We start from the raw sequence: 60,948 nt of genomic DNA, 5'->3' as shown, positions 1-60,948 counted from the left end.
AGCTGTGAGGGGAACGGCACCTCAGTACCTCCAGGCTCTGATCAGGCCCTACACCCAAACAAGGGCACTGCGTTCATCCACCTCTGGCCTGCTCGCCTCCCTACCACTGAGGAAGTACAGTTCCCGCTCAGCCCAGTCAAAACTGTTCGCTGCTCTGGCCCCCCAATGGTGGAACAAACTCCCTCACGACGCCAGGATAGCGGAGTCAATCACCACCTTCCGGAGACACCTGAAACCCCACCTCTTTAAGGAATACCTAGGATAGGATAAAGTAATCCTTCTCACCCCCCTTAAAAGATTTAGTTGCACTATTGTAAAGTGGCTGTTCCACTGGATGTCATAAGGTGAATGCACCAATTTGTAAGTCGCTCTGGATAAGAGCGTCTGCTAAATGACTTAAATGTAATGTAAATGTAAATGACCAATGGAAACAGGATGCACCGTAGCTCAATTTCAAGACTCAAAGCAAAGTGTCTGAATACATGTAAATAAGGTATTTCTGTTATAATTTTTTTATACATTTGTAAAAATGTCTAAAAACCTGTTTTTTGCTTCATCATTATGGGGTATTGTGTGTAGATTGATTTGAATCCATTTTAGAATAAATGTGGAAAAAGTCAAGGGGTCGGAATACTTTCCGAAGGCACTGTATTTACAGATTTTATGCTCATATATACAGATGGATCAAAAGATCCATGGACATGCCACACTGGGTCAGCCTTTGCTGTACAGGGATTTGTAAGTCGCTCTGGATAAGAGCGTCTGCTAAATGACTTAAATGTAAATGTAAATGGTTTTGCAGTAAGGAAACGTATTACAGACCACCTGGCTGTATGCATTGCAAAACTGATGGCTGTACTGTTGGCCTTGCAGTGAGTGGTGGAAGTCAAGACAAACATAATGGATATATGCTCTGATTCATGTACTGTGCTGATGAGTATGCAAACACAGCTCATATATGCTGTACTCCAAATTCATGCACGGGTGAGACAGATGGGTGTCCATAAGTTTTTGCTTGGGTCCCAGTCCATGTGGGGGTGAAAGGAAATGAGGAAGTAAATGTGCTAGCTAAACAGACCTTTAGGAGAAAGGATGTGGAGTAAAACATATTAAGAGTTTCTCAACATTTTTAAGAGAACCGGAACTACGGATTTACTTCCTCCCTGTCTCTGGCCCACATTCCAGTACAGTAGGTGGCGGTAATATACCATAAAGTTGGATGCCGACCGCAGATAAACACCACGGAAATAGTATGCGTGCGCACCAACTTGTTTCGGTCACGTGAGACGATTACGAATATGGTGGAAGTGTATTTCTTGAAGTGAAGCCGCAAAAGAACCAAAACAGACCGGGATATTAAGGAAAGTTGTCTGTCACGTCTTGAACTTCTTTTGCCCTTGGATTCGGGTAAGCATAACATCCGTGGTGGAAAGTCCTCAACCACAATGTTTAGCCTAAACACTGGGTCAGCCAGCCACGACACAGGCTAACCTGCCAGCTTTTTATTTATTTTTATTTTTTTGTATTTCGTGCTCTTGTGTTGTCACGAGCAGTTGTGAGTAACCCATTCATAGATGGTATAACTATTCATAAGTTGCCAGCTGATATGTAACACGTAAACAACACAACTATTGCATCCAAGCTCTGTATCCCGGAGCAGAACGTAAATAACATTTCGCTAGCTAGCAGAGCGGAGTTTCAAGGTTGTAATTTCACTCGTTTTGAGTTAGACTACATCTAATTTAGCAACTCAGCTAACTAGTCTAAACGCGTTAGCCTTTTTCATTGTCAAACATGCCGGAGATACCTACACTTTGCCTTTTGCTAATGTCATGCGACTGATGGTTAACATCTAATCCTAGCGATGGCAAACAAAATGCTATCAAAGTAAGCAATGTTTATGTTCTCCAGACATATTGTTATTGCGTAAAATGACGTTGGGGTTCTCTTGCTGTCATCCAGTCACATGTGTTCATAAAGCATACTGTCATTTCAACAACCCCACCCTTCCAATTTGTTTGAACTGAGGGGTGGGGCTGGGTAAATGTAGCTAACCTTTCTCAATGCATTGTGGGTAATGATGGGTAAGGAAGTTGTTTGGCATTTTATAAGTTGTATTCTTCAAGAAACAAAGCTCTTCCTGGAATGTTGCACTCTAACCAATACTTTAAAAACAAGTTAAACATGCCTGTGTGTATATTATACTGAACAATAATATGAATTCAACAATTTAAAAGATTTTACTGAGTTACAGTTCATATAAGGAAGTCATTCAATTGAAATACATCCATTAGGACCTCATCTATGGATTTCACATGACTGGGCAGGGGTGAGGCCTGGGTGGGCATAGGCCCACCCACTGGGGATCTAAGCCCAGCCAATCAGAATTATTTTTTTCCCCCCACAAAGGGGCTTTTATTACAGACAGAAATATTTCTCAGTTTCATCAGCTGGTGTGTGGCAGGTCTCAGTCGATCCCGCAAGTGAAGAAGCCATATCGGTAGGTCCTGGGCTGGCGTGGTTACAAGTGGTCTGCGGTTGTGAGGCAAGTTGGACGTACTGCCAAATTCTCTAAAGCATATATTTTATTTCAGCCCATGAAACATGGGACCAACAATTATATTTGTGTACAGTATAGTTGCTTTTGTCAGTTCTTATGTTAACTATTAACTTGGTAGTCGTTAGCTAAACCCAAAGACATAACCTAACCCAAACAGTAGTTTATGTGGAAAGATAGTAGCCTACTAGCCTTGTCAACAAGAACCTCAGCGGCAGAGCTTTCCTGAGGTCGTGTACCGTTGCTTAAGCTGCTATTTAGCCTTTAATCAGGATCTTTTCATCTAACCTTGGCAATAATTAATTCGTTCTCGATTTGGGCGTCACCGGTATCTAAACTCCCAAGGCTAGCTTTAGGGGGAAAGTTGGAATTTATTTATGCTCAGTTATTAAATTAAATGTGTTTTTGCTGCATGAAGTAATCCAACAAGACTAGATGGCGGTGTATACCTTGTTGGATTATTTCATGGAGAAAAGGATTTTAATTTAATTAAGGAGCATTTTCTAATTTCCAACTTTCCCTCTGCAACTAGCCATGGGAGTTTAGAAGACTTTTGTTGTTTGAATAATTCAACATACCAGCTACAACAGCAAATGTTACATAGCTGTATTATCTAGTTAGCCTTGCATTGTGTAACAATGTAACATAATGTACATACAAAAATGGTTGAACTACAGCTTTTAACACTGACAAGGGCCTTGTGACTCGAGTATAAAGGACTGACTCGTACTTGAAACCTAGGGACTTGATACTTGATTAGGATTCATGGTTTATTGACTTGACTACTGCCATCCGCTAGCCTACTTCTAGCCCTGAAGCAGGACTAGATTGAAACATTACAAATAGGCCTATCCTGTGGTGTAGGCATTCCAAAATTCACAAACACCTGTAATGAACTCTAATAGCCTAGGCTGTGTTTCCACTTTTTTTATTCATTTGTGCATTATCTGATATTTAGCTGAGGGATGTAATCATTGCCTTAAGGTGAGTCTGATCCTGGTCGTAGCTGATGAGTTTCTGACTAGTGAGTTACCTGGCACACAAAGCAGTCGCTCACTGTATGCCCAGGATCAGCAGTAATAAATTATTGACTCCGGGTACAACAAAAGTTAGTTGGTCAAGAGCTTTTTCCTCTCATTTGCATAGGGGAGAAAGGCAAGGAACATACTTTTGTGTAATATAGTGTATGTAGACACTGCTTCAAATGAGTGGATTCTGCTATTTCAGCTGCACCTGTTGCTGACAGGTGTATAAAATTGAGCACGCAGCCATGCAATCCCCATAGACAAACGTCAACAGTAGAATGGCCTTACTGAAGAGCTCAGTGGCTTTCAATGTGGCACTGTCACCTTTAATCGGTTTTGTCAAATTTCTGCCCCGGTCAACTGTAAGTGCTGTTATTGTGATGTGAAAAAGTCCAAGAGCAACATCGGCTCAGCCGCAAAGTGTTAGGCCACAGAAGCTCACAGAACGGGAACTGCGAGTGCTGATGCGCGTAAAAATCGTCTGTCCTCGTTTACAACACTCACTACCAAGTTCCAAACTGCCCCTGGAAGCCACATTAGCATAATAACTGTTTTGTCAGGAGCTTTATGAATTGGGCTTCCATGGCCGAGCGGCCGCACACAATCCTAAGGTCACCATGCGCAATGCCAAGTGTCGGCTGGAGTGATGTAAAGCTTGCCGCTATTGGACTCTGAAGCAGTGGAAATGCGTTCTCTGGAGTGATGAATCACTCTTCACCATCTGGCAGTCCGAAGGACAAATCTGGGTTTGGCGGATGTCAGGAGAACCCTACCTGCCCCAATGCATAGTGCCAACTGTAAAGTTTGGGAGGAGGAATAATGGTCTGGGGCTGTTTTTCATGGTTTGGCCTAGGCCCCTTAGTTCCAATTAAGGGAAATATTAACGCTAAAGCATACAATGACATTCTAGACGATTCTGTGCTTCCAACTTTGTGGCAACAGTTTGGGGAAGTCCCTTTCCTGTTTCAGCATGACAATGCTCCTGTACACAACACAAGTTCCATACAGAAACGGTTTGTTGAGATCGGTGTGGAAGAACTTGGAATGGCCTGCACAGAGCTTTGACCTCAACCCCATCAAACACCGTTGGGATGAATTTGTACGCCGACTGTGAGCCAGGTCAAATCGCCCATAATTTTGGAATGATATGTTCGAGCACGTGTCCACATACTTTTGGTCATGTACTGTGCATTTGGAAAGTATTCAGACCCCTTGACTTTTTCAACATTTTGAAATAAAACATTTACATAAGTATTCAGACCCTTTACTCAGTACTTTGTTAAAGTACCTTTGGCAGCAATTACACCCCAAGTTTTTTTGGATATGACGCTACAAGATTAGCACACCTGTATTTGGGGAGTTTCTCCAATGCTTCCCTGCAGATCCTCTCAAGCTCTGTCAGGTTGGATGAGAAGCGTCACCGCACAGCTATTTTCAGGTCTCTCCAAAGATGTTGGATCGTGTTCAAGTCTCGGCTCTGGCTCAGGCACTCAAGGACATTAAGTTTTGTCCCAGAGCCACTCCTGCCTTGTCTTGGCTGTGTGCTTAGGGTCTATGTCCTGTTGGAAGGGGAACCTTTGCCCCGGTCTACTGTCCTGAGCGCTCTGGAGTGTTAATCTTTTCCTCAATCGTGACTAGTTTCCCAATCCTTGCCACTGAAAACATCCCCACAGCATGATGCTGCCTCCATGCTTCATCGTAGGGTTGGAGCCAGGTTTCCTCCAGACGCTTGGCATTCAGGCCAAATAGTTCAGTCTTGGTTTCATCAGACCAGAGAAACTTGTTTTCTCCTGGTTTGTTTTGAAAACTTCAAGATGGCTGTCATGTGCCTTTTACCGTGGAGTGGCTTCTGTCTGGCCACTCTACCCTCTACCCTGATTGGTGGAGTGCTGCAGAGATGGAAGGTTCTCCCATCTCCACAGAGGAACTATAGTGCTCTGTCAGAGGGACAGTTCTTGGTCACCACCCTGACCAAGGCCCTTCTCCCCTGATTGCTCAGTTTGGCCGGAGCAGCCAGGTCTAGGACGAGTCTTGGTGGTTCCAAATCTCTTCCATTTCAGAATGATGGAGGCCACTGTGTTCTTGGTCACCGTCAATGCTGCAGAAATTTTTTGGTACCCTTCCCCAAATCTGTGCCTCAACACAATCCTGTCAACTGTGGGACCTTTTTACATAGACAGGTGTGCCTTTCCAAATCATGTCCAATCAATTGAATTTACCACAGGTGGACTCCAATTAAGGATGTTTAATGGAAACATGATGCGCCTGAGCTCAATTTCGAGTCTCATAGCAAATGTAAATAAGGTATTACTGTTTTTTAGTTTTAGTTAATCTTCATCAATTTAAAAAACAACTGTTTTTGCTTTGTCATTATGGGGTATTGTGTGTAGATTGAAGAGGAAATAAAATATTTTTTTTAACTTTAAGAATAAGGCCGTAACGTAGCAATATGAAAAAAGCCAAGGGGTCTGAATGCACTTTAGTGTACATTATGCACAATGAGAACCACAAACCAGGAATGAGGACTAGGCTATGATTCCTGGTGCTACGTTCACCAGTTTAATTTTCCTTAGAAACTTACTTGTGGGATTGTATCACACGCGAGGAATTTTCTAGAGAACAGTTATTTGTAAATGGGCAATTCCACAGTAACAGACTGACACTGGGACTTTTTCACTTTAAAATACATTTCAAACAAACCAATGATTGCCAAGTTAAACAAACCATACTATGCATAAAGACTAGCTTCAACAATTTCCACTGAGATTTCTACAAAAACACATTCACTTCAAGAACAGTACAGATGCAAATTTGGGTAATAGAATGAGGACACAAACAGCACAAACCTTCATTATGTTAACAGTTGGATCTGCACTGTTCTTCAAAGTAGTCCTTGTGCATGGATTTGTATGGTTTCTTTAACTTTGCAATTGTTTTTGTTTGACATGCATTTTAAGGTGACACATCTGAATCTGTCACTCTGTTACTGTGGAAATACCTAAATGACTCTTAGGAATCTTATAAATATACATCTGAGCTCGGTAAGTTTGACACCGACTTCCATGTACTTATAGAGAAGTATAGCCTCGTCAGAGAATGGTAGGTACAAGCATAACCGTGTTACACCTTTTAACTAATAGCAATATGATTTCATTACCATTCAAAAGAGGTCTGAGGTAGTTGCTGGGTGGTAATAGTGTAACTAACAGAATGCTGACCATGATATTTTGTTTCATTACAATCAGATAACATCACATTTAGATAAGCTCACTGTAATCATAAAGCGTCTCTCACAATGCAGTGAGACAGAGGATAGAAAGGCTGTAACTTGCATTGCATGGAATGTACGTTGGTCCATTGAATGGTTGACTGAGTGTGGTGTTTTGTTGCAGGTATGTCATGGCCTCCAGCATTGCTAAACCAGGCCCTGGGAATGGCTACCCCATGAAGGCACAACTGCAAATTATGGGTAGGTTCTTAATTCTGATCCTTGTCATTTATTTTGGGTGTTGAAGGGCTTAGTCTATACCAAACAGGAAACGCTCTCTCAGGGTGTGGGCAATGTTAATAAAACAGAATTGACCTGAAGTGCCCTATAATATGGTAAAATATGTCATTTAGTCATGTGTGCATACATTCTTATGTATGGGTGGCGAAATCGAACACACAACCCAGGCATTGCAAGCACCGTGACTACTAACTGAGCTGCTGTCAAACTTCCAACAGACAGTTTTCCTTCTAACTCTGCCCTAATTCACAACACTCTTCATCTCCTCAGTGCTATCAGCAAAACTGAAAGAGAACAAGAAGAACTGGTTTGGCCCCAGTCCATATGTTGAAGTTGCAGTTGACGGCCAGTCCAAAAAGACCGAAAAATGCAACAACACCCACAGTCCCAAATGGAAGCAGCTGCTCACTGTGTAAGTTGTCATCGTGTTATTGTTGAGAACAAGGAACAGCCGCCTATTAATTTAACGAGTACAAATGCTCTCGCAAGTGTATAGGGTTGACTGAGGATCCACTCATGATTTAGTAGTGCCAAGTGCCAACACATCCACACAATCAATCCCTTCTTTATATAGCTCTGGAGTCTTACTCTGCAGTCCCTTCTTAATTTAAAGTCCCTCTCCAATTTCAGTATGTCTTGGTGTGGAGAATTCAGAGCAGTTATACTATGGTTGAGTAGGCAGCTCTAATAGTGGGCGTGGACACTTGCTTCTATTTGTCTCCATGCTAACGCTGTTTGTTTTGTCTTCAGATATTTGATAATAATTATCTTTGACTATTTCGTGTCTGATCAACTTTCACCTAAAATGTATGCTATATTCCCAGTGAATTAACCAATGTGATCTTCATGTATGTTTTTCTTTTATCTCGGCAATAGAATTGTCACTCCTTTCAGCAAGCTCATCTTCCGGGTATGGAGTCACCAGACCTTGAAGTCGGATGTATTGTTAGGCGTGGCAACTCTGGAGGTCAGCGACACACTCAAATCCAATGACATGAATAGTGAGTGCCTTCCTTGTATCATGTTATGCATACCTTGCTTCGCTGTATGATAAGGGCCTGTACTGTGTCTGTGCTCTCTCTCTTACATAACACAGCCACAAGCACCTCCCTCTGCTTTGATGGTGTGATGTCACAGATGAGATTACTTCCCCTTCATAAAGAGTTCATTCAGTCCCCTGCCAATTTTCTAAATACAGTTTAAGACAAACCAGATTGAACATGTCACACCAGTCTCCTATTTTGACAAAGCAGTAAACAATGACCGCTTAGTTTTAGAGTAGGGTAATTACTCTGTTTCTTATGGCTGTATATTTATTTGCCTCTCCTTGTATTCCTTTTACGGGAATGATCTCTCCATGACTTTGTTTCCACTAGTTTGTTGAAGATATATTTCATAAGGTGACAACCGAGATAATCATTGGTCATAGCCTATGCGGTATACTATCCAAGCTGTTCGTTAATGTCCCGCTTGTGTCTCAAACTCAAGGTTATCATCCTGGTGCAAAGTGGCAGGATGACTCAAAGTGCTGATAAAGGCTTTTGACAGACAAGGAACTGAGTGGAAGGAGGCTTTTTATTACATAACCAATAGTGCTGGGAATTGCCAGGGACCTCACGATACGACATTATCATGATACTTAGGTGCTGATATGATATGTATTGCGATTGGATAATGTGATTTTTATTGCAACTCGATATTCCAAACATATTGCTCACCATATGTCTGCTGCAGAGGGACAAGAGAGAGAGACATGAGAAAATAAGTTTTGATCAGTCATGGAAATTAAAGTGCTGAAAACAAATTGGCTCCCTATTTAAAAAGAAGATGGAGAACAAGCTATGAAGGAAAAATACTATAGTTTTGGTGCAGATACAGCCAACTAGCGCAAACATAATGTTCAGCTTATTGACAATATGATATTTTGTGAAAAATAATATCCCGATTTGTAACTAGGTTCTTTCCCCCATCTCTGATAACCAATGATTTTGTTCCATGGTGTTTTTCCCTTCAGTCTCTGAGGTGGTGCAGACCCTGCAGCTTAGTGCAGACAAAGACCAGACCGATGTGGTGGGGGACCTGTCTGTCTGTCTGGACGGCATGCAAGTCGACCCAGAGATGTTTGCCTCTGCTGTCGAGGCCAACAGCCGAAGTGCGTCTGCTCTGTGCACTGTTATCTGTATTGATTTATGGGAGAGTTATGGTTTTCCCAACCTGCCCAGAAAATAAGCTCCAGCTTCCCGTCAGTATGTTCAGTTCACAACTCTGTTTGTGTTTCTGATCTCAGGTATGTCAAATGGGGAATCACAACACAGCGGGGATCATGATGTGAGGTAAGCCTATTATTCCTGGTTACTGTGGTAATGATGGTCTTGCTTATGAACAGAGTTAATAGTTGACCTTGTGGCAGGAGGAGCAGAGACGGCTCTCCTTCTGTGGATGGTTTGGAGCACAGAGCTTCCCCAACTGGGCGTGTGGTCGCAGTGAACGGCACAGGGTCTCCCGCTCTGTCAGCAGGGGGCTCCAAGGGGAATCCTCTACGGCCCCCCAGGCCCTCCCGACCCCCACCACCCACCCCGCGCAGACCAACCTCCTCTCCAGGTGAGTGGGTCAACCTCTTAGCCCATCTTAAACCAACACTAATGCTCCTGGGGATTTTATGGCATGGTGTTTTGCTTTATGCTTAGTTTTGTATGCATTTGTCAGATAATGTGGCAGAAAACAACCATTTAGTGTCGTTTTCTCAAACTCGCCCAATCTTTTTTTCTCATTCACTGGTTTTCGGCAGCATCCTCTAATAGTTCCATACCAACTGAAGGAAGCGATGGCCCCAGCTCAGAAACCCCAGTCCGTATGCCTGCACCTGCAGTACCAGCCGCAGACCCAAATGCCCCACCCCCTACACACGACCAGAGCCAAGCAATAGCAGCCAGACAAGCAGCCAGTGTTGCTCCAGGCCCCCCCAGAGTCCCCACTGTCGCTGCAGGCCCACTGCTTCCTGGGTAAGGGTCAAGCCATCCATGTTGGATCGGTCTGGCAGTAACACTGTTAGTCAGTTAGTGGTGTCAATACAACTCAGGAGTTCATCTGACATGTTCTGTTAAACTGAAGATGTGAGCAAGAGAGCTGTTTCAAATATGTCTGCTGTGACTGCTTACCAACTGCAATTACCTGTTATTATTGCTCCAGGGTTACTTAGTCTCATCATTTTTATACTGTAACTCTACACTACCTGATGTGATTTGGATTCTAGCTTTTTTAGCTGGTGGACTGTTTTTTTAAAAGTGTAAACATTTTCTTTGTGTTGCTGTGAAGATGGGAGCAGAGGGTGGATCAGAACGGAAGGCTGTATTTTGTAGATCATGTGGAAAAGAGGACGACGTGGGAGCGGCCTGAGCCGCTACCTTCTGGGTAACTCCCCCCTTACATATCCTGTATCTTCATACTCAACTGATACTCCCAACTACAATATACATTCTACATACAGTATTCAAATGCATTTTTCCTACCTCCATACTAACACAGAGAATGGTGTCTTTGTTGCTAGAAGATACTAAATGCCAAAGCTCTTATACTGTCTCCCCTGTTCCTCTTTGCCCTGTGTGTAGGTGGGAGCGGCGAGTGGACCCCATGGGCAGGGTCTACTTTGTAGACCACATCACCAGAACGACCACCTGGCAACGGCCCACCATGGAGACGGTACGGAACTATGAACAGTGGCAGCACCAACGCAACCAGCTACAGGGTGCCATGCAGCAGTTCAACCAGCGCTTCATATTTGGGGTGAATGGGGTAAGTGGGAACTCTGACTGGTCAAATCAAGTGCTCAGTTCCTTCAATAACAGTACTGAACAGTTGTGAAACACTCAAGAGATGAAGATTTTAAATAAACGGGGAAAGTTGCTCTTTGCACTGTGTGAAATGATAATGTCATCAAATGGATTGGGTAATTTACAGGAAGTTTATTAGGAACTAAAGAACTAAAGGGGATGCTACACCTGGCTTTATTTAGCCAAATGAGCTAGCTGGCAAGCCAGACATGATATTATCTTCCTATAACTGCTCTAACTATGAAATGTAATTAATTGGGCCTTGCTGTTGTGTCTAGACAATCTATTAGTGTTTGTCAGCCTTATCAGATTGTCTGCTTCTCTTAATTCTTTACATATTGTGCTGTAAACAGTTTCCCCTCTTTCAGTTGGTGATATTTAACCAATCTTGATCAGTTGAATTTTTAAAAACTTTGTTCAAATATTATTCCTTATTTTCTCTGGTACACTGAAGCTCCAGGACCAGGTTCCAGCCACTGAGAATAAGCAGTTTGATCCCCTGGGCCCGCTGCCACATGGATGGGGTAAGATCTCACTACCTCACATCGCACAGATTCATTAAATGTTTTCTAGAATTTTTCATGAATTGCTTTACGTCCTCAGAGAAAAGAACTGACAGCAACGAGAGAGTGTACTTTGTCCAACACACCACACGGACTACACAGTGGGAGGACCCTCGCACTCAGGGGTGAGAAGTTCCATCTGTGCTACTCTTAGTGCAGATATGTATTCTAACAGCTACTTTTAACCTCCGTGGGGCCTATCCTGGCAAGATTAGATAAGAGCGTCTGCTAAATGACTTAAATGTAAATGTAATTAGCTCAGCCCCTGGTTCTAGTACTCTCCGCATGCCCATGTGCTGGAATTGAAGTGTTAATTCATTGTGCAGATCTGTGTTTGACTCTTGGTCCAAGTGATGACAGACACTCTCTCTCTCTCTCTCAGGCTGCTGAATGAAAAGCCTCTTCCAGAGGGCTGGGAGATGAGGTTCACTGTCGACGGCATCCCATACTTTGTGGACCACAACAGGAGAGCCACTACATACATCGACCCTCGCACTGGAACATCCTCACTGTACGTCACAAGATTCCATTCACTTGATATAAAAGCATTGGGCTCACACTCTGACTAAATCATTTTTCTTGAGGCCATATTTTTAGAATAAAACTAGGCTGTATGTAGCAAACACGGTTCTGTTTGAGACTAGTTTTGACCTAAAACAGACTGGTGATGGAAGTGTTGCTACTAATAACAGCCCTTTATGTTCTAAAAATGTCAAATAAGGATGACTAAAATGGGCTGAACCGATACTGTACTGTCTATCTTTTAGTATTGTAATGAGCCACACCTGAAGGATGATGATGTACTGTCAACATGACTGTTCTCTGTGCAGCAGTGACTTTGCTTAGCTCTATTCCCCAACTAACAGGAATTACCTGTTTGGTGCCTTTTCACAGGACTGAGGTTATTGATATTTCCCCTCTAGCTGTTTGTCTGCTCACATGTAGCATGTTTTGGCTGAAACAATTGTCATTATCTAGCCATTTGTTATTTCTGAAGAGAGTAGTGAACACATACCATTGTCTGTCTGGGGTCTATGATTTGACAGTATTGTATAGTTCTCATAAACTATAGTAAAAGCCAAGTAATCTGACAAGTCTGATTTGTGTTTTGGCCATGATGTGTGACAATGTGTGCCTTGTTCCTTCCCGCTTACTATAAAACAGTGAAAATGGGCCCCAGATTACTTACGTTCGAGACTTTAAAGCCAAAGTCCAGTACTTCAGATTCTGGTGCCAGGTAGGTGTCATGCCTTCTGAGTTTGAGTGGTTAAACATTGTCATTGTTTTTATGATCAACAGAACTACATGAATTCCAATACAGTGACCCAATTAAATTAAAATGATGACCTGTTATTTCTGTTGGCCCATTCTGAAAAAAGTCACATGCTTCAAAATCACTTATGATTTCCTCTTCTTGTCCAGCAATTGTCAATGCCTCAGCACATCAAGATCACTGTCACCCGCAAAACCCTGTTTGAGGACTCGTTCCAACAAGTGAGTAAACATCCTCCCAAATGATCATGCTGACACTGACATGTTGTCCATATTCATTTGACTCTTTCCGTTGTAGATAATGAGCTTCAATGCACAGGACCTCCGCAGGAGACTATGGATCATATTCCCTGGGGAAGAAGGCCTGGATTATGGTGGGGTGGCAAGGTAAAGCTCTGTGCTCTTGTACAGTCATTGCACTCTAATAAATAATATGTCGTCGTAGTGATGAAGTTGCCTTTGGTCAAGGTTGTAAAATATCCTAGATAAGTGGTTGTCTACCAGTTATTTGACCACGTTATAAAGTATGGTGTTAGTTGGATGCTTGCAGAGAAGTATTGTGATGAGTTATCAATTTCTTCCTCTGTAGGGAGTGGTTTTTCCTGCTGTCTCACGAGGTGCTGAACCCCATGTACTGCCTATTTGAATATGCTGGGAAGGACAACTACTGCCTGCAGATCAACCCTGCCTCATACATCAACCCTGACCACCTTAAATACTTTAAATTCATTGGACGCTTCATCGCTATGGTAACTATTTTGAGTCATTAAGTTCAACTTCAATGTGATATGTTTGCAAGTGCAAAGATCTGATGCAGTTCTATATTTTTAGATGTTAACCTCCTGATCTCTTTTCCCAGGCTCTTTTCCATGGGAAGTTCATTGACACAGGCTTCTCGTTGCCGTTCTACAAGCGCATGCTGAACAAGCCATGGGCACTGAAAGATCTTGAGTCCATTGACACAGAATTCTACAATTCTCTTATCTGGATTAAGTGAGTCTTCTGCGGAAGCTGTGCTGATATTAACTTTGGTTGTAACGGATGTTAATGTTTGTTCAATATTTTGGTCCCATTTTTCTTAACACAGAAAACAACAACTTTCATTACGTCGCTGAAACGTCTTTGTCATCTTTTTGTATACTTTAGGGAGAATGACATTGAGGAGTGTGGCCTGGAGATGTACTTCTCTGTGGACAAAGAGATTCTGGGTGAAATCACCACTCATGAGCTCAAGCCGGACGGTGGCGAGGTCCTAGTCACTGAGGAGAACAAGGGGGAGTATATTAGGTCTGTCTCAGCGTATGGCCGCCTTCTCCCCTCTTGGTACCTCTGACCCCTTTTCACTACTGTCCTGGTGTGTGGTGCCTTGATGGTCTGTGTTTCTCCCCCAGGCTGGTGGCAGAGTGGAGGTTGTCCAGAGGTGTGGAGGAGCAGACCCAGGCCTTCTTTGAGGGTTTCAACGAGGTCCTCCCACAGCAGTACCTGCAGTACTTTGACGCCAAAGAACTGGAGGTATGAGTCTTAGTTTGGCATACTTATTTACACCAGATTCCCAATATTCACTCTGGTAAAGATCAGTTGTTCCATTGAACCAATTGTGACGTGTCCACTTCCTGCAGGTGATGCTGTGTGGGATGCAGGAGATCGACCTGACAGACTGGCAGAGGAACACCATCTACAGACACTACGCACGCAGCAGCAAGCAGGTCCTCTGGTTCTGGCAGGTCAGTGTTACTCCTCACCTGTGCTACAGTCAGATGCCACATCTCCTCAGTATCATTCCATTCAGATCACGCACTAAAGAACATGCCTGGACATACTGTACCCTCCTGTACTTTCCTTCCAGCTCATCAAAGAGATGGACAACGAGAAGCGGATGAGACTCCTCCAGTTCGTCACAGGCACATGTCGCCTTCCTGTTGGAGGCTTTTCGGACCTATTGGGTAAGTTTGAGGCTGTTTCTTCCCCTCATGGGTGGATGACAAATACAATCTGCAGAGGTAAAAGATAATGAAACATAACAATATGCCCTTTTTACCTGTAAGTAGATGGGTTAGGGACTTACATATTTGGTTTTGTAGGGAGCAATGGCCCGCAGAAGTTCTGCATTGAGAAGGTGGGAAAGGAGAACTGGCTGCCCAGAAGTCACACCTGGTGAGTACTGTATGGAGGAGTCTAGGTTAAAACAGAGTAAAGGCTTCGTTTGACAGATAATGAACCTGCCTCTCTTTCCCCCTTTTTCTAGCTTCAATCGATTGGATCTGCCTCCTTACAAAAGCTATGAGCAGCTGAAGGAGAAATTGATGTTTGCGATTGAAGAGACTGAGGGCTTTGGGCAGGAGTGATCAAGCAACTGATCGATAGACACAGGAGTGTGGTCTTCGTTTGTCAGTGTTTAAGCCAGGGAGCGTCTCGAAGACTGGCATCTGTGTAAGGGTGTTTGTGCGTGCTGTTGAAGGGAGAGACCTTGCTCTAAAATATTGGAAGCATATTAGAGGTGGTTATTGATCCACAAGAGTAAACTGCTCCTGTCTCATAGAATGTGTGCCCCTCCCCCCATCATGTATTAACGCTGGAAACTCACCCTCAATAACATCATATCATATATGGGACAGGGTTATCAGCAGCATCAGTCCCAACACTATTTCTGACTATCCCAACACTGACTTTGAGGAAAATTTTTAAATAAAATTGTTACGTCTGATAAAACAATGGCCAGATCCAGAAGGTGCACTGCACATGCTTTTAAAATAGAACAGTTCTTCCGTTCAAGGTTCCTTAGCATTTATCTGTGAATCAATAAAATATTGCACGGGACAATAATATTGGCCCCTATATTTATAAAGGTACATGGATGTGGATCTACTATGACCCTAGTTTTATAGGGCATTGTGACATGATAAAATGTAATCTCTTTAAGTATTCTGGGGAATAGGAAGTGTGAAATGTTTGTGTCCAGAATATTGCCTTGATGTCTTGGCTGATTTGCGATTTAACCAAGTTGTGTGCTGAGGTTGTGCCTGTGAAGACTAAACGGGTAGCTTTTAAAAGAGATTTTTTTAACAAACTGATTTATCCATTTTATATTAATGGGAGATGTTTTTCTGGCCGTGGCAAAGGCATGGGAACGTCGGTGAGAATACATTTAGTTTGTTTTTCTGGGTTGATTTTGAATGGAAATCCTAGGGTAGTTAATGTGTAAATAATGATTTATGGTGCATTGCAAATAAAAAGTTGGCTCCTATTTTTGTCTCCAGATGTATCCTTAATGCAACTTAAACTGCTCTCCCTGTATATGAAACCATGTTGTAAATTGTGTTAATAACAAATTAATTTCAATTTGTAAAATAAAAATAGTTTAGTAATAAGAGGTGTGTTGTGAAACGCCATTTGAAAGAATTTTTTTCCATGTTTTCATTTATGTACATTATGAATTTGTGTTAAAAAAATATATTAAAAAATATCAAAATAAATTCTATGGGTTTAGTGTTTTTCCTTTTGTGGTGTTACTGTGGTAGTGACGTCAGTGAATAAATCTAGTTAAACGAGTGAAAGGCTTCAAATCATGGCTATCCATTTTGAATAGTTTCATTTTAGCTAAATGCAGTGTATTAGAGTGCATGCCTCAAGATTCATTCATAGAATGTTACATACAAAAATAGAATTGGTACCTCCAAAGGAAGTCTGGAATCTGCACGATAGATTTACTGTACATGCGGCAGGTGAAAAAAGACATTGCCCATGGATGAGATGCAGTGCCTTCAGAAAGTATTTATACCCCTTGACTTTACCACATGTTTTACAGCCTGAATTCAAAATGGGTCAAATGTTTTTCTTACGCATCTACATACAATACCCCATGACAAAGTAAAAACATGTTTTTATAGATTTTTTATTAAAAATGAAATACAGAAAAATCAAAATGACAGAAGTATTCAGACCTGAGTCATTACTTTATAGAAGCACCTTTAGCAGTAATTACAGTGGAGTCTTTCTGGGTAAGTCATTAAGAGCTTTGCACACATGATTGTGCAGCATTTGCCCATTTATTATTTTCAACATACTTCAAGCTCTGTCAAATAGGTTATTGATCATTGCTATACAAACATTTCCAGGTCTTACCATATATTTTCAAGTAGATTTAAGTCAATTGTAACTCAGCCACTTAACATTCACTGTCTTGGTAAGAAACTCAAGTGTAGATTTGGCCTTGTGTGTTAGGTTATCCTGCTGAAAGGTGAATTCATCTTCCAGTGTCTTGGAAAGCAGACTGAACCTGGTTTTCCTCTAGGATGTTACCAGTGCTAAGCTCCATTCTGTCTTTTTAATCCTGAAACTCACCAGTCCTTAACTATTACAAGCAAACACAACATGCAGCTGAGTGATACTCAGTAATGTGTTATTTGATTTACCCCAAACATACCACTTTATATTCAATGAATTATTCAGACAATTTTTATGCAGTATTACTTTAGTGCCTTGTTGCAGGAAGCATTCATGTTTTGTAATATTTGTATTCTGTACAGGCTTCCTTTTCACTGTCAATTAGGTTAGTATTGTGGAGTAACAACGTTGATCCATTCCCAGTTTTATCAGCCATTAAACTCAATTTTTTAAAAGTCACCATTGGCCTCTTGGTGAAATCCCTGAGCAGTTTATCTTCTCCGGCAGAGTTAGGAAGGACGCCTGTATCACTGTTGCGACTGGGTGGATTGATACTCCATCCAAAGTGTAATTTATAAGTTCTCCGTGCTCAAAGGGATATTGAATGGCATTTTTTGAACCATCTACCAATAGGTGCCATTCTTTGCTAAGCATTGGCAAACCTCCCTGGTCTTTGTGGTTCAATCTGTGTTTGAAACTCACTGCTCGACCATACAATTATCTGTGTGGGGTAGAGATTTCTTTTGTATGACAACCTCATGTTAAACACTTATTGCACAGAGTGAGTCCATGGAACTTAAGCACATTTTTACTCCTGAACTTATTTAGGCTTGCCATACGAAGGGGTTGAATACTTATTGACTAAAGACAATTTAGCTTTTCATTGAATTTTTTAAATTAAAACAATTCCACTTTGACAACATGGTATTGTGTGTAGGCCAGTCATTTTGTGTTTTTGACCATTTTAAACTCGAGCTGTAACACAATATAGAAAAAGGTCAAGGGGTGTGTATACTTTCTGAAGACACTAACTCACTGTTCTGAATAACAATCATCAATGAAAGACAAAGTGCCAAGCTTCAATGTTTTAATATAAAACAAATAAACCCCCTTTAATTTAATTGGAGGGATAAAGAGAGATTCAAATCCCTTCCATATACAAAGGTAGTCTCAGGACAATCTTTTCAAGATTCTGCTTGAATAACTCAGGCCTAGTCTTGGCACCAGTCTGTTTAGCTATCATTCTACTCCTGTCATGCAAAACTTTGGCATTTGACAAGGAGACAAGGTGTGGAATGTTAGCCTAGGTACCAGTCTGTTTAGCTAACTCAGGCCTCAATCCACTGTCTCTATGAACATGGGTGCTCTGCTGTAACCAGCCAGTCTCACTCAGCAGTCTCCAAAGTGTTCCTCTCCTCCCGCCGACAGATCCTCAACTGGGACAACTGACTGCCTGAGGGTCCTCGATCCTCTCCTCTTCATCGTCGCCCTCCTTTTCATCCACCTCTCCCCTGCTCTGTTCCATATCTGACTCCTCGTTCCCCTTTGACCCCTCTGTTCCGTGTCCCTGCCTCGTCACTCTTTTCTCCGCCCTGTCCTTCTCCACCGCAGCCTCTGCCATGGGGCACTTGTGGTCTCTGTAATACTTCTGTCGGGTGAAGCCCTTTTTGCAGGTGGCACATCGGAAACGATAGTTGTTTGTGTGGGAGCGTTGGTGCTCAAGCATGTGGGCTCTTCTGCTGAAAGCTTTCTGGCAGTACCCACATTTATAGGGCTTGATACCTTGAGACAACAGAAACAAAAGTATGGCTCTAAATGGTTTTGAATCATCACTTTAAATGGCCGTTAAGAGCTGCAACAAGGTCAATTATGTTTACAGTTGTGACTGTAAACTGGTATATTAATCATTTACTACAATAGACAGGATAGACAGGAAATACTCACCAGAATGAGACAGTATGTGTGCCTTCAGCTTGTCTGGTCTGTTAAACTCTTTAATGCAGCCAACATGTGTCCTGAAAGCACAAAACAATGCTTTGAATACACCAATAAAAAAACACAACTTTCTGTTACATTGACGTATCTCCAGGTTTTTATTGGAATCTTTTGTGGCTCAGGTTTCCAAATAGGCTCACATATGTTCTGTTAGAAAAATATACACCTCACTTACCTAAATGGACATTTGTATTTCTTAAAGGGCTCATGAATGAGCATGTGCCTCTTCACCTTGTCCTTCCTGTTGAACATGGCCTCACAAACAGAACATTGGTATGGCTTTTCTCCTGCAATGAAATGACAGTGTTGCCATAAGCACAGCAGAGAGAATCGAGTGAAAGTTATTTGCACCATAGGGTAATGTGTCTGCATGCCTCACCTGAGTGGATGCGAGTGTGCAGTTTGAGGTAGTGCTCTGTTTTGAAGAACTTTGTACATATCTGACATTTGAACCTTCCTCCGATACCATGTGTGGGCAGGTGCCGCCGGAAATACCTCTCACAAGGAAAAACCTGTTAAAAATAAATGCATTATTTAGAGCGACTTAATTCGAACATAGCAGCGAGTGACATCCACTTTTTCTAGAGCATACCTTTTGGCAATGTGGGCAGGGGAAGTTATGTGAGGCGGTTAACAAATGCTGCTCCAAGGCCTCTTGCGTGGAGTACCGGCTTTGGCATTTCATGCACCTGAATGTGACAGAAACACTGGTGAAACCCGTAACCATGGGGTCAAACTAAAGGCCATATAAAAACAGAGAGAAGCTGTGAGCACACTGAAAAGAAAGCAACTGACTGAACTTTGTAAGCATTAGTATGACCTAATTAAGAGACTGGAGTTTGTGACGCTAACCTATAGAAAGTGGTCTCCTTGCGTGGGTTCTGCTGGGGACAGAAGCAGTGGGAGTACTGGTGCACCCCCAGCTCAAACAGCGAGGGGAACACCTTGCTACACAGGTGGCAGCGGTAGGTGAGCTGCTCCTGGTGCATCCGAGTGTGCTCCAGGAACAGATCCAGCTTCTGGAACGTCTGGGAACAGGTCTTCACCACACACTTATATACCTGAAACACAGCAGGAAGGAACATTAGAAGGATGAGTGATGAGGACAGAGCTCAAGGAAGACATCTGACAGAATAACATTTCTATTTGAATACCTGTTCAAAGGAGAACAAAAACGTTTTCCAAATAATATGAACACCGATTGCCCCCTGTGCTTAATAATGCTTGTGCTTCATTATTGTTCTGGGTAGATCCTTCCCTCTGGCCATGTGGACTCACCTGCTCTCCTTTGTGCTGGGTCATGTGAGATTTGAGCTGGAAGTAGGTGCTGAACTTGCCAGCACAGAACTGGCACTGGTAAGAGCTGTCGATCAGGATTATCTGCTTGGTCTGAGCCTGCTGGCCATTGTGCTTGCCGTCATCATCACCCAGGCTGTCTACATCAGTCTGGGAGTCACAGTCTCTCTCCTCAGGCTTACCTGGAGCTTCTGAACACACAATCTACATTTATAATACATACTTGGGCCCTTAATAATACATACATTCATTATGACATACTTAATTGATTTAGGATATTATTACCACTATGTCATCCACAAAAGGTCTAAATTGCCTATAGAGAAAAAGATTCCACAGTGAGATGATTACCTGGCTGCTCCTCCTCCTCCTCATGCTGCTGTTCGTCCTGTTGCTCCATGACCTCCTCTGCACACAGTGGGACCACCTTAACTGTGATGGGCAGTCTGGACACTGTACTGGCCACGCCCGAGGGCCACACTTTGTGTGTCTGCATGTGCTTCTTCACATTAGACTTCTGGGCAAAGGCCCGGCCGCATACGATGCACTGGAAAGGCTTCTCCCCTGTATGACTGTAGAGACATCAAAGATGTCAACGCATTCAATGCATATGGATATTGCTTTTCTGTTTGGGCTGAATGGTACATTTGGTTTGTTAAGCTCACCTTCTGATATGTTGCTGGAGATCAAAGTTTTTGGAGAAGACTTTGTCACAGAAATTGCACTTCAGCTTCTGCGACTTTCCTTTAATTTGTTCTGCTGAAGAGCCAATGGATATTAACAATGGACAACATGATTTTATTTAGCCAATGATGAGAAAACAATGTAAGCATATATTTGTTAGGGTCAGACCAATATGTATTGTATATTAACATTTGTTTTCAAATCATACCCACTGCTCCATCCTGGCCTTTCTTTACATTTTTGGGTCGTTTAGGAATGATCACTTTGTCAAACTCCTCAAGCCCAGTTAGGTTTGCAGTGATGCTGCAGGTTTTGGTCTTGGTGCCTTGCTTCCCAGGGCTGTATATTGGAGGAGTGTTGAATGACTGGCTCTCCACACACTGACTCGGGACCTGTAGGCAGAAAAAAAATGTATAGTGTTAGTGAACTACTGAGCCAAACTCTTTAGGAAGTTGCCCAAAGACTGCAGAGTACAAGTCTGTCATCCTCCTCATTCTCTGCAAATCACAGATTGCATTAGTTAAAGCTCACCTGTACAGATTGGAACAGCTGCAAGCCCAAGGTGTGAATCTCTGCACTACCACTCCCAGACATTTGAGGCATTGTGCTGTAGACCTGGACCACTGAGTTGCTGATACTGGGTGGCACCTGGGAGGACAGAGGCTGAGACTGTCCAGGTGGGAGAGAGTGGGAGGACTGCTGATGGTGCTGAAGGTAGGATGCACCTGTGTGCATACTCAGGTTACTCTGAGAAGGAAAGGTAAACACGATATGCAGTGAATAAAGGAATATACTTATTGAGAAGAATAGCTTAATTCGGGATGCAAAGTTCCATTAACAATTCCGGAAAGCTTCCCATCCAAGTTAGGCAATAAGCAAGGAAATCCAGAATCCTCCAAAACGGGATTTCTGGAAAACCAGGGAATCTTGGGAAAGTTACTGGAATTGTGCAACCCTATACTTAATTGAATGAAAACAACTTACCTGAATAGGTGGCTGCATTGCTGCCATGGGTTGGTCAATGGATGTGAAGGCGGAGATGGCAGACATCAGAACATCATCGCTCACTAAAACATTGCCTTGGACCAGTGTGTGAGTAAGAGGAGATGGAGGCACTGTGATGTATGTGGATACCTGATGTGGATAGCAAAACAAAGAAAAAAGGCTGCATTATTGCATTTACATTGCAAGTGAATTATTGTTCTGGTGCAAAAAAAAAATGCTATGATACTGTATGGGCTGGGAGTAAGTACAGGAGATAGGTAACTAGTTTATCTTGCCAGACTCATGGTGTGGGAAAAGACTAAGTGATCAACAACAAAAAACATCTTAGTTATCAATCAAAACCATACGTCATAAGCCAGTAGTGCTGTACCCACCTGTCTGTTGGGGGTCTGTGGCACAGAGCTAATGGAGGGCACAGGGGTGTAGGCATTACTAGATGCCAGTGATACTGTAGACAGGGAAGGGGCATTGGACTGGCACTGCTCTCGCTTGTGGGTCATAAAGGCAGGCAATGAGTTGAACTGTTTCTTGCACTTCCCACAAAGAAAGACATCTTCATCATCTGTAGAGGACAATTGGGAATATACAGTACCTTCAGAAAGTATCCACACTCCTTGACTTTCTCCATATTTTGATGCATTACAGCCTGAATTTAAAATGGATTAAATGTAGATTTTAAGACACTAGCCTACACACTATACCCCATAATGTCAAAGTGGAATTATGTCCCAGAGTAAAAATATGATTAACAAGTCACATAACAAGTGGCACGGACTCACTGTGTGCAATAATATTGTTTAACATGATTTTTGAATGACTACCTCATCTCTGTACCCCACACATATAACTATCTGTAAGGTCCCCCAGTCAAGCAGTGAATTTCAAACACAGATTCAACCACAAAGACCAGGGTGGTTTGCCAAAGCCTCACAAAGAAACACACCTATTGGTAGATGTGTAAACCCGACATTTACATTTACATTTACATTTAAGTCATTTAGCAGACGCTCTTATCCAGAGCGACTTACAAATTGGTGCATTCACCTTATTTAATATCTCTTTGAGCATGGTAAAGTTATTAACTACATTTTGGATGGTGTATCAATACACCCAGTCACTACAAAGATACAGGCATCCTTCCTAACTCAGTTGCTGGAGAGAAAGGAACCCGCTCAGGGATTTCACCAAGAGGCCAATGGTGACTATAAAACAGTTAGAGTTTAATGGCTGTGATAGAAGAAAATTGAGGATGGATCAACAACATTGTAGTTACTCCACAATACTAACCTAAATGACAGAGTGAAAATATGGAAGTGTGTGTGTACAAGTAACCGATGCGAAATGGCTAGCTAGTTAGCGGTGGTGCGTGTTAATAGCGTTTCAATCGGTGACATCACTCGCTCTGAGACCTTGACGTAGTTGTTCCCCTTGCTCTGCAAGGGCCGTGGCTTTTGTGGAGCGATGGGTAACAATGCTTGGAGGGTGGCTGTTGTTGATGTGTGCAGAGGGTCCCTGGTTTGAGCCCAGATAGGGGTGAGGAGAGGGACGGAAGCTATACTGTTACATACAGAATAAAAATATATTCCAAAACATACATCCTGTTTGAAATAGGGCACTAAAGTAAAACTGGAAAAAACTTGGCCAAGAAATTAACTTTGTCCTGAATACAAAGCATTATGTTTGGGGCAAATCCAACACGAGTACCAATCTCCATATTTTCATGGTGGTGGCTGCATCATGTAATAGGTATGCTTGTTATCGGCAAGAACTAGGGAGTTTTTTTTATGCTAAAAAGAAACAGAAGAGCTAAGCACAGGCAAAATCCTAGAGGAATAGCTGGTTCAATTTACTTTCCAACAGACATTGGTAGACAATAACCTAAAATACAAGGCTAATTATAAACTGGAGATGACACTAAATGTTCCAGAGGAGCCTAGTTACAGTTTTGACTTAAAATCGTCTTGAAAATCTATGGCAATAATTGAAAATGGATGTCTAGCAACCAACTTGGCTGCAAATGTTGTACAATCCAGGTACAATCCAGGTGTGCAAAGCTCTTAAAGGCTTACCCAGAAAGACTCAGCTGTAAACACTGCCAAATGTGATTCTAACATGTATTGACTCTGAATACTTATGTAAAATTAGATTTCTGTATTTCATTTTCACTTTGTCATTATGGGGTATTGTGTGTAGATGAGTGAGACAAAACATATACTTTGAATTCAAGCTTTAACACAACAATATGTGGAATCAAGAGTATGAATACTTTCTGAAGGCACTGTATCCACCCTTCCATATTTAAACTGCAATCAGTGGAGATACAGAATGGATCCTTGTTTTGAGTTACTGTAGTACCTAGTTCTCCAATCAACACAATAGAAATTGCAGTGAGACAACAATTAAGTGGGATAAAAGGGAAGTACACACCCATTGCCTGAATGGTAGATGAGCCGGAGATGTTCTGGTTGTTTGAGTCAGGGACACCTCCCTGGCCATCCAACAGAGACTGGACAGCCAGGACTGTCTGGTTGTCCATCCCTAGAAGAGAATAATAGATCTGGAGGTCAGAACGGTGCAGATCATGGTGATGATATACCATAGCACGACAGGAACAAAATAAAATAGGATTGGTGCGCTACTGATATTTTGACAACAAGCAGCCTCTCATTGGGTTGAAGCTAGCGCAAGTGGCTGTTGTTTCAATGCGACATACTCCCTCTTCTCAAAAAATCCCCAAACAAAAGAAATAGCTATACATTACCATAAGCAAATTTCAAGAACAAATGCAAAATTATCCAAATTTACTCAACCAAATGATAACTAGCTAGCTCTCTGGCATCGATTATTATAATACAAATTGTGCTTTACCATATTACATTACCATAAATACACCTCCCAGATAACCCAAAATAACCTCACTTTTTCTAGAAAAAGTTGTCTTACAACACATTCATATGTTGTTAAATTAAAAGCGTGATATATGATCAACGTGTCGATACCTTCCAGGACTTCAAATATAGCCTGCGCCATCTTGTAGTTCTTCTGTATGTAGGCTTTCGATGAATATGACTGCGTAGCCAATAACGTTATGTAGGCGGATTCTCTCTGCCCAACAGCTGGTCCAGGGCCAGTTTCAACAGTTTTTGTCATATTTTTGGTTTTGGATTCGGGTAGGAAAGGCTGATCCCAAGTCAGACGTTAACTCATTCATCACCCCTCTCGATTTGCTTCACAAAATAGTTACCAAAGAATAAGCTAATCAAATCACTTATGACATATTCAAAGGTACGCTTTCTAACAGTTTATCTATTAGCCAAAAACATGTTTTCCCATTCATAACAATGAAAAGCGTGGCATCACAGAGAGTGGCATTTCATGGGAGCCAATGACAAGTCTCGGAAATTCTGACGTTAGAGGGACGCATTCGCCCAACCAATTGAAATCGTGATTTTAATGCACGTGTATGTTTCGCGGCAAAAATATTTGGCGCGTAAACCTCAACACTTGTTCTGATCAGCTGGAACAATAACAACAATAACACAATCGGTTTGGCGCTCAGATTATAACTTTTATGGAAGGACTTCAGTCAAGGTGATCAACAAGATGATCCATATAATTTGTTTACAGGATATGTAGATTTTTTTTGTGGGGGAATTATTTGCCATTATTTCGGTTTTTGTCGGATTGGTTCCTCGGTATGCTGACCAAACGAGATGGTGAAGAACTGAGTTGGTTGGTAACGTTACTGCAGCAAGCTAGCTAGCATTCTAAGGTGCCCTAATTGTCATTTGAAAGGATGCGTAATAAATCCAGTTATTCGTCCAAGGTAGCTGAACTAAAAGTTCAGGTTCGTGCAATATTGCGTTAAGAAGAATACAAACTATTTAGGTTCCTGATTTGTTTGTAGCTAATATGTTGCTGGTACATTTAGTCTGAAACTGAATTGGTTTGTGTCTTCTGTCCCATCCTAACCCTGAAGCGAACACAACCACTTTTCTTGGCTAACAATACCAGCTAGGTAGCTAACTAGAGTAGCTAAGTTTTTCTAGGTCGTTGCAGTATTCAAGGAACTCTGCTTGCTAGCAACACAGTAAGCAAATGATGAGTTGGGTTTACAAACTGTACCAAACGAACGTTATTTTGATGTCAACCAACGTCAGGTAGTGAATTAGCAATTAACAAAGGGAAAGTAGTTGATAGATGTGGCCAGGCCTCACCGCACTCTCATTGTAAAGATGAAAACAATAGATTGCATAGAAAAGCTAGCAGCGAGTTAGCACGCTAGCTAACATTGATGCATGTTTATTTCACTTTTGTAAACTATAGATAAATTATTCAATATAACGATTTGTCTTATATAGCTACGGACTGTAACTACAGTCTGCAGCTGTCAGAAAGCGCAACAACTGTCTCTAAGGTTATTTTATAGCTGGCTAATTGTGAGGAAGCATTACCATGCATTTTTGATTTTGTGAGTTTTAGTTGTTGAAGCTTGACTGTCAGTAAGCTAATGTTAATATTAGACATGCTTAACCTCAGTATTTGTAAACCAACTCTTCTAATACGTTTGCACTATTATTCTCCCAAATTAGAGATGACTTGTGTCAGAAGGTGCTGAAAGTAGCATATCAAGCCTTTGGACTTGAATTCTGCCACAAAAGACAATTTAGGGGACTAGAGCACCCCGGCTGTGTGTGCCATGTCAGAGGCACTCGTATCAGGTCAGACGTCGGAGGATCTTTTGGCAGACTTTGAGTCTCTTTTGAATGCTGGGAGTATTGACCTATCAGAGAACCACCAGATAGTCATCATTTCTACCCCCAGCAATGTGGGCTTAAACTCAGCTGTACCCAGCAACACTGGAGAGATCCTCCTGTTCGCTACCCCCCCAAGGCCCTGCGGATGTGGTCCAGGACCAGCGACGGCCAACTCTGGGACGACCTCCGGTAGGTAGCTAGTTGACCATTTTCATATAGGTGTTGGCTGGGGTGGGAATATGATGTAAAGTTATCCCTGTACAATGACTACAGAAAGTGTGCCTGTGTGAGAAAGACTGATCTGTAGCATCCACACTAACTTTTTACCTTTGACCCCCCCCCCCCCCCATAACTTGTTTCAGGTGAAGAGGAAGCTGGACTTGGACAGTGATCACCAGTATGTCAGCACCTCTCGCCCACCTTCTCTTGGGAGGGCCCCAACGTCCACACCAGCACCACCCAGAGGTACAGACACCCGGTTCATAATTCAAATATAACTATTCATTTGAATTCAGTTGAAACTATTATAATTTTGGCCAAAGACAATAAATAAAAGTATTTTCATTATTGTGTCCCGCTCTCAGTTACAAAGCCTTCGACAGAGAAGTCTCGCTATGACACATCTTTGAACCTGACCACCAAGCGCTTCTTAGACCTGCTAGCCCAGTCTCCTGACGGGGTGGTGGACCTCAACTGGGCCTCACAGGTCCTGGAAGTGCAGAAGAGACGCATCTATGACATCACCAATGTCTTGGAGGGTATCCAGCTCATCTCCAAGAAATCAAAGAACAACATACAATGGCTGTAAGTCTGGATTCTCGTACTGTACAGTATGACAATATCAAAAGTGTGTTCTGACCTTTCTGGCTTATAATCCTTATTGTGCGTGCCTCTACAGATATTATTCAATACATACAATACACCATCATCAGTGATTCCACAGGATATGTGTATTAGCTAAAAAAAAACACAAAAAACATTATCCTAACATTCTGTTTGTCACAGGGGGAACCGCATTGATGGAGCATCTGTTTCCCGTTACCAGGACCTACAGAAAGAGGTCTCTGATTTGACACAGGCTGAGGAGAAACTGGATGAGCTTATTACCAAGTGTAACCTCCAGCTCAGACTCCTCACTGAGGATACCCAGAACAAGAAATATCCTTTTGTGTCTTGTCTGTCTTTCTGTTTGTGTTTCTGTGCTTTTTCTATCTACTGTATGTATTTGAATATGCATTATAGGTCAGTGTTTTTTCTTTAACATAATTGCACGCTGGGTTATTTGATGTGTCAGGATCTACGGAAGTCTTTTGACTCTCCTGACCAGCTGGTGATGGTCATCAGAGCCCCGCCAGAGACCCAGATGCAAGTGTCAGAGCCCAGTGAGGTATGTGGGAGGATAATAGACCAATGGACTCTTGCTCAAGACTCTCTTCTGGACCAAATACTGTATTCCAGCTAATGTGGTTTACATACCAACCACAACTATTGAATTGTATCCTCTCTGTTTCAATAAATGATTCCTTTGTTGTCTACTGGCAGGGCTATCAGGTCTCCTTGAAGAGCACCCAGGGTCCCATTGATGTCTTCCTGTGTCCAGAGGACATTTCTGGTGTCTGCAGCCCAGTGACAGGCATCAGCCCTTCTAAAGCCACATACCAGATAATGCCCCAGCCTGCAGAACAACCACAGTGCAGTTCCACACAGGAAATGACATCGTCAACAGCTGCGTCCCAACAGAACTCCTCTCCACTGCCATTGTTTCGTGAAGCGGGTAAGCTGCTCTCACTAGTGTCACACTGTCACCCTGATAGGATCAAGAATGCCAGGGATTTCTTTCAAGAAATCCATTAAAGCACAACTCAAGGCAATAAACAACCTATCTGATAGAAAACAGCTTATGGCAATCAATATTGGTCAGAAACACAAGGTGAGACGGACTACCCAGCAGCATAGCGTATTGTACTTTGTTTACATAAGACAACACGTCACATTTTTTTACTTGAGAAATGCTGCACCAAACACCTTAAGTAGATTTAAATTGCCCGACCAAAACCTATGCAATAATGTCAGTTAATTACAGATTTCTTGAGTTGTCTTACAGTGCATTTTGTTACATTACAGCCTTATTCCCGTTACCAGGACCTTACAGCCTTATTCCCGTTACCAGGACCTTACAGCCTTATTCCCGTTACCAGGACCTTACAGCCTTATTCCCGTTACCAGGACCTTACAGCCTTATTCCCGTTACCGGGACCTTACAGCCTTATTCCCGTTACCGGGACCTTACAGACTTATTTCCGTTACCGGGACCTTACAGCCTTATTCCCGTTACCAGGACCTTACAGCCTTATTCCCGTTACCTAGACCTTACAGCCTTATTCCCGTTACCGGGACCGTACAGCCTATTTCCCGTTACCGGGACCGTACAGCCTATTTCCCGTTACTGGGACCTTACAGCCTTATTCCCGTTACCAGGACCTTACAGCCTTGTTCCCGTTACCAGGACCTTACAGCCTTGTTCCCGTTACTAGGACCTTACAGCCTAGTTCCCGTTACCAGGACCTTACAGCCTTGTTCCCGTTACCAGGACCTTACAGCCTTGTTCCCGTTACCAGGACCTTACAGCCTTGTTCCCGTTACCAGGACCTTACAGCCTTGTTCCCGTTACCAGGACCTTACAGCCTTGTTCCCTTTACCAGGACCTTACAGCCTTGTTCCCGTTACCAGGACCTTACAGCCTTGTTCCCGTTACCAGGACCTTACAGCCTTGTTCCCGTTACCAGGACCTTACAGCCTTGTTCCCGTTACCAGGACCTTACAGCCTTGTTCCCGTTACCAGGACCTTACAGCCTTGTTCCCGTTACCAGGACCTTACAGCCTTGTTCCCGTTACCAGGATCTTACAGCCTTGTTCCCGTTACCAGGATCTTACAGCCTTGTTCCCGTTACCAGGATCTTACAGCCTTGTTCCCGTTACCAGGACCTTACAGCCTAGTTCCCGTTACCAGGACCTTACAGCCTTGTTCCCGTTACCAGGACCTTACAGCCTTGTTCCCGTTACCAGGACCTTACAGCCTTGTTCCCGTTACCAGGACCTTACAGCCTTGTTCCCGTTACCAGGACCTTACAGCCTTGTTCCCGTTACCAGGACCTTACAGCCTTGTTCCCGTTACCAGGACCTTACAGCCTTGTTCCCGTTACCAGGACCTTACAGCCTAGTTCCCGTTACCAGGACCGTACAGCCTTATTCCCGTTACCAGGACCGTACAGCCTTATTCCCGTTACCAGGACCGTACAGCCTTATTCCCGTTACCAGGACCATATAGCCTATTTCCCGTTACCATTCCTAAAATTGAATATTATTATTTTTTTCCTCATCAATGCCCCAAAATGACAAAGCAAAAACAGGTTTTTCGACATTTTTATAAAAAATGCAAAACTGAAATACCTTATTTACATAAGCATTCAGACCCTTTGCTATGAGACTTGAAATTGAGCTCAGTTGCATCCTGTTTTTTTGATTGTCCATGAGATGTTTCTATAACTTGATTGGAGTTCACCTGTGGTAAATTCAATTGATTGGACATGACTTGGAAAGGCACACCGGTCTATGATGCCACAGTTAACAGTGCATGTCAGAGCAAAAACCAAGCCATGAGGTCAAAGGAATTGTTCGTAGAGCTCAGAGACAGGATTGTGTCGACTCACAATTCTGGGGAAGGGTAACAAAAAAACGTCTGCAGCATTGAAGTTTTCCAAGAACAGTGGCCTCCATCATTATTAAATGATTCTTCCTAGAGCTGTCCGCCAAGCCAAACTGAGCAATCGGGGGAAAAGGGCCTTGATCTGGGATGTGACCAAGAACCCAATGGTCACTCTGAGCTCCAGAATTCCTCTGTGGAGATGGGACAACCTTTGTGTAGCACAACCATCTCTGTAGCACTCCACCAATCAGGCCTTTCTGGTAGAGTGGCCAGACGGAAGCCACTCCTCAGTAAAAGGCACATGACAGCCCGCTTGGAGTTTGCCTAAAGGACTCTGACCATGAGAAACAAGACTCTCTGGTCTGATGAAACCAAGATTAAACTATTTGGCCTGAATGCCAAGCGTCACGTCTGGAGGAAACCTGGCACGATCCCTACGGTGAAGCATGATGATGGTGGCAGCATCGTGCTGTGGTGATGGTTTTCAGCGGCAGGGACTGGGAGACTAGTTGGGACCGAGGGAAAGATGAACGGAGCAAAGTACAGAGAGATCCTTGATGACAACCTATTCCAGAGCGCTCAGGACCTCAGACTGGGGCGAAGGTTCACCTTTCAACAGGACCACGACCCTAAGCACACAGCCAAGATGACGCAGGAGTGGCTTCGGGGCAAGTCTCTGAATGTCCTTGAATGGTCTAGCCAGAGCCTGTACTTGAACCCGATCTAACATCTTTGGAGAGACCTGAAAATAAGTGTGCAGCGACGCTCCCCATCCAACCTGACAGAGCTTGAGAGGATCTGCAGAGAAGAATGGGAGAAACTCCCCAAATACAGGTGGGCCAAGCGTGTAGCGTCCTACCCAAGAAGACTCGAGGCTGTAATCGCTGCCAAAGGTGCTTCAACAAAGAACTGAGTAAAGTGTCTGAATACTAATGTAAATGTGATTTTTCAGTTTTATTTTGAATACATTTTGTTTTGTCATTATGGGGTATTTTCTGTAGATTTGAGGGGATGACGACGACGACGACTATTGAATCAACTTTAGAATAGGGCTGTAACAAAATGTGGAAAAAGTCAAGGCGTCTGAATACTTTCCAAATTAACTGTTGATTCATTCTGACTATTTTGAGGAAGTGATACTGGCTTTGTTCCTATTGTGTCTCATGGGGGACAAACATCAGTAACTGCCACATCGAACCACACCCCCAAAGACTGAAATCTTGTTCTTCTTAATGAGCAACAGAGAAACCCATACAGAATCGGTGCATTCAGTCGCTCTTTAACATTCCTCAATGGCTATTGGCCGTGGTCACTAAAACTGCATTTCCATTTTTTTTATTTTATTTTTATTTTTACAGGAGCAGTCCTGGAATGTTACCCGTTCACTAACTTGGAAGTGCTGCCAGAATTTGACCTTTCACCCTTGTCATCCTCTGACTTCCTCAGTGGGGAGGGCCTTGGTAACCCACTGGATGGGTTCATCAACCTGTCCCCTCCACAAACCCACAGCTACCACTTTGGCCTAGAGGAGCATGAGGGCATCACTGAACTGTTTGACTCTGACTTTGGAGACTTCACCCCACTAGAGTTGGGGTGGAGAGAAACACCCACAGAACAAGAATGAGGTTGTATCTCTATGGAAACACCCAATACACACCCTTTTCCCCTCAGAAAAGTATTCCCATGTGGCTAAAATACAGAATTGTACAGCACAGACAGTAATGGCACTTAAGTCGTCTAGCAAGAGGTTAGCTTTAGATGGCTATTTAATTTATTTCTATACAGATAATGTTTTTGTACCAAGAATGTTTTTTTTTCTTCTTCCCCTCAGTGGCTTGAGAAGGTGTACTTGTGGGATATGGACTTATCAGCTTGGAAGCTAGTACTGAATTTGTTAGGTAGGCATTTTTGCCATAGTCTCAGGTGTAAGGAAGAGTCAGACTTTTCCACTAAGAGTTGGGTTTCAGATGCATTTTAAGAAGTCTTACAGTATAGTATGTTGGCCAATGGTAATGGCAGGATATAGCCTATGTAGGTTAAGAGACCTTTTATAGATGAAGTTTGGGATGTCATGCCTTAAAGCAGTGGTTCTCATTCCTGGTCCTGGGAACCCAAAGGGGTGCACATTTTTGTTTTTGCCCTAGCACTACACACCTGATTCAAATCATCAAATCCTGGTCCCCAGGACCAGGATTGAGAACCAGTACCTTAAAGGAAAGATTCACCCGTTTTGAATGTTATATCGTTTTTGTGCATCTCTGAGCGATGTTCTATCGATTCCTGGGGTCCTTTCATGTTTTCATGTCTATCTAAGCTATTGTCTTTTCAATCTTGAGATGCACAAAAACACTTACATTCAAAATGGGCAAACATTTCCTTTAACATTGATTAGATCTGTTTGGTAACATAATTACCAATAAGAAAATATGATCTCTTTTTAAAACCTGTCCATATTGGTCTACAGTTTGAATATATTGTTTTACCAGGCTTTACATTTGGTTGATTGTCAGTCATACATTATATCACAGTTTGTCATTATCATGAACCTTATCACAGCTCCTTTTCTGCAGGTCTTATGCAGTGCCTTACAACAACAACATAAAAGTGTTGGATGGATGCAATTCAGGTGTTATTCTGTGTCTATAATTGAGGTTTTTGAATGAAAGTGTTAGATTTGAATTTCCTAACAGTAAATTGTGGATTACTACTATTTGGGGCTGTCAGGCTACTTACTTTACTTGAGAATTCAGCCACTGTGTTAAAAGTGCTTAAGGGAATTTAACTCTGCAGTCAATTTCACATTGTTCAGCACTTTGTTTTGTAACAACATTACAAAATGAGCTTTTTTTCCCACAAATTCAGTGGTGAAAATAATGACTTGTACCAATCCGAGTGGTTTATCAAGCATGTCTTTTGTATCAAATTAGTTTTTTGAAGAATAAAAACATTGCTATATGGGGTAGTTGATGATGATAAAAATAAGGTGAAAACAAACTGCAAAGAGTTCCATTAACGTAAAACAGACATTTCTAGTTCCATCCCGTTGTTTAATAAGTGAAAGACAGACAATTTATGACTGTCGGGCAAGTTGAACCTGTGTATATTTTTACAAACAAAATACAAATAATTCCAATACTGATCTTTCTGATTGGCCAGGTCGATGAAGACAGCTGCACAATACTGTCTTTTGTCGATGGCGGTTATGGTATCGTTTCGGACCTTGAGCGTTGCTGAGGTGCACCCATGAGCAGCTCGGAAACCAGATTGCGTAGCGGAGAAGGTACGGTGGGATTCAAAACGGTTTGTTAACTTGGCATTTGAAGACTTTAGAAAGACAGGGTAGGACAGATATAGGTCTGTAACAGTTTGGGTCTTGAGTGTCTCCCCCTTTGAAGAGGGGGATGACCGCGGCAGCTTTCCAATCTTTAGGGATCTCAGATGATACGAAAGAGAGGTTAAACAGGCTAGTAATAGGAGTTGCAACAATTGCGGTGGATACTTTTCGGCTTTGGTTATTGTTTTGGTGGAAGATCCAGGACCAGTGGAAGCTTAATTTGCTTCCACTGTTCATGGGGCCCTTTAGGTCAACAAACATCATGAACTTTACCCTGTACCAGGACATTTTATCCAAAATTCTGGTAGCCACTGCCAGGAGTCTGAAACTTGGCCGCAAGTGGATTTTCCAACAATACGATAACCCCAAGCACACATCAAAATCCACAAAAACATGTTTTTTTGACCCAAAGTCAACATTTTGCCATGGTCATCTTAGTCTCTGGACTTGAACCCCATTGAAGACCTGTGGTTTGAAATGAAGAGGGCAGTCCATAAGCGCAGACAAAGGATATCAAGAATCTGGAAAGATTCTGCATTGAGGAATGGTGTAAGATCCTTCCAAATGTGTTCTCTAAATGTATACATTTTTAGAAAAAGGCTCAGTGCAGTTATTCTCTCAAGGTAAGTTATTGAAAGGTATTGAAAGTAGGTGGCAATCATTTTTTACCCCTCTTTGAGAGAGAAAAATATTACATGTTAAACAAAATGCTTTGTAGCTCAGTATTTGTATTATTTTATACAGTCTTTTCTGCTCATATTTATCAAGGTTGCCAATAATTCTGGACCTCATTGTATATGGCACTTCTGCGTACATAACTAATTTACATTTTTGGGTAAATTATCATTAAAATCAAGCAAGCAAAAAAATAATCCTGATTTGCATGATCGGTAAGTGCCTTTCAGAATTTAATCTCAATCCCTGGTTCAAAATATACATAATTGAAATGTCACTGAGTTTTAATGTGTTCTTTTACTTCACTGAGTGTACAAAACATTAGGAACAGCTTCCTAATTTGAGTTGCACTCCCTTTTGCCCTCAGAACAGCCTAAATTTGTCGGGCATGGGCTCTACAAGGTGTCAAAAGTGTTCCAAAGGGATGCTGGCCCATGTTGACTCCAATGTTGAGTCCAATGCTTCCCACAGTTGTGTCAAATGACCTGGATGTCCTTTGGGTGGTGGACCCTTCTTGACACACACGGGAAACTGTTGAGTGTGAAAAATGCAGCACCATTCCTGTTCCTGACACACTCAAACCGGTGCGCCTGGCACCTACTACCATATCCCGCACTTAAATATTTTGTCTTACCCATTCACCCTCTGAATGGCACACATACACAATCCGTGTCTCAAGGCTTAAACATCATTCTTTAACCTGTCTCCTCGTCTTCATCCACACTGATTGAAGTGGATTTAACAAGTGACATCAAAAAGGGATCATAGCTTTCACCTGGTCTCTCTATATCATGGAAAGAGCCAGTGTTCCGAATGGTTTGTGTTGTCAGTGTATATGTCATGTATTGGTGGATTCTCCATTGTTGAGCGGCCTGACTTCTAAGGTGTAATGTTTGCGCCAAGCCAACAAAATGCTCATCACATACAGCACCAAGTTTGGGAACAACTGTAACCTCTCTCTGTGTGTCTCCTCTTCCTCCTGCATTGCAGCCTGCCTTATATACATGATAATAATATTGAAATGTCTTTTAGATTTAAATTCTTTATATTTTAGGTCCCACGTGCTGTTCCAACACAAAGTGCGTTCTAACAGTGTAAAAGGCCCTTAGTTTACCCATTTGAAGAGAAACAAGTTATTCATGTATTTGATAAGATTAAAGATTCTCTCAGGGGACCCTATTTAAATTTCAGGGGACCCCACATGGGTCCCCTACCCCAAGTTTGGGAAGCACTGTACTACTAGCCTTGCTCTCTGTGTCTCCTTTCCCTACTGCATTGCAGGCTACCTCACCATTGTCTGTCTCACTATTCTCTTTAAAGCAAGGTTATTTTGTTATGAGAACTTATGTAGCCTATCTTTTGTTAACATTATAGTTAGCTTTGAAAAGGCTTTTGATAAAGTATGACTGGAATGTACGTATATATAAATGCCTGGAATATAACAATTTGTACAATTGGTGAAAAAGAGTAAATAATGAAAGAAAGTATTAAGAGGAGTTAAACTTTCTCGTCGGACTCGTTAAAGGAAAAAGCTTCTTCCAGTTCGCTGTGAGTAATCCCAGTTCAGAAGTTATTTTCGGTCATAAGAGATGGTAGCAGCAACATTATGTTCAAAATAAGTAGTAAGTTAAAAGAAGTTACAAACAACGCAAAAAACACGAACAAAATAGCACAATTGGTTACAGGCATGTAAAACGTCAGCCATCCTCTTCAACGCAATCTTAATCTCTAGGTAATCATATCCCAAAATAAATAAATAATCTCTCTACAATACATTTTAATAGAAAATTATCACAAATAGATACAATCTTGCTACCATGGAAATTAAAATACCTGTCTGTTTTTCAGTTTATCTATTTGCTTATGGCCCTGTCTACACCTACATACTTGTTTTTTTAATTACATGAGCTAAAAAGATGACATTTTATTTGTAAAGGAAAGCCAGACTAAATTAAACAGGCCTATTTATATGATGAACATGAAACATGTTATCTTTCATTTACAATCTTTTGAAACTATGAGAATAGAAAGGTTCAGGACTTTTGTGAAATTTCACAGCACAGTTGAAAAATATATCTCTCTGGACAATTGTTCCTTTATGATCTAGCCAGGTCATTACATTGGTGTCAGAATTAAAAATGTAGATAAAAGTTAGCCAGCTAGCTAACTGACTACCATGGCTAGCTGACGTAAATGAGAACAAGGGTTGAAAATGCTTTGAGAAAATCTGAAAGTGAAGGTGGAGTTAGGGTACAATTATGGCCAAGGAGGTGCGTCTGCATGGAGGTAGGAGCATCTGGCTGAGGAGATTGCCAGGGCATCGGAGGAGGCCGCTTGAGGGAGACCTCCAGAATGATGGCGGCTGAAGCGGGCATGAGTTCTTCGTTGACTGTGCTTCACACGGATTCTGGTGGGCGGACCGAAGGGATGATGTCGACGCTGCGGGACAAAGAATCTGTGACACGGAACCCAAACCGGCTGCACGTGTGCGCCATCGTGCATACATTTATTTTGTCCCCCTACACCAAACGCGATCACGACATGCAGGTTAAAATATCAAAACAAACTCTGAACCAATTATATTAATTTGGGGGCAGGTCGAAAAGCATTAAACATTTATGGCAATTTAGCTAGCTAGCTTGCACTTGCTAGCTAATTTGTCCTGGGATATAAACATTGAGTTGTTATTTTACATTAAATGCACAAGGTCCTCTACTCCGCCAATTAATCCACACATAAAACGGTGAATCAAATTGTTTATAGTCATCTCTCTTCCTTCCAGGCTTTTTCTTGTCTTGACTTTATATTGCGATTTGCAACTTTCATAAATTAGGTTCATTACCGTCACTGACCTCGTTCGTCTTTCTGTCACCCACGTGGGTATAACCAATGAGGAGATGGCACGTGGGTACCTGCTTCTATAAACCAATGAGGAGATGGGAGAGGCAGGACTTGCAGCTCAATCTGCGTCAGAAATAGAACTGATTGGTTCTATTTTAGCCCTTGGCATCGCAGACGCTCGTTGGCGCGCGCGAGCAGTGTGGGTGCAATAATTGAATAACATAGATTTCAAAATGTATTTTGCAACACTCGCGCACACGACGCTCGCGGTGTAGTCAGTCTGTCAGGATGTAAACAAGCATTGCGGCGCCCAGTTCCAGATTGCTTCTGTATCTGTTAAGACCCTGAAGTACTCCGGTAAGGCGGACTGGGAAGCTTTTCATGCTCAGTTTGAACTGTTAGCTCATTTTAGGGGGTGGTCGAATGAAGATAGGGCCCTGCAGTTGGCTTTGTGCCTCACGGATGACACTCTGTCCTGTTTGATATTGATTAGCCCCGAGGACAGATGTGATTATGGGGCTTGAGGAGGCACTTTGGACAGTGTGTACAGCCTGGGCTGCAACACCTCAAATTTGGTAATAAACACAGGCAGCCTGGAGAGCCACTACGGGTGCTAGCCTATGACATTGAGAGCCTCTCTGTGGGCATATGCTCACATGCCCCACTCCGTGAAGAGTGAGCTAGCACGGGAGCAGTTCACACATGTGCTCTCCAACGGAGCTGCGCATACAGACCCAGCTGGCTCATCCTGAGTCATTGCAGATAGACTTGGAGATGGCTTTGGAGAGGGAGCTTGTGTGGGCTGGCCCTTCAGCTGAGGATTCGGTGTGGGTGCAGGGAGACAGACCAACTGTGGGCTGGGGGGCAGAGCAGCCCAGAGCCGGAAAAGCCTGCATGGTTGGCTGAAATGACTGAACTTATTCGCGCTGTGTCGCTACAGGTGGCACAAAACACACGCCCTGGTCCCATGGTCTGCTGGGGGTGTGGCCAGCCAGGCCATCTGCGCCGGGATTGCTCCATGTCCCCCAGGGCTCAGGGAAACACCTCAGGGTCCGCATTGACGGGGCAGTGTAAACCCCCCCCGCATCTGTGTGTGACCTTTCCCCAGCCCCTCTGTCACCTACGGCTGGATGTTACAGTCCCCTAGCTCCCTCCATGACACATAGGGATGTGAGCCCAGGCCGCGCCCCCCCAGCCTAGCTACCCTGGGAGATATGAGGGAGGAACTGTGTTGGTCTTGACCCCGAGCAGCAGGAAAAGTTGTGGCAGTTGCTGTTTCAATTCAGAGACAGCTTTGCACTGAGTGAGGAAGAGGTGGGTCAGACTCATCTGGTGCAGCATGAGATCGACAAAGGGGATGCTCGGCCCATCAAGATGTGTCCCCGCCGTATCCCGCTGGCACGCCAGGAGGCGGCAGACAGGGCTGTGTTGGAGATGCAGCGGGCAGACTTCATTGATCCCTCAGACAGCCCCTGGGTGGTGCCAGTCGCCATGGTTCCTAAGAAGGGTGGCAAGCTGAGGTTCTGTGCGGACTACAGGCGGCTGAATGAGGTAACCAGGAAGGACTCATACCCCATACCACGTATCGATGAGTCACTGGACCTGGTTAGGGGGTCCGCCTGGTTCTCCTCACTAGACTTCCGCAGTGGCTACTGGCAGGTACCCCTCTCCCCAGAGGCCAGAACCAAAACTGCATTCTCCACTAACAGAGTTCAAGTACCTGTGCTTCGACCTGTGAAACGCTCCAGCTACTTTAGAGCATTTGATGGACAGGGTGCTGGATGGCATCCGCCTACAAGAGTGTCTAGTATACATTGACGACATCCTGGCCCATGGCAGCTCCTTCCAGTCAGCCCTGGGGGTGCTACGGCGTGTGCTGGAGAGGGTGGCTGCAGCAGGCCTGAAGCTCCACCCCGAGAAGTGCCACTTCATGAGGAGAGAGGTGTCCTTGGGCCACCGAGTGGGGAAGGAGGGTATCAGCACTATGGAGGACAAGGTGGGGGCTGTCCGAGACTGGCCCACCATCACAGAGCAGCATCATCTGAAGAGATTCCTGGGCCTGGCCTCGTACTACAGGAGGTTTGTACGGGGCTTCTCAAGCGTCCCTGCTCCCCTGAACCGCCTGCTGCCGAAGGACAAGGTCTTTACTTGGACAGTGGGGTGCGAGGGGGCCTTCAACACCCTCAAACGTGCATTGATCGAGGCCTCTGTGCTTGCCCCCCCCTGACCTCACCTTGCCCTTTATCCTGGACACAAATGCGAGCAATGTGGGCATGGGTGGGGTGCTGGCCCAGGTGGGGCCAGAGGGGGAGAGAGTTGGGGCGTACTTCAGCAAAACATTCAACAAACATGAGCACCGCTACTGTGTCACCCAGCGGGAGCTCCTTGCTGTACTACCTGGGTGGCCTGCCCTTTACTGTAAGGACTGACCACTCTGCGCTCCAGTGATTCATGTCTTTCAGAGGGGCAGGTGGCATGTTGGTTGGAGGCCCTGTAAACCAGTCCCCACCCCCCCCATGAGTACTCTGGAGCACAGCCTCCCGCAGTGCTTTTCGGACCACCACCTGACACCTCTCCTCTCCCGTACCTGACTCCTTCCATGCCCGCTGTAGCACGCCATCAGCTAGCCGCAGTCTCTCAAACTTTGACCACAACCCTTTGGTCGCAAGTGAAAGTGCTGCCACCTCCTCCCACGGTGGCCTCAGCTGCGCCTCTACCCACTAGCACTGGCTGGAGGTCTGTGTCCCGTCCCTGCTGCTGCCCCACGTCGCCAGTCTACAGCTCACAACAGACAGGCCCGCTCACCCGACACACTGTGGCACAGACCCCCTCTTCTGCACACAGCTCTCTCTCACAGCCCTCTCTCCGCTCACAGTGGTGACACCCGTCTGCAGTACAGGGCCGACGCGACACTTGTGTAAACTGGTGGAAAAGATGATAGCCAACAGATTGTCATATTTCCTGGAACATAGAGGTTTATTCAGTCAATGTCAAAGTGGATTGATTCCGTAAAGGTAGAACTACTTTGGATGCGTTAGTAAGCAGTAAAGTTGGAAAAAAAACTCTGGTCATGAAGAAGTAATGGCTAATGTCTTTTTTTGACATTGAAAAGGCTGATAACAGTATGTGGAAAGAAGGCCTACTGATTTAAGACAGAAATACTTGGTATTGGTGGGAGATTAGAGGGCTTGAAAACTAAATGGGGCATTTAAATCAACATCTGTATGTGCTTTACTAGTGGAGACAGGTGAGATGCCTTTAGATATACGGCATACAAAATGGTCATTAGCTTATTGGGTTGAAAGACTGTGAGGTTGAGCATCACACTGCTACTGTTCTAGCCTGTTGAGAATATACTAGTAGACAAGGCAGTGGTTTTGGTTGGACAGTTGGCCCTTCTGTGGTGATAGAGGGTTTTCTTCCATGGTTACTCCCAGATCCTGTTGTTGATATTACCTTGGTAGAGAAAAGGAAAGAGGTGTCAGAAGTCAGTGATATAGGGAAACTGGTTGAAAATGACATTGGTTGAAGTTTTGATGCGTTTTTACTACTTTTCACAGATGGCCCACAGGAGCAAGCATTTATGTTCCTGAATTTGATGTGCAGATATGTAGAAGACTAACAGATGAACTGTCAGTATACTCAGTGGGACTGTTGGCGATATTAGTTGCCCTCCAGTGAGTGGAGGACGTACAACCTGTTAGAATTATAGTGGGCTCAGATTCTGTGTCTGTATTGAATAGTTTATCATCTGGTAAATCTAATTATAAATCTAAAATTAAATCTAGAATCGGCTTCCTATATCGCAACAAAGCATCCTTCACTCATGCTGCCAAACATACCCTCGTAAAACTGACCGTCCTACCGATCCTCGACTTCGGCGATGTCATCTATAAAATAGCCTCCAACACTCTAATTAACTAATTGGATGCAGTCTATCACAGTGCCATCCGTTTTGTCACCAAAGCCTCATACACTACCCACCACTGCGACCTGTACGCTCTCATTGGTTGGCCCTCGCTTCATACTCGTCGCCAAACCCACTGGCTACAGGTTATCTACAAGTCTCTGCTAGGTAAAGACCCGCCTTATCTCAGCTCACTGGTCACCATAGCAGCACCCACTTGTAGCACGTGCTCCAGCAGGTTTATCTCACTGGTCACCCCCGAAGCCAACTCCTCCTTTGGTTGTCTTTCCCTCCAGTTCTCTGCTGCCAATGACGGGAACAAACTGCAAAAATCACTGAAGCTGGAGACTCATATCTCCCTCACTAGCTTTAAGCACTAGCTGTCAGAGCAGCTCACAGATCACTGCACCTGTACATAGCCCATCTGTAAACAGTCCATCTATCTACCTCATACTGTATTTATTTACTTATCTTGCTCCTTTGCACCCCAGTATCTCTATTTGCACATTCATCTTCTGCACATCTACCATTCCAGTGTTTAATTTCTATATTGTAATTACTTCGCCACCATGGCCTATTTATTGCCTTAACTCCCTTATCTTACCTCATTTGCACTCACTGTATATAGACTTTTTGTTTTATTTTTTCTACTGTATTATTGACTGTATGTTTTGTTTATTCCATATGTAACTCTGTGTTGTTGTATGTGTCAAATTGCTATGCTTTATCTTGGCAAGGTCGCAAATGCAGTGGCAACTAGCCTACCTGGTTAAATAAAGGTGAAATAAAAATAGGAGTGACCTACTATTGGAGATATTAATGTTATTATGGAGAATTGAGAGACTGGGTGTAGTAGTGAGATCCTGCTGGGTCCCAGCACATTCGGGTGTGGAAGGGAATGACATTTAAGACCAGTTTGCCAAAAGAGCTTTGAAATTCGATAAAATAGCTATTAATGTTCTTCTGGGTAGAAGTGAGGCCAAATGTAAGATCAGAGACATTTTGATAGATGTGTGGCAGAAGAGATGGGACTCTGAGCCCAAGGGCCGGCATTAAAATAGCCTCCTAAGAAAGGTCGGTGGACCAAGATTCAAAGGTCAGATTAGGAAGGAAGAGGTGGTGTTTGCTCGATTGTGCTTAGGACATTGTACATTGAACTCGTTATTACATCTGGTTGGCAAGCATGTGAATGGTTTGTGTCTGGTCGATGAAACGGTGGAGAATGTTATATTGTTTTAAGTATGTTGAAGAGAGGGAAAGATTGAAGTGTAGGTTCATTGAGGTTGGACGGGGATAAAATATTTTTTAAGGGATTTGAAGTTAGTAGGGCTCTTTTTATTTTCTCAGAAGTACTGAGTTAGGTAGGATTTAGAAATGTTGTAAACCGTGATTAACAACATACTCCAGCACAGTAGATGGCGACATGCACCTTTAACGTTTGTTTGCCCACCACCATTTATAAACGCAACATAAAAAGGATTGTCCCTTTTTCAGGGCCTTGTCTTTCAAAGATCATTCGTAAAAGATCCAAATAACTTCACAAACCTTCATTGTAAAGGGTTTAAACACGGTTTCCCATGCTTGTTCAATGAACCATAAACAATTAATGAACATGCACCTGTGGAACGGTCGTTAAGACACTAACAGTTTACAGACTGTAGGCAATTAAGGTCACAGTTATGAAAACTTAGGACACTTAAAGAGGCCTTTCTACTGACTGAAAAACACCAAAAGAAAGATACCCAGGGTCTCCGCTCATCTGCGTGAATGTGCCTTAGGCATGCTTGTGACGGCCCTGAATTTTTCTGAACCGTCTCAGTGCAGCTCCTTCCAATAGGGCGCTTTCCCTTTAATTCCCAATTAAATAGCCAGCATCAGCTGCGCGAAAGGGGGGTTGTGATGGAGACGTGACTGAGGATGTGTTCAACCCTCAGTTCCCGAAGCTTCTCTATTCCGTTGTTTTGTTGCCGTTAAACGTGTGTTTTGTTGCCTAATAGAGTTTACCCAGGATCGGATCCACTCTTTGCGTCCCTGGACTACACCTCTCCGTTCTTCGTGGCCTTTCTCCGCGGGTGATCTATTGGCGGATTGGATTGTCTGACTGACCGACTGACTTCCACCTTTTTGTATACGGTATTTCATTTGTTTTGATGTGATGTATACTGTGATTTATGTAGTTAGTTGTAGTTGAGAACTTATTAAGAGTGATACGCTTTAAAGTTCTGTGGTAAACTTATTGTTCTATTGATGGTATGATTAATACTGGGTTTATGCTACACGGAATGAACGGACAAACATTGCGTGACAGAAGTCACTTGAGTTCCCTGAACTCTACCGGGCAGGACTCTTTTTAGGCCCGAGGTACGGGACATTTCTGGAGGAACCAGAACTCATTGTGTTATATTATTATATGTGTGTGTAATCATTGATGTTGTTAATACAACCCACGCAAAAGAGTATAGTTGTTTTTGAAGTTCTTTCCAATGTTTTAAGGGTTTATGAAAAGTTTATTTCCATCCTGACTTTTACATAAGTCCTTTGTATTGGTGTAGACTTGACGGACCAGATGGGACTCATTCCCACCCAAACTAAAAGGAGAAACCAATGTTTTCTCTGGTAGGCACAACCTACCTGGCACCCCTATAAATAATAACCTCAAGTCAAAACCGTTACATGCTGCAAGGAGGCATGAGGACTGCAGATGTGGCCAGGGCAATAAATTGCAAAGTCCGTACTATGAGACGCCTAAGACAGCGCTACAGGGAGACAGGACGGACAGCTGATCGTCCGCGCAGTGGCAGACCACGTGTAACAACATCTGCACAGGATTGGTACATCCGAACATCACACCTGCAGGACAGGTACAGGATGGCAACAACAACTGCCCAAGTTACACCAGGAACACACAATCCCTCCATCACAATAGGCTGAGAGAGGCTTGTAGGCCTGTTGTAAGGCAGAAACTCGATAAAATAGCTATTAAGGTCCTCACCAGCCATCACCGGCAACAATGTCGCCTATGGGCACAAACGCACTGTCGCTGGACCAGACAGGACTAGAAAAAGGTGCTCTTCCCTGACGAGTCGCGGTTTTGTCTCACCAGGGGTGATGGTCGGATTCGCATTTATCGTCGAAGGAATGAGCGTTACACCGAGGCCTATACTCTGGAGCAGGATCGATTTGGAGGTGGAGGGTCCGTCATGGTCTGGGGCAGTGTGTCACAGCATCATCGGACTGAGCTTGTTGTCATTGCAGGCAATCTCAACGCTGTGCATTACAGGGAAGACATCATCCTCCTTCATGTGGTACCCCCCCTGCAGGCTCATCCTGACATGACCCTCCAGCATGACAATGCCACCAGCCATACTGCTCGTTCTGTGCGTGATTTTCTGCAAGGCAGGAATGTCAGTGTTCGACCATGGCCAGCAAAGAGCTCGGATCCCAATCCCATTGAACACGTCTGGGACCTGTTGGATCGCGGAGGGTGAGGGCTAGGGCTGGTGCAGTCCATGAGGAGGAGATGCATTGCATTACTTAATGCAGCTGGTGGCCACACCAGATGCTGACTGTTACTTTTGATTTTGACCTCCCCCCCCTTTGTTCAGGGACACATTATTCCATTTCTGTTAGTCACATGTCTGTGGAACTTACATTTACATTTTACATTTAAGTCATTTAGCAGACGCTCTTATCCAGAGCGACTTACAAACTCCATACAAACGTTGCTTGATGTTTGACACTTAGGCACAATATTTCCCAACTTTGCATACAAATGCTGTAAGATAATGTAAGATATAACCTGTATAGTAAATCTTTATAAAACCACCTGCAGAATTTGCTGATCTCTTTAGATGTTTAACAGTAACCCTGGTAACGGTAACTATCGAGCGTAGTTCCTGTTACCATAGTAGTCCTGGTCTTGGTAAACCTGATTTCGCTGTAATAGTCCTGGTAACTCTGATTCCAATGTCTGAGCTGCTTGTGTCCAGGGACACTGATGACCATATTCCATGGCTTCCTGGTTGAACCAGTCCCAACCTCTCAAGTCACATGTCCATGCCCTTGATGAACTTGTTCAGTTTATGTCTGTTGTTGAATCTTGTTAAGTTCATACAAATATTTACACATGTTAAGTTTGCTGAAAATAGACAGTTGACAGTGAGAAGATGTTTCTTTTAATGCTGAGTTTATCATAGAATAAGAATTTACGTAGCAGGTTAGCTGAATTGGGTTAAATTTAGAATAAGAGTTAGGGGAAAAGTTAGTTAAAATGATATGGTTGTCCCCAACAAGACTGTAACATACAAGTTTTGGATTGACCATTGTGGATTATGCCCACCCATCCTCCCTGACCACTTTCCCTACTTTTGTTTCCGTTTCAAGTAACTCGACCATTAGTAGGTATCATAGATGGGTTGGTTGTTTAGTAACTGACGCATACACAACTATGGTGCAAAACATAGATTGGCTTAGGTTTTTGACGTGTAACTATATTTCATTTCCACATGTTTATTTAAAACATAAATACATTTCCACATGTTTATTTAAAACATAAATACATTTGCACATGTTTATTGAAAACATAAATACATTTCCACATGTTTATTGAAAACATAAATACATTTTCACAATGAGCAATTGTTGTGTCTCAAATACATCTTTACAATTGTTGGTTTGCTGGCTTGCATTTTTTTTTGCCATATTAGCATTGACATGAAATCAGTCAAAACACCTCAAAACAAGACATGGTATCAACAACAAGATAAAACTAGCTGAAACAAGCCACCTACGATTCCTCACATGGCAGCTTCTTGTCATTGTTGCGCGTGCACATCATTTTTGGGATGTCAGTCAACCCGTCTATACGTCTATGTCAATCATATTTCGTATGGCTCTGAGGCCAGGCTGGCTATTATGTACTTTGATAGAAGACCTAAAATATCCTCAGATACTGTTCAGTTATGTTTGAAATACCTTTAGTCTATTCTCACCACAAACACCCAGTCTATGACTGTGAGTGATGCCCTCTCACTTTTCTTTGTTTAGTGTCTGTGAAGATGGTCAGGTGTTTTGAAGGGAACTGGTCAGGGAACTTTAAAGATGGAGTTACCCAGATGGAATGGACTTGCAGTTCCAACTGGAGCTGATCCAATTTCAGCGCTGTGCATTATGGCCAAATGCTGGGTCTTTGCCTCTGTCAGGTGTACAGTTCATTGAAATTTGACTATCCACTTGAATATCATTCACCATTAGAGGTCTTTCCAGTGGCAATATACATATCATTGTCTTGAGTTGTCTTTGTGTGTTTCATTCTTTTTTCAGTTATGACAGTTTTGGGGTCCCATCAAGAGTTGTCACAATCTTTAACTTGTTATGGGGCGGTAGGGTAGCCTAGTGGTTAGAGCGTTGGACTAGTAACCGGAAGGTTGCAAGTTCAAACCCCCGAGCTGACAAGGTACAAATCTGTCGTTCTGCCCCTGAACAGGCAGTTAACCCACTGTTCCTAGGCTGTCATTGAAAATAAGAATTTGTTCTTCACTGACTTGCCTGGTTAAATAAAGGTAAAATAAATAATAAATGGCTGGGGGCAGTATTGAGTAGATTGGATGAATAAGGTGCCCAGAGTCAACTGTCTGCTACTCAGGTCCAGTTGCTAATATGTGCATATTATTAGTAGATTTGGACAGAAAACACTCTGAAGTTTCTACAACTGTTTGAATGATGTCTGTGAGTATAACAGAACTCATATGGCAGGCAAAAACCTGAGAAAAATCCAACCAGGAAGTAGGACATCTGAGGTTTGTAGTTTTTCAACTCTTTGCCTATCGAATATACAGTGTCTATGGGGACATATTGCACTTCCTAAGGCTTCCACTAGATGTCAACAGTCTGTAGAACCTTGTTTGATGTGAAGGAGGGGGGAATGGGAGCTGAATGAGTCAGTGGTCTGGCAGAGTGCCACAAGCTGGTCACGCACGTTCACGTGAGAGTTAGCTGCATTCCATTGCAATTCTACAGACAAAGGAATTCTCCGGTTGGAACATTATTGAAGATTTATGTTAAAAACATCCTAAAGATTGATTCTATACTTCGTTTGACATGTTTCTACGGACTGTAACAGAACTTTTTGACTTTTTGTCTGGCCTGCGTGTCATGAATTTGGATTACTGGGCAAAAAGGAGGTATTTGGACATAAATGATGGACTTTATCAAACAAATCTATCATTAACCTTTGATGATCTTCATCTGACTTCATGTTACACAATACATGTATGTTTTGTTCGATAAAGTTCATATTTATATACAAAAATCTGAGTTTACATTGGCGCGTTATGTTTAGTAGTTCCAAAACATCCTGTGATTTTGCAGAGCCACATCAATTTGCAGAAATACTCATAATAAACATTGATAAAAGATACTACTATTATTACATGGAATTATAGATACACTTCTCCTTAATGCAACCGCTGTGTCAGATTTAAAAAAAGCTTTACCGAAAAAGCACACCATGCAATAACCTGAGTACAGCGCTCAGACAACAAATCAAGCCATACAGATATCCGCCATGTTGTGGAGTCAACAGAAGTCAGAAATAACATTATAAATATTCACTTACCTTTGACGATCTTCATCAGAATGCACTCCCAAATCAAAAAATGGTGTGAAATACTTCTGTCTTTGAGGAATTTTAATTATGAGATTTCTGTGCTTTTGAATTTGGTGCCCTGCACTTTCACTGGCTGTTGTCATATTGATCCCGTTAGCGGGATTCAAGCCATAAGAAGTTTTTAACTCCGCCCATGACACCAATGGAAACATGGTCATCGAGGAATATTACACCAACACTGGGGGGAAAAAATCAAATGTAAACTAATTATATCTCTAAGGACAGCATATGAGTTGGTGTTCAAAATGTAATATGTTTTGGTCTGCAAAAAAGAACACTGTTTTCTCTGTCATCTAAGATGGTTGTATCACCTCTTATAGTATTTAGCGTTTTATTATTTTTGGGTGTGCAGTCATGTACGTACATGTATGTCCTAAATGTATACAAATATTTCCAGGAACTGACCTGTGTCAAGGTTTTGGCTGGTGGCAGGTATTTGGATCCAGGTCAAATACCTTCTTCTATTCAATAATCACTTTCTGTTAATTAAATCATTAAGATGACAGATTGAAAGCTAATTAAGACTATGCTGTTTTAATCTCATTTTGACCTTTGATTCTCTGAAATATCTGATCGTCAAATGTTTGCCCTTTCAATAGATAGCCTATGATCATTCTGACATGTCTTTAAGTGAATAGAATGATAACATCTGCAACATCTACAGGAATATTCAGCTGTAGTCCGTGTCCAGTGAAAGGCCCCAGAAAGCGATGTTATGACTCTTTGTACGATACTCCATTCATCTATGCGTCGGTCAATGTGGAGGTTGTCATGGTGATAGTGAGGAATGGTGTTGGGGACGAGTGTTTGTATACACAGAGGGTCTGTTCTCACTAAGAACGTGGACTCTGAGAGACCTCAGAGCCTCACCTGTGCTTACAAGTGTACTGAAAGTAAAACAGTGCTAACATCAGGAAATACCATCCAACTAAATCACAACTATACAAAAATGATTCTGCTGTCAAGATACAGAGGTCTGACATACTTACAGTATACTTGTTTCAGGTACCCATGCAACGTACCTGTAAAAATGTAAAAATCAATCATTTTGGTTTTAGTTTTTCCATTATGTATTTTGTTGTTTGTCACACCTCATCCTCTGTCCATTTCTCTCCGTAGCAACAGTTCAGAGTTTGTAGGTTTCCTTGAAGATTGAGACAGTGGCAAGGTTGGGGGAGAACATTTACTTGTGCACAGTGGTGTAAAATACTTAAGTAAAATACTTTAAGTACTACTTAAGTAGTTTTTTTGGGGTATCTGTACTTTACTATACTATGTATATTTTTGACAATTTTTACTTTTACTTCACTCCATTCCTAAAGAAAATTATGTACTTTTTCCTCCATACATTTTCCTTGACTCCAAAAAGTACCTTGACGCCCAAAAGTGAAATGGTCCAATTCAGGCACTTATCAAGAGAACACGTGGTCATCCCTACTGCCTCTGATCTGGCGGACTCACTAAACACATGCATCGTTTGTAAATGATGTCTGAGTGTTGGAGTGTGCCCCTGACTATCCATACGTTTACAAAACAAGAAAATGTTGCTTGAAATGATTTATACTTTTACCATATGATGCTTAAGTATATTTTAGCAATTACAAATACTTTTGATACTTAAGTATATTTAGAAACAAATACTTTTAGACTTTTACTCAAGTAGTATTTTACTGGGTGACTTTCACTTTTACTTGAGTAACTTTCTATTACGGTATCTTTACTTTTACTCAAGTATGACAATTGGGTACTTTCTCCACCACTGCTTGTTCGTCACTGTCACCAACAGGGTGAAAGACCCCAAGGTTCCGAAAGAAAATCTCAATGCTCAAACAAAGGAATACAATGGCAGCCCACAGAACTGTTCTGGGAGGCACACAAGCACTTTCATATGGCACATGTGCAGGTAACAAGTCACAACCAGGGGTTTCAATTGGGATGGCAGTCGCCATACCTTAGCTCAACACCAACCATTTTAAAAAGCCTACTAAAATCATTACAATCCTGATTTAAGAAAAATGTTTCATCTGTTTTAATTTTGACACCCTCTATGCTCGACACCAAATCTAGTAGTCCCCCATAATAAAATAGTTTGTTGTTCTTTTCATTTCTACTCTGTTTACGTCTGACAGTTCATCACCAGATCCCACACTCTGAGTATAAGAACATGCTTGTGGGTGAGCGTTTGCTTAACTTGGCGGTGGTCATAAAGGATGAGCGAGTCCCAGTGTCAGAAGAGTTAAACATCATCCCAACACATATCTCTATAGTATGCTCTCTAACAACTTATCTTATCTGGAGATAACATTCAGCTGAAGAAGGAGCACAGGAGCCTGGTTTCTTCCCCTGATGCTTTGGCTAATCCTTTGAGCGGTGCTGTGCTGACAGTGGAAGGCTCAGGGTTGATCAAGGGCAAAGACCAGACAAAGTAAGTGATCGTGCAGCGGAAGACCAAGAAAAGGATTATATTCTAAACTATTCTGAGAAACCAAATAAGACACTGAGCTCTCTGTCTCTATGGGACACATTCTAAGTTGAACACTTTCTCTGTTTTAATGACAAGGAAAACGCCTGTTCTTGAGGAAGTATTGTAGAAACGTGGTATTGGTATGTCACCAGGTATGCTTTTGGTTGGCAGTTTCATGGAACTAATGCATGTGGTTGCATCATAAGACTTTGACCTCAAACTAAAAAGGTCACACAGGTTGTATAATGCCTGTCTCAGACAATAAGATGAAACAACAACATACAAACGCTAGATATATATATACATATACAGTATATTCCTGTGTTTTATATACTGTACCGCAACAGTAGAAGGAATAGGGGCATTCATGGATCTTATAGTGACATCCTAGATTAACTTAATATAGACATTCCCTGACATTATTTACTCCAGCCATTCTCTAAAAAAAATGTTCTCCTCTTAAGGTGTACCTAGTGCCATCAGCACAGACCATGGAGAAAAAATGTTTATTTCACCCCCCACAACAACTGGCACAAAACTGTTGCAGACAAGCCTGGTTTACAACAGCAGTCCCACAGCCATCCAAACCTTCCACAAAGTTTCTGTTTCTGCATAAGGCATGATTGATTTCTACTGAGCACACTGAAGGATGTGAGTGTTTGTAATGTCTTCACTCTGCTTTTGCTAAGTTAATGTTCAAATGTGTTATTCCTATTATTGATTTGTTTCAAGAAAGATTTGTCAACATATTGAAAATGTTTTGTCTACGTTTCATAAAAATCAAGCAAGTCCCGCCTTCTTCCCTGAATGCATTGTGAAATCATCAATCAATGCAATGTGGAGCGAGCATGGCATTATTGTTATGTACCTCTTGACTGGTTTCTGGGAGTGTTTGTCCCCCGTTAGAACATGAGTCCCTCTAACAGACATTGTGTTGTCCAGTGACTGTAGTAAGATGAACTCCTATTGGACGATAAGGGGCTATCATACCACTCACGGGTAGGGAGTGTTTCCTCGACAGACAGTGTGAGGGGAAACATTTTACAGAGATAAGAGGCACATGAATAAACATGGAACATGATAGAATGAACAAGATTTACAGTGAAGCTTAGCTCTCAGTTATAGTACTGTCCCAATTGTTAAATGACAACATTGACGTTTTATTAGATATATGTATAGGATACACATGGTTTGCACTGTCCAACTAAATGCTTACAGGTTCCTTCTCGACAATGCAACAATTGGAAATAAAAGTTAATAAAACAAACATTAAATGGCTTAGTAGAATATAGACATTTTAGCATCAGTATATAAAACAGGAAGGCACCATTGCTGCCAACACACTGACTCAACTCCAGCCACTTTAATAATGGGAATTGATGGGAAATTGTGTAAAATATATCACTAGCCACTTTAAATAATGCTACCTAATATAATGTTTACATACCCTACATTATTCATCTCATATGTATACGTACTGAATATACTGTACTCTATATCATCTACTGCATTTTTTTGTAATACATGTATCACTAGCCACTTTAACTATGCCACTTTGTTTACATACTCATCTCATATGTATATACTGTACTCAATACCATCTACTGTATCTTGCCTATGCCGCTCTGTACCATCACTCATTCATATATCTTTATGTACATATTCTTTATCCCCCTACACTTGTGTGTGTATAAGATAGTAGTTTTGGAATTGTTAGTGAGATTACTTGGTTATTACTGCATTGTCGGAACTAGAAGCAAAATTAACAAATTAACATCTGCTAAACGTGTATGTGACAAATAAAATTAGATTTGATTTGATTTATAGTCCAATATTTAACAAGTATCTGGGAAGGGGGGATTCAGGGGTCAAGTGTTTATATTGTGCAGTATTAGCAATAGTAGATTGGTGGGAAGTCTAGTTAGAGTGTTCGGCAGTCAGGTGGCTTGTAGATACAGTGGCTTGCGAAAGTATTCACCCCTTGGCATTTTTCCTATTTTGTTACCTTACAATCTGGAATTAAAATAGATTTTTTGGGGGGGTTATATAATTTGATTTACACAACATGCCTAACACTTTGAAGATGCAAAATATCTTTTTTATTGTGAAAGAAGACAAAAAAACAGACCTTAAACATGCATAACTATTCACTCTACTTTGTAGAGCCACCTTTTGTAGCAATTACAGCTGCAAGTCTCTTGGTGTATGGCTCTATAAGATTGGCACATCAAGCCACTGGGATTTTTGCCCATTCTTCAAGGCAAAACTGCTCCAGCTCCTTGAAGTTGGATGGGTTCCGCTGGTATACAGAAATCTTCAAGTCATACCACAGATTCTCAATTGGATTGAGAAAACCAAGCACCGCTCATCACCTGGTCAATACCATCCCTATGGTGAAGCATGGTGGTGGCAGCATCATGCTGTGGAGATGTTTTTCAGAGGCAGGGATTGGGAGACTAGTAAGGATTAAGGAAAAGATGAACAGAGCTAATTACAGAGCGATCCTTGCTCCAGAGTGCTCAGGACCTCAGACTGGGGCGAAGGTTCACCTTCCAACAGTTCAACGACCCTAAACACACAACCAAGACAACACAGGAGTCGCATCGGGACAAGTCTCTGAATATCCTTGAGTGGCCCAGCCAGAGCTCAGACTTGAACCCAATCAAACATCTCTGGAGAGACCTGGCAATAGCTGTGCAGCGACGCTCCCCATCCAACCTGACGAATACAGGTGTGCCAAGCTTGTGCATCATACCCAAGAAGACTCAAGGCTGTAATCGCTTTCAAACATTTGCAAAAATGTGATTTGTAATTATGGGGGATTGTGTGTAGATTAATGAGGGAAAAAAACATTTCATCCTTTTTAGAATAAGACAGTAACGTAACAAAATGTGGAAAAAGTCAAGGGGTCTGAATACTTTCCGAATGCACTGTATATCAGCCCTCGGATTACAATGAAGAGCAAGACGTGTCGCTTTGTTCTGTGCCAGATGCAGTTTAACTAGGTCTTTCCTTGCAGCATTCGACCACACGACAGGACAATAATCAAGATAAGAAAAACTAGAGTGTGGTGTCAAAAAAGCAGAGCATATATTTATTACTGCCAGACCTCTCCCCGTCTTTACAACCATTGAATCAATATGTTTTGACAATGACAGTTTACATTCTAAGGTAATGTCAAGTAATTTAGTCTCAACATGTTCAACAGCCACACCATTCATTACTAGATTTAGTTGAGGTCTAGTACTTAGGGAATGATTTGTACCAAATACAATGCTCTTAGTTTTAGAGATGTTCAGGACCAGTTTATTACTGGCCACCCATTCCAAAACAGACCAACTTTGTTAAGGGTTTCAGTGACATCATTAGCTGTGGTTGCTGATGCTTATATGGTTGAATCATCAGCATACATGGCCACACATGTTTTGTTTAATGCCAGTAGCAGGTCATTTGTATTTATCATGGATCCCCATTAGATGCTGCCAAGACAGCAGCTACTCTTCCTGGGTTCCAGCAAAATTAAGGCATTTTATACCATTTTAAAAACAGTACAATACATTCACAGAATTCACAACACACTGTGTTCCCTCAGGCCCTTACTCCACCACTACCACATATCTACAGTACAAAATCGATGTGTACGTGTGTATAGTGCGTATGTTATCGTGTGTATGCATTTGTCTGTGCCTATATTTGTGTTGCTTCACAGTCCCGCTGTCCCATGAGGTGTATTTTTATCTGTTTTTTAAATCAAATGTACTGCTTGTTTAGTTACTTGATTTGGAATAGAGTTCCAGTCATGGCTCTATGTTGTACTGTGTTCCACCCCCTGGACTTGGGGACTGTGAAGAGACCTCTTGTGGCATGTCTTGTGGGGTATGTATGTGTGTCCGAGCTGTGCGCCAACAGACAGCTTGTGCATTCAACATGTCAATACCTCTCATAAATACAAGTAGTGATGAAGTCAATCTCAAATCAAATCTTATTTGTCACATGCACAGAATACAGCAGGTGTAGACCTCACTATGAAAGCTTACACAAAGGCCGTTTATGTAAGCAGTTTTAATCAATGCAAATAGTCCGAGTAGCCATTTGAAAAGTTGTTCATGAGTTACGTCTTTTAAGAAGCCTTTTGGATTTATACTTGGCTCTCTGGTACTGCTTGCCGTGTGGAACAGTCTATGACTACGGTGGCTGGAGTCTTTGGCAATTTTTAGGGCCTTCTTCTGACACCGCCTGGTATAGATGTCCTGGATGGCAGGAAGTTTGGCCCCAGTGATATACTTTACGGAATTCAAAATGACAGTGCTTGTCTTTCTTAATATATTCAGATATACTTAGATGTGTAGTGTTAGCATTTGTTGCTAAGTTTGCTAATCTTGCCAATGAAAAAATATTCAAGTAGTTGGCAATATCAGTTGGTTTTGTGTTGAATGAGCCATCTGATTCAATGAATGATGGAGCAGAGTTAGCTTTTTTCTATCATTCTTTGTCTTTTATCTTTGTTTCATAGTGTAGTTTCTTCTTCTTTTTATTCAGTTTAGTCACATGATTTCTCAATTTGCAATACATTAGCTGTGCAGCTAGACTTATTTGCAATTCCTTTTGCCTCATCCCTCTCAACCACACCAGTTTTCAATTCCTCATCAATCCACAGGGATTTGACCATTTTTACAGTCAATTTCTAAATAGCAGCATGCTTATTAGTAACTGGAATAAGCAATTTCATAAAAATGTCAAGTGCAGTGTATGTTTGCTCTTCATTACACACCACAGACCAACAAACATTCTTTACATCTAAAAAAAAAGGGGAATCACTACACAACTTCTTGTATGACCTCTTATACACTGTTAGGCCCAGCCTTTGGAACTTTTCCTAGATATGGCTACTATATTGTGATCACTTCAACTGATGGATATGGATACTGCTTTCAAGTTCATTTCTGCAACATTAGTAAAGATGTGCTCAATACATGTTGATGATTTCATTCCTGTGCTGTTTGTAACTATCATGATAGGTTTACTGAACCATGTTAACCTGAACCATGTTGCAGGCACTGGTTACAGTGTAAAACTTTTTCTTGAGTGGGCAGCTTGGTAAAATTAGAAAAAATTAGAGGGCCTAGAGAGCTGCCCTGCGGTACACCACACTTTACATGGTTTGGCATTAGAGAAGCTTCCAAGACAACCCTTTTAGTTATATTAGATAGATAGCTCTGAATCCATGATATGGCAGAGTTTTAAAAGCCATAACACGTATGTTTTGGTCAATAGTATCAAAGGCTGCGCTGAAATCTAACAGTACAGCTCCCACAATCTTCTTATTCTATATTTATTTCAACTAATCATCAGCTATTTGTGTCAGTGCAGTACATGTTGAGTGCCCTTCTCTATAAGCATGCTGAAAGTCTGTTGTTAATTTTTACAGAGAAATAGCATTGTATTTGTTTTTGTTAAAATCCAACAGTGTGCTAAGAGCTGGCAGCAAGCTTATAGGTCTGCTGTTAGAACGAGTAAAGGCCATTTTACTACTCTTGGGTAGTGAAATTACTTTGGCTTCCCTCCAGACTAGAGGACAAAGACTTTCTTCTAGTCTCAGAATAAAGATATGACAGATAGGAGTGGCTATAGAGTTAGGTACCATCCTCAGTAGCTTTATATCCAAGTTGTCAATGCCAGGAGGTTTCATTATTGATCGATAACAATAACAATCAAATTAAAACTTGCAATGCTTTTCTTTCATTCTTTGTTTTTATGCATGAATATGATGGCTCACTGTTCGATGTTGGTATTTCCTGCCTGCTCTTTAACAAGCCTATAAGGAGGGGACAAAATGGCGCCGTAGAGAGAACACGGTGTTTCAGCGAGCTCTCGTGGCATTCGTAAATTTATATTCTTACATTAATCTCCTAGCTTGAAAAAGTGGTAGAATTGGCTAAATAAGTTACCATATAATGAGTCTTGACGACTATTTCGCAAAAACCTCCGACAACATGCCCAATAGAACTACTAAGAAGTCGACCAAAACCACCACCCCTGTGGATGTGCATGAGGAGCTAGCTAACGTTAGCGAAGCTAACACCATTGTGGACACAGGCACAATGGACCTGATAATTCAAAAGATGACTGATAACATTACTAAAGTGATCGATGCTAAGATAAGAACGGTCTTGGAAGCAATAGCAAGCCATTCAGCTGAAATACAGAGCGTTGTGAAACGTGTTGTTGAGGCGGAAGGAAGAATTGCTGCAGTGGAAACTTCAACTACATCTATGGACGCTAAGATAAAAGCACTTGAGAAACAGGTGCGCGAAATGGCGGAGCACATTGACGACTTGGATAATCGAGGACGCAGATGCAATATTCGTGTTGTGGGACTCCTGGAAAATTCTGAAGGGACACGTTCAGTAAAATTCTTTGAGGAATGGATCCCTGGCTACCTACAAATGGACACTAAGGCTGGTCGTGTGAAGCTGGACAGAGCCCATCGCTCTCAAGCACCGATACCGGGCCCCAATCAACGCCCACGGCCGGTGGTTATAAAGTTCCACAACTTCACCGACAAGCAGCGCGTCATGGATGCGGCTAGAAACATCGGCTCTGTTGGTAGTCAACATAAAGTTCCAAAGGTCTCATTCTTCAATGATTACTCCACAGCGGTTGTACGAAGACGCAAAGCATTTGATGAGGCGAAGGCTCGACTCAGGAGAATGAAGATGGACTACACACTGTTGTACCCGGCCACATTGAAGATTATGGTCAACGGATCACCTAAAAAGCTCTACACACCTGAAGAGGCTGCTGTGATTATTGACTCTCTCGGGTAAATAACTTTAAGCTGCACCTCCACAGCATTGAATAACTTTGCTTATTTTTGGTTGAATCTGATCATGAAACAGTGGTGTGAGTTAGCAGTGGTGTGAGTTATGTTAGCTAGTGGGAAAACCCCCTTTTGGATTTTTACATGTTTAATTTTTGGGTTTAGTATAGTTCGAGTTCAGGGTTCATATTTTTTGTTTATGCTCAGTGAGATGGAGGAGAATTCAACACATGGAAAAAGGTACCACCCCACTTTTACAGTAGGATCCAGTCTGAATATGGAATGGTCAAGATACAATGGCAGATAACATAATGGTAGAATGATAACAGTATGTACGTGGAACATTAGAGGGAGCCATAACCCCATTAAGAGGAAGAAAGTATTGTCTTTTTTGAAAAAAGAAAATATTGACATTGCCCTGTTGCAAGAAACCCATTTGGATGATAAGGAGCACCTGACATTACAACAAGGAGGGTTTGGTCAAGTGTTTTTCTCATCATTTACATCCAGAAGTAGAGGTGTAGCAATTCTGGTGAAAAAGAACTTACCACTTAAGGTCTTGAATTGTGTGAAAGATAAATTTGGTCGCTTTGTTATAATTAATGGTACTTTACAAGGGCAGAACATTTCCATAATGAATATTTACTTCCCCCCTGCTCACCCCCCTGATTTCCTCACTAAGGCATTTCTAGACTTTCAGAATTAAACTCAGACACTGCAATGGTTGGAGGAGATTTTAACTGCTTGTTGAACCCCCTTATTGATAAGTTTCCCAGTGGTATAGCTTCACTCTCTCCTCAAGCTAAGTCACTTAAAGGTATTTGTGATGATCTGGGGTATGCGGATGTCTGGAGAGCTTTCCATCCCTCCAACAGAGAGTTCACTTTTTTCTCTGCACCTCATGGATGTCAGACTAGAATAGATTATTTTTTTTATGCCCAAGACATCTTTGCAGTCTGTTTTATCTGCTAGGATAGGAAGCATAGTCACATCTGATCATGCTGAGGTGATCCTGGACATAAAACTCAACGGGGCATTCAATCGGTCAAGACATTGGAGGCTGAACGCAACCATTCTTAAAGACCATACATTCACATCATATTTTACAACAGAGTTTAAAGCATTTTTCTCTATTAACTCTCAATCAACAGATAACCCCTCGCTCCTTTGGGAGACCTGTAAAGCGTATGCCAGGGGTCTGATTATGTCATACACAGCTACTAAGAGACGGAAAAAGCGGGAAAAGCAAATAATGTTAGAGGGTGAATTAGGAACTAAAGAGAAGGACTACATTAAAACGCCCACTCCTTCCCTATTAAAGGAAATATCAGTCATTAGATCAACGTTAGACTCTCTCCTAACACAGGACGCTGAAAAGAAAATGAGATTTGTCAGGCAAAAGCTATATGAACATGGTGATAAGCCAGGAAAGTACTTGGCATACCTAGCTACTATTACTGATTCTGATGGTAATCATTTATATGAAAATAAATTGATAAGTGACTCATTTAAGAAATTTTATACAAACCTTTATGCCTCAGAACTGCCAAAGGATGCACCCAAATTAATGGAGAACTTCTTTGGTAAGATTGAGCTCCCTACTATCTCCGAAGAACAGAGGTCCCTCCTTAATGCCCCTATTACCAAGGAAGAGATAATGTTCGCAATTAAGAATCTGCAAAATGGTAAGGCCCCAGGACCAGACAGGTTTTGTAGTGAGTTCTATAAAGAGTTCCATGGCCTGATCCTTGAGCCATTGCGTGATATGTTTAACCACTCATTTTCAAATGACCAACTCCCTCAAACGCTGAGAGAAGCCAACATTTCACTTATTCTCAAAAAGGGAAAATGTCCAGAGTCTTGTTCCTCGTACAGACCAATTTCCCTTCTGAATGTGGATAGAAAATTGTTTTCTAAAATTCTAGCCACAAGATTAGAGGACTCATTGCCACTAATTGTGAAAGGAGACCAAACTGGCTTCATTAGGGGCCGTAAGTCATGCAACAACGTCAGGCGGCTTCTTAATGTAATTCAAGCCTACCAACAAAGTGTTGTGGATGGTCTTGTGCTCTCCCTAGATGCTGAGAAAGCATTTGATCGTGTGGAGTGGTCTTACCTATTATTTGCTCTAAATAAATTTGGTCTGGGGGACAACTTTATAAAATGGGTGAAAGTTTTATATGATGATCCTCGGGCTGCTGTCCTTACTAATGGGCTACGGTCAAATAGCTTCTCTATACACAGAGGTACCAGACAGGGCTGTCCTTTGTCCCCTCTCCTCTTTGCACTCGTTATGGAACCACTGGCCGAGGCCATCAGGGTAACGCCTGCTATACAGGGGCTATACAGGGGCTGCTCATTGGTGATGTTCACCATAAAATAAGCTTGTATGCTGATGATGTCCTGATATTCATCTCTAGTCCCGAGACTTCAATTACATCTCTTATTAATATTATTGAATTATTCAGCGGATTCTCAGTCTACAAGATTAACCTTACTAAGTCAGAGGCTATGCCACTTGGTAGCCTGCATTCTGTACCTAATACTTCTCCCCCCTTCCCTTTTTAAATGGTCTCCCTCAGGTTTCATGTATCTGGGTATATTTGTAACTCCTAAATTCCAGCTAATGTACAAAGCCAATTTTGTTCCTTTGTTTGATACAATAAGACAGGATCTGGAGCGCTGGAACTCTCTCCCCATTTCTTGGTTGGGTAGAATATCCCTCTTGAAAATGAACGTTTTACCTAGACTACTTTACCCAATCCAAGTGATCCCAGTATTACTCTCCAATAAGGTAATAAAGGATGTAAATGGATGGCTAAGTTCCTTTTATATGGAGTAAACACAAGCCAAGACTTAAGATGGCAATATTGCAGTTGCCAAGTTCTATGGGCGGCTTGGACCTGCCCAATATCAAGTTCTATCAATGGTGTGCCCACCTTTGTTATATTTCTGACTGGATCACAAATGATGACTCCTCTATTTGGTTAGACATTGAGACTTCTCTTTCAAAATACCCCTTACAGGATCTTTTATTTTTCAGAAGTTTCAAATCTGTAGAAGAACACTGCAATAATCCAGTTACACTTAACACACTCAAAGTATGGAGGTCAGTTCAACGCTTCCTGGGAAGGTCCAAACTAACCTCTGTTCTTACCCCAATTCTTAACAACCCAGATTTCAGCCCAGGATTGCTGGATGCTGGCTTTAACTTATGGCTTAATAAGGGCATACGCAGGATCAATGACTTACTTGCTGATAAGATTTTGTTGTCATTTGAGCAGATGGTCGAGAAATATCGACTCCCAAAGCAGGACTTTTCCGCTTCCTACAAGTAAGACATTATATTCTGGTGAGCACCACCTTAATTGGTAACCCTGATGTGTCTGTCATTGAAAGAATGCTTTTTTTCCCACAAAGGAAAATGTCTGTAAGTCTGTTTTATGATACTTTAAGGTCCTTTTCTGCTGTCAACACACAGAGGATGAAACAAGTGTGGGAGAAAGAATTGTCTGTTACTATTGACGAAGAGATGTGGGAGGACATTTGGAGATATGCAAAAACAATATCTATATGTAACCGTACTAGAGCAATCCAATTAAGAATAATACACAGATTGCATATATTCCCAAATCGCAGACATGCTTTTAGCCCCACTTCCTCTTCCCCTCAGTGTCTTCAATGCAAAACTGATACAGGCACCCTAACACATTGTTTATGGTCATGTACCAAAATACAAAGATACTGGTCTGGTGTCCTGCAAGAAATTGAAAAGATCCTAGGGGTTGATCTAGAATTGGACCCAGTTTCTTTACCCTTAGGTCTCCCTAGTAGGCATGTTACTTCTGTCTGTAAAAGGAGGCTTTACAACATCCTTA

The 60,948-nt window shown here is 42.3% G+C and overlaps 3 protein-coding genes across 11 annotated transcripts; 2 read left to right on the top strand and 1 right to left on the bottom strand.

Moving 5' to 3' along the window:
* Nucleotides 1-1,252: 1,252 nt before the first annotated feature.
* Nucleotides 1,253-15,999, top strand: LOC124032074 (E3 ubiquitin-protein ligase Itchy-like). 2 transcript variants are annotated; one of them, XM_046344134.1, is made up of 24 exons: nucleotides 1,253-1,407; nucleotides 6,975-7,051; nucleotides 7,361-7,502; nucleotides 7,967-8,091; nucleotides 9,105-9,242; nucleotides 9,378-9,423; nucleotides 9,501-9,691; nucleotides 9,879-10,092; nucleotides 10,406-10,501; nucleotides 10,699-10,882; nucleotides 11,375-11,444; nucleotides 11,524-11,608; nucleotides 11,866-11,994; nucleotides 12,648-12,720; nucleotides 12,906-12,977; nucleotides 13,054-13,142; nucleotides 13,345-13,504; nucleotides 13,615-13,748; nucleotides 13,902-14,042; nucleotides 14,147-14,267; nucleotides 14,375-14,479; nucleotides 14,602-14,698; nucleotides 14,837-14,909; nucleotides 15,001-15,999. In XM_046344134.1, exons 2-24 carry the CDS (start codon nucleotides 6,982-6,984, stop codon nucleotides 15,098-15,100), a joined length of 2,655 nt encoding a protein of 884 aa, XP_046200090.1. In that variant the 5' UTR covers nucleotides 1,253-1,407; nucleotides 6,975-6,981; the 3' UTR covers nucleotides 15,101-15,999. The 2 variants fall into 2 exon arrangements, with proteins under 2 accessions (XP_046200090.1, XP_046200091.1); XM_046344135.1 differs by lacking the exon at nucleotides 1,253-1,407 and having other exon boundaries at nucleotides 6,867-7,051.
* Nucleotides 16,000-17,992: 1,993 nt separating this feature from the next.
* Nucleotides 17,993-25,036, bottom strand: LOC124032073 (zinc finger protein 341-like). Of its 8 annotated transcripts, none has more exons than XM_046344132.1 (15): nucleotides 24,899-25,036; nucleotides 24,327-24,437; nucleotides 22,274-22,387; nucleotides 21,879-22,028; nucleotides 21,426-21,641; nucleotides 21,103-21,286; nucleotides 20,876-20,969; nucleotides 20,562-20,782; nucleotides 20,193-20,401; nucleotides 19,767-19,975; nucleotides 19,507-19,603; nucleotides 19,294-19,426; nucleotides 19,090-19,201; nucleotides 18,864-18,934; nucleotides 17,993-18,701 (listed from the first exon to the last, which is right to left on the bottom strand). In XM_046344132.1, exons 2-15 carry the CDS (start codon nucleotides 24,393-24,395, stop codon nucleotides 18,352-18,354), a joined length of 2,229 nt encoding a protein of 742 aa, XP_046200088.1. In that variant the 5' UTR covers nucleotides 24,396-24,437; nucleotides 24,899-25,036; the 3' UTR covers nucleotides 17,993-18,351. The 8 variants fall into 8 exon arrangements, with proteins under 8 accessions (XP_046200088.1, XP_046200089.1, XP_046200085.1 ...); XM_046344133.1 differs by having other exon boundaries at nucleotides 20,193-20,398; nucleotides 22,274-22,461; nucleotides 24,899-24,949; XM_046344129.1 differs by having other exon boundaries at nucleotides 22,274-22,461; nucleotides 24,899-24,948.
* Nucleotides 25,037-25,379: 343 nt separating this feature from the next.
* Nucleotides 25,380-33,428, top strand: LOC124032072 (transcription factor E2F1-like). The gene is given in 9 exon segments (XM_046344124.1): nucleotides 25,380-25,746; nucleotides 26,492-26,784; nucleotides 26,786-26,845; nucleotides 27,019-27,121; nucleotides 27,241-27,460; nucleotides 27,662-27,814; nucleotides 27,929-28,043; nucleotides 28,199-28,430; nucleotides 31,721-33,428. Coding segments are annotated over 8 exon segments (1,335 nt in total). The 5' UTR covers nucleotides 25,380-25,746; nucleotides 26,492-26,598; the 3' UTR covers nucleotides 31,987-33,428.
* Nucleotides 33,429-60,948: the final 27,520 nt, after the last annotated feature.

This window comes from Oncorhynchus gorbuscha, linkage group LG03 (genome assembly GCF_021184085.1).
Source record: "Oncorhynchus gorbuscha isolate QuinsamMale2020 ecotype Even-year linkage group LG03, OgorEven_v1.0, whole genome shotgun sequence".
Lineage (NCBI taxonomy): Eukaryota > Metazoa > Chordata > Actinopteri > Salmoniformes > Salmonidae > Oncorhynchus > Oncorhynchus gorbuscha.
This window is presented reverse-complemented; position numbering and strand designations above follow the sequence as displayed.

Coding starts and splice junctions, on each gene's coding strand:
- LOC124032074 (XM_046344134.1), top strand. CDS start 6,982: ATGGCCTCCAGCATTGCTAAACCAGGCCCTGGGAATGGCTACCCCATG. Junction 10,883..11,374: donor TCATATTTGGGGTGAATGGG/GTAAGTGGGAAC, acceptor GGTACACTGAAG/CTCCAGGACCAGGTTCCAGC. Junction 14,910..15,000: donor CTGCCCAGAAGTCACACCTG/GTGAGTACTGTA, acceptor CCCTTTTTCTAG/CTTCAATCGATTGGATCTGC.
- LOC124032073 (XM_046344125.1), bottom strand. CDS start 24,929: ATGGCGCAGGCTATATTTGAAGTCCTGGAAGGTATCGACACGTTGATC. Junction 24,438..24,818: donor GACAACTTTTTCTAGAAAAA/GTGAGGTTATTT, acceptor ATTCTCTTCTAG/GGATGGACAACCAGACAGTC. Junction 21,642..21,878: donor CAATGCAGCCACCTATTCAG/GTAAGTTGTTTT, acceptor TTTCCTTCTCAG/AGTAACCTGAGTATGCACAC.